The sequence below is a fragment of the Lissotriton helveticus genome, chromosome 4_1 (genome assembly GCF_964261635.1).
Source record: "Lissotriton helveticus chromosome 4_1, aLisHel1.1, whole genome shotgun sequence".
In the NCBI taxonomy this organism is placed as follows: Eukaryota; Metazoa; Chordata; class Amphibia; order Caudata; family Salamandridae; genus Lissotriton; species Lissotriton helveticus.
In genome coordinates, this window is record NC_136063.1 from 1224523849 (window position 1) to 1224595937 (window position 72089).

At 43.2% G+C, this 72089-nt stretch overlaps 1 protein-coding gene across 1 annotated transcript; it reads left to right on the forward strand.

Annotated features, from left to right (window-relative positions):
• Positions 1–16180: 16180 nt before the first annotated feature.
• Positions 16181–20491, forward strand: LOC144828137 (fibrous sheath-interacting protein 2-like). The gene has a single exon (XM_078686254.1). The coding sequence runs from the start codon at positions 16181–16183 to the stop codon at positions 20489–20491; it is 4311 nt and encodes a 1436-aa protein (XP_078542380.1).
• The last annotated feature ends 51598 nt before the right edge of the window (positions 20492–72089 follow it).

Sequence of the window (72089 nt, forward strand, 5' to 3'; positions counted from 1 at the left end):
TGTAAATTCTGAATTTCCTCTAAGTAGCAATAATCTCCCCCTGCTAAACCCGGGAGGTGTCCATATATCCTAACTGTTGGTTTGTCTTTATTTATCTCCATTGGTTCTCGCACCTCCTTTGCCAAAACAAAATCCTTTAGATCCTTCTTGGACAATTGAAGGCATTCACTAGGGTTTCTAAACAAATCCTCCAGGCCCAAAGAATTCAGATTTGACCTTACATGATACAACCATTCTATTTTGTGCACATTGTAGAATTTAAGGCACTCCTTTATAATTGATTGTGTTAAAAATACTGTGTTCTTCCTCCAAGTTGAATGCCATAGAGCTAATGGGGCAAACCTTACTAGGTCACTGATATAGGGAACATCCAATTCAGCATGACAATTAAAATTGGAGCATGACATTGCGAAAGAAACCATCTGCTTCAAAAATGTATCCTCAAGAATATGTAACTGCTCAATTGGAGACATCCCTACACCCCTGCTCGATAAGTAGTAGCTGAGATTGTCTTGGCCTTATATATACTCTTTATAGCTGTTATAGGTTTTGTACCCAGTTTCTTGGCAAATGTAGTGATAGCTGCCATGGCACTTTCCATCACTACTGCCCTGTTTTTGACCATGTTTGCCAGGTGTGACCTTTGTCAAACATGACTCCCAAATAAAAAAAGATTCTACTACCTCCAATCTGCCCCTAGGTGGAAAAATTGTGCTTCCCATGCCCAGTAGGGTCTGCTATTAATATAAAGGATTTTGATTAGTTGATCCGTAGATAAAGGGAAGTCATGAAAGAGGCATGGGCTGTTATCATACATTGCAAGGCCCTACCTGTTCTGGCGACTAGAACAGTATCGTCAGCATAGGCAAGCAGTGAGAGGGGTAGGGAGCCAAATTTCGGAATGTCCAGTGGTGTACCTGCTAATGCTGCCTCAACCCCGTTCATATATAATGAGAACAGGAATGGGGCAAATACACATCCTTGCCTAACCCCCCTTAAAATCAGAAATTTCCCTTCCTTGCCATACCGCACAGATGAGGTAGTCTGGGAATATAACTGCTTAATGAATGTAAGAATTGGCGGATCAACCCCCATTGACTCCAATATCTCCAATATTATGTAAAGATTCACACAGTCTAATGCTGCTGTGAGATCCGTGGAGGCCATGTAGATTTCTAATGGCAAGTATCCTGTTCAGACTCTGACATATTCATGGTGAGCAAAATGTTTTACCGGGACCCCTTCCACATCCACAATACCACAAAATTGCTTGGTGGAGTATTTACACAAATGTGCAGTAAACTCACCCAACCACACAATATTAAAGTTTCCCCGAAATTTACCCCAATTTTATCCAGCTGGTTTTCCGATTGTGCCGTCACTAAATCCGGATTAGCTTAAAAGTTGTTATTATAAAAGTTTAACAATAACCAGCCCTGCCCCCTCTAAGCCCCCTAATAGCAAAAAGTGGAAACACAAGGACACCTTAAAACATGTCTTTAATCCTATTGGGGGGGGTATTGGATATTAACGTTAATAAACCCCCTCTAGCTCGACCTGATTGTGCAGGCACTGCCTCTGTTTGGAATGAGTGCTATCCATCTATAGCGATTTGATCAATTTCCCAGGTCACCTGGAAGCAAATTATATTGTATTTTAGCCAGACATCCAACCAGTGTGTGTTACCCACCTTCCCTTTAATACCTTCAACATTCCAGGAAGCTAGTTTTGTCCAGCTACCATCGTCCCGTTCTATGTCCCCTTGGGAAATTACTTCCTAATGTATTTTTCTCTTAGTGTGCCCCAAGCCTGTTTGGGGTAAGTGCACTGTGGGTAGTCAGTCTCAGGAATCAAGCCCTGCTAAAGGAGCAAATCTGTTTTCTGGGTCACATTTAGAGCTTCCCACATTGCCCAGAGCATTCAAGGTCATTTGTTGAGATCTATGCCTTTTATATGCATAACTGTGAGGACCTAAGTTAACAAGGGTAACAGGGGTATAAAAGAAGTTCAGAGACAAAGCAAAGATCTCAGTGCCAGGGAGTGCTACGTCATGAAGGTGATGTTTCAAAAGGCTCACCACTTTCCGATTGACCACTATACAATCTCCTTTTAAATTTGTATTTGCGTTACCCACCCAGCCCATTGTTCTTGCCATTATAATGTTGCTGGCTAGACCATCATTTCTTTCTGTCCCTATCCCTCCATATGTATTCAACCAAAACAGTGAATTATGCATCAACTGCACTGGACTTATTCTGCCCCTATAGGGGTGTAAGAGGAGTACTCATGGGAACTGGTAGTAAAGCCCTTAAAAACGTGTTGCATCATAGCAAGACTATGAGGGTTAGAGGAGCCCCATAATTCTGTAACATACAAAATTGATCCAATGGCCTTGGCATTGTAGATCTCAAGGGAAGGGATGACCCTTTGTGAGAATATTTTACATAGAACCTTTGCTATATTTGCAGTCTGCTGGGTGAGCACCAATTGAGCCTTTTCCAACTAAGGAGCCCAACACAGGATGGGTGTCATTTTATGCCTAGGTAGTCAAAAACAGAGACTGGGTCAGGGCAATACATGTGTTACCTACCAATATCTGCCTATTACAACAGAGTGCCCTATTTTTAGAGAAAAACATACTTTTGGTTTTAGCACCATTGAGCTCTAAAACTCGCTCGGTAGAGAAAGAAGAAAAAGATCTAACGGGGTTTTAGAACTCAATACAGTGTTATCAGAAAAGAAGAGGTCCGTATCACTCCTTCCACCCAGTTTGGGTGCTTTGGACCCTTCTTTGCTATGGTAACCAATCACCCATTGATATACAGGGAAACCAGGGTAGAGGATAAAACACACCTCTGTCTGTTTCCCTGAACTACCATATATGGTTTGTCTGCTGACCATATGCTCCACATCTGACCTGCGCCAAATTTCCCACATGGAGCCTGACTAAGATATTCAAGAGGGAAGAGAGAATACCAATACTTTCCAGTACACTCCACAATTTCCCTCCCGGGACTAGATCAAATGCTCTGCACAAATCAACAGAGGCAACATATAGCTTTATCCCATTGAATAGTACCTTGCACCCGTATATACAAGCAAAATGGAAGACCTGATCTGGTGTACTGATGTTTGTTCTGAAGCCTGCCTGCAAGTCAGATAAAATACTCCCCGATTTAATCCAATCATGCAAATGGGTCAACACATGCTTCCAAAATATTTCTGGATTCAGTCTATTAAACAGATGGGGTGATAATTCCCCAGGTTGGCTCTATCCCCTTCCTATAGATTATCAGAATCTCCGCTGACTTCCAAGAAGAGGAAATCTCAAGGCCTGACAAAATGGCATTCAATAAGATGTTAATATATGGTCCCCACTCCCCTGAATCTCTCTTTACAAACAAAAGCAGTTGGCCGAAGCTTCACCCCCCTGCTTCAAGTACTTCAGGCAAAACTAACACCGGCCCTAACCTATGGTAGTGAATGCCTCCGAGGAAGGGACGCCCAGCAACTGAACAGCACCATCGCGAAGGCCATGAGAATAATTTTCAGCCTGCCCAATTACACTTCTCAGGCGCAAATTAGGCTGGAATTTGGCCTGAGAAACCAAACATTTGAGCGAATGGGTGCCTACGCCAAAAGATGGCACAAGATCCAGAGAGGAGATGCCATAAGCCTAAATCACCATCTATGGAAAGAGATGGAAAGAAAGAGCAACAGTGCGGCCGCGATATATCTCAAGCACTCCATAAACTCCTTGAGCCTACAAGAAGCCTGGAAGATCGGTGGATCTCATAATACCTTTAAACAGTTAGTTAATAAATCAGTTAGATCTATGTCATTAATTGAGGATAAGGCAAGTCTAGCAACCTGGGCCCACGGTTGGACAGTTATCCAAAGCTACACAAGCAGCCTCTGCCAAAGCTACTTAGGAGTTGGCTTCACCAGGCGCACAAAGGAGAAGTTTCTACGCATACGGCTGGGCCAACTTCCCGTACAAAACCATCTCCCTCCATGGAAAAGGCCCCAAGAAACAATCAACTGCCGAGTCTGTGGGAAGGAAAAAGAAGACATCATGCACCTACTATGTACATGCAAAGGACTGGACATAGAACGTAGATACCATCTAAAACAGCACCTCAACAGGCTGGTAATAAGAACACGCCGGCAGGCGGTAAAGGCCTGCTTTGACGGGACGAACACCCAGCTAGCAAGTCATGTTGTCAAATTTTTGGAGAAAGCAGAAAAGAAACAACAATGACAGAGGGCAGAAACAAGCTGACGCCAACTTACGAAGTGAAACCCAAACGGACATTGACAAGGGACCAATCACTCGATATGAGTATTGGACCACCTCCCGAAGGCTAAATAGCAAGGCGGTATATAAGTGCCTCACCTTTTTCTTCTACGCTTAGCCCGAAACAACTCAAATTCCTGTATTAATTATTACTTTTTATATGTAGTCATTCCTATTTTATATTTTTACACACTAATTGTATTTAACTAATGGTTTTATTTGCTAATAGTTGCAATGGTTTCAATTAACTGAGCAATAAAGATGATTACTTACTTACTCTTTACAAATCATTTGGTATCCTCTCGTGCCCTGGGGGACAAGCAGGAATACAGAAAGTAATGGCAGTCAAGGTCTTGTTAAGAGTGAAAGCGAGGGATTTTACATCTTGGGCTGCCACCTATTGGGTAATTTTATCATCCTCCTCTAAATCACCCCATTCCTGTACAACTTGCTAAAATGGGTCACCCAGTCATGCGGCTGTACACAAAAATCTATTACCGTTTGGGGAATATTTAGGCAGGCTGATGCCATCGACCAAAAAGTATGGCTATCTTTAGACGACAGGGCTTCATGTAGAGTGGACCACATTGAATGTTTCCACTTTTTGACCCCGAATAGCGCCTGCCTATACAAAGCCTTAGACTTTATAATATCTGTGAGTGAGTTGGATTTCACTGCCAATAGGAGCTCACTCTTAGCTAGCCTACAACTCCTATTGAACCAGGGGTCGAACTTAGGCCTCCTCAGTCCCCCTTTTGATGATTTACCTAACAAATTCTTGACCTGTGTGAAAAGATGGGCATTATTCACACACAACAACTCCCTCCTTGGGTGCGATAGGAGGGGAGATAAATAATCCAATTATTTTATCACTCTAGCCAAAACTGTCTCTAGGGCTAGGGTTTTTTCACACCCATTTTCATGTGATGTGTAGGCCTTGGCAGCGTTTGTGGAGTTCTGCTTCGCGGAACTCTGCAAAGTGTAGGAAAATCTCAGTGGCACGCCGCGGAGTTCTGCAAGCGGCAAGGTGCAGTAAGTTGTGCTGCTCGTGCAAATTTTAGCGCCTGGAGTTCGCCCTGCACTGTAAAATTAGAGTGAATAGCACCACGCGCAGCACAAGAGTGTGCTGCTTGTTTCTGCCTCTAGAGTTGATAATCTACTCAAGCAGCAGTTTCCTCAACTCGAATGGCAGGTTTCTCAATGCGAGCGATAGCGACCTGCCGCAGCCGCCTTTCTTGAGAAATCTCACTTGTATGTGGTGTAGCATATGATTTTCCTCACCCGCGCTGGCCAAATTAATGTGGCAAGCCATGTGAGTGAAAGACTCAGCTCCCCAGAGTTTTTCGGAACTCCACGCTCTGTGCAGAGCTCGGGGTTAGCAAAACTCAGTGAACTTCACCAGCGAAGTACAGTTCACCGCCCACCCCTAGGTGATGTTCTTCTGAATATTGGTTGAAGAAAGACAACTCAGATCACTAGGGCCCCGCAAAAAGGGTTTAAACCTGGAATAATCAGATAGAGTTAGAGTTAATGCATGATGATCACTATCTGATCCGACCACCACTGCCATATCTAACACAGCCGACTATAGCTTCAGATCGCCCAAAAAATACTCTGATGCCCAGGTCTATTATATGTCATTTTTCCCTTACAGTCGGGTTTTGTCCTACTATTTGCGGCTCTGAGATCGAAATTGAGGCTTAGGGCCAATACCTGTCCTGCTTTGGGGGACCATCTCACACATGGCAAATCAAGCAGGGTGATACCCCATTGATTATCCCAGGTGGCTGTCAATTCAGAGGGGTTACCAGTTAGTGTTTCAAACAAGATTTAAAATCGCCTACCACCAAAAGGTAGCCCTTAGCCGAATGTTCAGAAAGTGCCACCTCAAGAGTGTTCAAAACCACTGACTCTACTAAACTGCATCCCACTCTTTATAGACATTAAAGATTTTTAAAACCATACCTGAAGGCAATACAAGCACAACTGCCAATACATCAGTCAAATCAATGCAGATTTTCTCAACTTCTAAATTTTTGAGGTGTGTTAACCCAAATACCAAACCCCTCTTCAGTGGGTCAGCCTTTCTACTCTGGACCACATTACACTCAAAGAGGTGACCCTCCTCTGTGGATTGGAAACAGGGGTATATATAGGACCTGTGAGTGGGATGGGTGGTCCCTTTCTCAAGTCTGATGGGTAGAGAGATCCTTCCACCTTATGGAAGGGGCACAGGAGGGATAGATCCTCCTAAATTACTTCACACAAACAAAAGGTATCACACCTCGTATTTTATCCAGTATGCTGACACTAATCTCTTTAGGTGGAGCTCCACCTTACTAAGGGCGTGAAAGGAAAGGGTTCCTTTTCTTTGAAAAACCCTCACACACTCTATTAGTGTCAGCCTTCATCATCGGGTTCACCCTGACTCCTAAAGGTCAGGGTGGGCTCAACCATGTTCCAGGGAGCACTTAAAAGAAATGACCAGGGGGCATAAAGATTAAAAATCCGACAGCTTGTACCATGGTATCCCTTTAATAAAGGAGTAGTAGGCATGTTAAAAAATGTAAATTTATATGTAGGGTGTTGAGGATGAAATGGTACTATGACCCCAAACCAATATAATTCAGCCCGACTCTATGGCCCGAATGGGTCCGGGGCTTTCATTGGGGTGATTAGTCTCACCTCCCTGGTACGTCAGATCAACCAGCTGTCTAGTTCAGACAGACTAGATGTAACTAACTACATGCCATTTTTAGCTATGATGTTTACATTCAAAAAAGAGACCATGTTTGTGTGGGTGGTCATAGTAAAACTAAGATTGAGTTGGTTGAGCCATCCTTTAAGGACATCAGTGCTCTTTTCATCCCTGTGCCATTTTTCCTGGAAAATGATTGAGCCCACCCTGACCTTTAGGAGGCAGGGTGAACTCAATGATGAAACATGACACTACTAGAGCGTGTGAGGGTTATTTAAAGAAAATGAACCCTCCCCCCCCCAAGGTGGAGCTCCACCTAAAGAGATTAGTGCCCCGCATGCTGGAAAAAATACAAAGTGAGATACTGTTTGCGTGTATAAATGGAAAGAGGGACCATGTCTCTTGAAAGAGGCAGACGTCATGGAAATCTATAACAATACCCCAATCCATCTCAGAAAGCAATTTTGAAATCCCTCCTACGTTTCATGACAGAATTTTTAATTAAAGTGCAAGGATCTGACTTGCGGGTGGAAAATCACCCTCCACTGACCTTTCTACCAGATCTGTGTGGTCAAATACAACCTGCTCCCTTGGGATAGGGGAACACCCACTGAACCCTGGGCCACATACTGGAGTTCTAGAAGGCTTCCCTCTCACTTTAAAGAACAAATTAGATTACAAGTGGGAATGGGAAGGTTGATTGAAGCAAAGATTGGCAATGGAGCTTATAATATCAGCATGGTTTTCCTGGGCAACCAATGTTAGCCAAGGGCAGCACCCATTTGCCCCGCAGCTGGCATCCCCCACTACCTATGCTGTATCGCCTACAGCACTACTGGCATCCGTTTCTGGGAACCAGTACTTTATCAAAATTTGAGTATTGGCTTGTGGGATAGTTCTGGCAGCCACGGCCATAAGGCCATTAACTATACTACCTGTGAGAAAATTGGACTTTCAAGATATATTCTTCCTCAGGGCAGGACAACCTTTCAGCCCCCACTATGTCACTTTTTATAATATAATGGCAATGTCGTACTTTCCTAAACCAGTGTGTAACTTTATTAATGAGTGAATCTTGGTCTTCACTAACACCCCATGACAACCTAAGGATTGATGTAAGATAAATTTGGGCCCACTGATTGCCTGGCTGTCCAAGAATACAGCACCTGTCTCTTACTTCCCCTATTTAGCAAGACATACAGGGGCTTTATGAAGCTGGGCCCTACAGCCTCAGGCTCTCTGTCTTCACTCTGGACCAGTTCCCAACTCCCACCTTAGGGGTTCCAGCCCTGTACTGCCGAGCATGTGATCCACTTGACGATGGCTGTGGCTAGGTGGAGGGAGGAGAGAAGGAACAATGGGGAAAGTTAGGCCATTGTTCCTCTGAGTACTTTACTTTTTTTATCATACAGTTAATAAAAACCGTAATATACAAACATAACAATTAATGATAGAATAACATTTTAAAATGTATAAAATCGTGATCAGATTCTTGGTGCTAAGCATTATGCAGTGCGGTTAAAATAATGTTAACAAACTTCCCAGCTCTTGCTAGGGCCTGGGCTGAATTGTTGCTAAAACACAACGCCGATGCTTCCCTACAGTGTCTCAGTGACTGTTCCCGGAAGACAGGAATCAGTAAGCGGCGTCAGTCGGTAGCAAAGAATGGGCAGCAGCATAACAGGTGGAGCTAGGACTCGTGTATGTAATTGCAAAGCCTGCAAATGGGCTGCTCGTTCCACCAGGCCCACTGAGGATTAAAATCAAAGATTGGTAGGGCTAGCAGCCTCATGTATAGTATTTTGTTGCGAGTCTGGGGATTGAGGGAGTAGTTAAAATATAGTTGAGGTTTCCCCTTGATATATGATTCATTCAAAGCAGTGAAAAGTACATTTTTAGATAGCCCGGCAACGTCTGTCTGGAATGAAACTAAAATGATTTGATTTGTTATTGTTTTTTTACACATTGACAGGGGGATAGTTGGGTTAGTGAGAGAGGTTGGTTCAATCTTTAATGTGGAAATGGCGAGGTGCAGCTGTTTATGCCAAGGGGAATGTTCGTCCTTAAACGCAGCTTGTAGTTGCTCTTTCAAAGATTGTCCTGGTGCTCGTAAGGTGTGTATGTAGAATTTGATTCGGTCTCCCAGGCAGTAGAGGTTTGCACATGTCAGGCCCAGCTCAAGTCTCAACCTCGACCTCCTTGCGTGTTGCGGGACGGAGAAGATTTTCTTGTAAGCTTTTATTTGTAAGTTTCCCAGAAATACATCCATTTTCCCGGGAAAGGCCAAGTGGCTGTAGGTCACTGCAGGTAGTAGTTTGGCCCGTAGCACCCTTAGGATTGGTTCTGCTGAAGGGCTGTGCAAGTGACGATTCAAGCGCCTCAGGCTGTAAAGGATCCCCATACCCTTAGACCTTAAGGGCCAGATGTAGGTAGGCTTTTACCGGGTGGTAACGGCCGAATTCGGCCGTTACCACCCGGTAAAAGCAATTTGACATGTAGGTCCCTGTAATTTACAGACTCGGTAAATTTACCGATAGGTAAATTTACCGAGTATGTAAAATACCGAGTCGGTAACATTACGGATTCCGGTAAATTGGTATGTAGGTGGGACTCTTCTGAGTCCCACAAGCAGTACAAAATCGGTATTTTACCATCAAATAATACTTGATGGTAAAATACCGATTCTGGTGTGCATGCACATGTGTGCATGCACACCTAGGCCATATGACAGGCAGACCTGCCCTTAGGGCAGGTATGCCTGCCACATGGCACCCGAGCCTCTTTTGGGGGTGCCAGAGGGTGTCAAAGTGACACCCCCTGCACCCTTGTGACAGTCGGTATTTTCCGACGCGGTAAATACCGACCGGTAAATGCCCAATCATTCCTATGGGCTTCAAAGCCCATAGGAATGCATGGGCATTTACCGGTCGGTATTTACCGCATCGGAAATTACCGACTGTTTCCGAATCGGTAATTGCACATCTGCAATTACCTACATCTCGGTATTTTTATTTTCCGACCTCTGAAATACCGAGTCGGTATGACTCGGTATTTAAGAGGTCGGAAAATAAAATGTACCTACATCTGGCCCTAAGTGTCTAAGGTGTGCTGCTTGGTTTGCCCTAACGTTAAACCAGACTCCTAAGTAGTTGTAGCTGGTGCAGGTCGCTATTTGTGATCTCCCTGCTCTCCAAGTAAGATTTTTCCTTTTTTTGTAGTTCCCAAAGATCAAAATTTTGGTTTTGGATTCGTTCATCAGAAGATGGTTCTTTGTATTGTACTTATTGAGAGCGGTGAGCGATCTTTGCAGTCCGATTTTCGTGTGGTCCATGTTGATGATATCATCGGCATATTGCATTGTCTGTAGACGCAACCCGCCTAGTTTTGGGGCGGCCAGGGCTGCGCCTGCCAGTTCTTTTGGTAAGTCAGCGGTGTAGAGATTGAATAGTAGTGGCGCAAGTACACAGCCTTGTTTTAGGCCATTTCAGTTGCAATTTTTTGTGATGTTTGTGCGCTTGTTATAATCCTGACCCAAGTTTTGTGATGCAAGGATATCAAGGCTGAGAGAAGAGGAGATGGTATTCCCCAGGAATTTAATTTGTTCCACAGCGTCCCTCGATTGACTCTGTCGAAGGCTGCGCTATAGTCCACGAAGCAGCAGAATAAAGGTAGCTGGTTAGCCAGGGTGGCTTTCCACGACAGGTAGGACAGTGCTATTATAATGTCCATCGTGGAGCAGCCCGTTCTAAAGCCTGACTGGGAATGAGGCAGGATGTTATTTTCACTGGCCCAATTTTCTAGTTCCGTCAGTAAAACACAGGCGTAGGCTTTGGCTTCAATGTCCAACAAGGCTATTAGTCTATAATTGGCCGGATTTGAGTGATTGCCCTTTTTGTGGATTGGGTGTAGAATTGAGCCCTGCCAGGAAGGTGGAATTGTGGCTGTGAGGAAAGCATGTGCAAAGAGGGGTGTAAGGAGTTCTGCCCAAAACTGCCGAAATTTTTTAAAGACTTCGGCCCTGGTGCCCCATTGTTCTTCATGCGGCTGATGATCTCGCTTACTGCGATTTCAGGTAAGGCCAGACCCGGGGAATTTCTGTTGAGTGGAGCTTGAGGCGTGGAGGGGGGTGATATCTCCCTTACCCTGCCATTATAATGTTGATTAATGTGCTCCACCCATACGTTTTCAGGAACTCCATTTTCTCCAGTGTGGCCGTTGTTACTGAGCTGGTTGATGTACCTCCAGAATTGGGCCGGATTTCTTTCCTTTAGGAGGAAGAACATTTTTTGCCAGGCTTCCTCTATGCGTTTGTTCCGTTGGACCCATGCGCGTTTCTTGCAGGCTGCTCGGTGTGGCCCTTTTGTGGTTTGCTGGGCAGCTCTTTCTACTTTTTTCCTTCTATTTAGGCCATTTTGCCTCTTTCATTTGTTTTCAGATGTTTCCTCATTAGAGGCTTGATTGAGAGCCTTTGGCGTCCGTTTTTTTTGATCGGCGGATGAGCCCCCCAGAGCCTGATGCAAATCGCTCAAGAGAATAGGCCAGTGATTTAAGATGGCTTCTGGGCCAGTGAAGCTTTTTACTTGAAATTTTTCATTACCCAATCAGCCAGTTTTGAGTCTAAGTTGATGGACCATTTAATCCTGCGTGAAAATTGCTTGTTTTCCTCACCTGTGGGTTCGCCAGTAGGTGTGAATCTGCAGGATGCAGTGATGGAAAGGCTGAAGGAATCTCTTAAAGGCCTGTGATCGCTCTCGATTCGATGATCGATGTTAAAATCAGTTAGGTGGAGGGCTAGCGTAGTGTTCCCCTGAGTAAATGCTCGGTGTGCATCATAGTGTGGGGATCACCTTGGTTGGCAGATACATTTTTACCAGCCATTTTGAGATCTGCGCTACAATGCCAGGGGGCTTTGCTTCTTTTTTCCTTCTCCTCAAAACTCTCGACCACCTTTGGTAGAGTCACTATCTGGTCCCTCAACTCCCCTATAACTCCCAACGAACATCGGACCATTAAATAACATTCCTAAGCAGGGGCTCTACAAAAATCTCCTCTGGACCCGTCATTTTCAACATCAGGACAGAGAATCGAGAACACATTATGGCACTTAATTACATCTTCATTACATACTGCTGATGCATTCTCAGGCTCACACGACACAGAGAGTTCAGAATGACTTTCCCCAGGCAGTACCCCTGTGCCCCTCTGAAATGTTTTAAACATCTGAGGTATACACTTTTTTACTGCAACTGGGAAGGCTTTGATGTCTTTTCCACCCTGTGAGGGGGTTGGATTTGTAATGAACAAACATTTGGAAAACAAAAGTCAATTCAGTCCAATACACAGTTCCCAGCAGCCAACAATGAGGACTTATTTTTTGGCTTTTAAGGACAATTAAATGCCTTAACTGCCTTTCTTTTCCCCATACTAAAGACACAAAATGTTTGTCAAGGATTCCACTGTATCCTCACACAGGCAACACCAGGTTTTTGTGGTTTAGGCTCTAGTCTCCTCATGCCAGGACACAGCTGAAAATGTGCCTTATAATAGACCAACAGAGATAGCCCCAGATTAAAAAATAAAGGATGTGGTCCTGCCCTGTCTCCTCCTGTCTCCAACGGGAGCAGGATGGGCCCTCCCTTGGCATGGGGTTCGCCTGGCTGCGCCCCACATGAGTCCCTTTTAAGCGCTATGCAGCAGCAGGCGTGGCAGGACAACGCTGGCGCCTCTCCTGGTGCAGGGATTTCTGGTTATTGAGGTCCCCTCGGTGCGGCCCCCAGAATATTAGGACTGCTTGTTTTGCTTTCCCATGCAGAGGGAGATCTGTAGCGCTTTTAAGTGCTATGAGGCAACAGGTGTGGCAGGACAATGCTGACGCCTCTCCTGGCGCAGGGATTTCTAGTTGTTAAGGTCCCCGCGGTGAGGTCCTCAGAACAACTGGACTGTTTGTTTTGCTTTCCCATACCACGGGAGAGGACTGTTGCGCTTTTAAATGCTATGCTGCAGCAGGCGTGGGAGGTCAACGCTGACGCTTCTCCTGGCACATGGATTTCTGGTTGTTGAGGTCCCCTCAGTGCTTCTCCCACAACAACGGGACCATTTGTTTTGCTGGTTACCGTCATAAAGTGTCCCTCTCCCTACATTTGGTATGTCGCTCCCACCCATCTTCGAGAATGGTAGATTCTAACATATGAAAACAAATAGAATGCTGACTGGTTGAGGAGAGCTTGGGGTTGATAGAAATAAAAGATCATCTTTAACACTTCATGTGATTCCTGTCATGAGTACAACACTTGTACATCATTACAACACACATCTTTTTCTACCTTCAACTTTCACACCAAACAAAAGATTTTATTTCCACCTTCTGTTTTATCTCCTTCATCAGCGGCCGAACTCTGTATTCTGGATGTTTGAAGGGCTTTTTGCTTCTTCTTGAATGTGTTTAACTAGCAGGCTACTTAATTAAAGGATGCACCCCTCCCACCTCAGAAGCAGGCTTTTAAAACATCTAGCCTTTTGGATGGTTGGGTGCATATTACAGTGATACCCCAATCAAAGGTTTAGAGCATTTGTGACCATGGACTGAGAGTCAGGGCAGCCCCTGTGGCTTTTTACTTCTAAACCTATTTGGAGTTCATTTGCTATACTGATATGTGTACCAATTCATGCTCTTTTTGTAAATGCTGTTTGTTGAGTACAGGTAAAAGCTCTTCATCAGGTTAGTCAAGGTTTCCTTGAGACTTTATTTGACCTGCATCTTAATTGTTTGGTCCCTCAACTGCCTCAACCCAGACCGCTATGTTTCTTTGTCATCTAGTACAAAGTATTGGGATCGGACTAGATGCTCATACTTTAGTACTAGTACTTCTTAGTACCACATCCTCCGTAAAACCGCAGTTAACTATACTAGTGATCCAGGAGGGTTACCAACAACAGGTAATCTAACACTACATACTTTACTTGGCCCATAAATTCACTTCATATCATACTGGTTGTAACCGCTGGGGGTCAGGTTTTGAAATTCTTTAGATAAGTTAGCTTTAGTTTCTAACTAGTCTTTCACTGATCACAAGTTTTTCCTCTGGTCAATGGACCATTTTATTTAGAACTAGTTGATGGTGAAATGAAATAGGATTTTCTTCATTACTTGTATATTAGAAATGATTACAGAGTCTTTTAAAATGTTATCTCTGATTAAATATTGTGATCCACTTACACAGCGCAAAAAACACTCTGTCTCCCTCAAGAAGGAAAATTCCAGATATCAAATCAAAAATGCATTTATTTATACTTTGCAATGACACTGCTCAGAAAGGAGAGGACCTAGAAAAAAGCACATAAGCGCATATAAATACATAGAAATATTTACCAAGTTTGGTGTGGAAACCAACTCCTAGGTCTGGGCATTGGAAAGGGTCACCCAGGTAAGATCTGGCGAACAAAGGCTTCAGGACAGGAATCAGGGCAGGACAGACAACCTCTCTATTACTGACACATTCATAGTACCCCTCTCTGACACTCTCTTCCTCCTCGAGATTCTTCTGTGATCTTCTTCTAAATTAATGTGGTTAACATAATTGGTTCAGGAACTTGATTCTTCTTCAGCATCTAAGTCTGGGACTTCTCCGTGCTCTTGGACAGCATCCCAGTCTCTCGACTCTCCACTCTACTCTACTAAACTCACTAACTAATTCTACTTCAATTATAATTTTCTGTATACTTGGACCACCCATTAATGTTTCAAATTTATGAAACTCCTACCTCTGATTGGACAGGCAAGGGGAGGTGATCATCACACCATGCTTATTTCATACTATTTTCTTTCAGCTCTTTGTTTAAAATCCCACCAGTTAAATGCATACATCAGTCTTTATTCCCACCCGTATTTACCATGTAATTGTCACAATAAAAAAAAAACAACAGTTCTCATGCACTTCAGTAGACTGTTGTTCCGGTTCCCATGAATGTATCGGCTCTTTTATTCTTGACCGACATCCAAGTTGCCATGGTGTCTTCCAGCTAGGTTCACTGCACATGTGTGGTAGAACGAGAGGGAATAGACTGTGGTTCAGGACTCTGGGCCCATAATAAGCACTATTGAAAGAGTCAAAAGATAAATGTTAAAATCAAAAATAAATGGTTTCACTGTATACCACCTATCTCTACTCTAATACCATGTATGTATTATTATTATTCCCGCATTAGCATTAGTATAATAGCTGGGTTTAGTTTGCAGCAAACAGGTGGCAAGCATGTGAGTTTCAAGCGGCCATCTTGTTAGCTACTGCACAAGTGCAGAAAGTTTACCTCCAAGCATAGATACGTCATACTACGTAGATGCAGTTGACGCATTGCGCCCCAAAGAATTTCAGTTAACTGCCATTTTAGCATCACTCTTGAGTTACTGGTTAGTAAAACATATATGCAAGCTTCCATCTAATACTCAAGTGTTGTGTAAATGCATATTGTTACCACAAACAAGGTTTTAATACAGGGTTAGTAATTACATGAGAAGATTGCATCCCAGCAAGTCTTTTTTTTCATGAGTCCTTGCTCCATCACCAGGGTGGAAAGTAGCACTGTAGACATGGAAGTAAACAGTAATATCTGGACATCGGTCGAGAATGATACCTCAAATGAGGAAATGCTAAAGAGACAGTCGTTTGGTGTAAGGTACTGCTGTGCTCTGGTCTCATAACCGGAACATCATAAGAGTATCAAACAATGAGGATTAAAAACCACAACTACAATAGTCATTAATTTGAGAAACTTTGATTATACTATGTGACCTTGTTTAGTCATTGCTGGTTACTTCTCTTGCCTTTTATATAGTGTATTAAAACGTTTGAGTAATTAATATATTGCTATTTTCTTGCACTGTTTTCTAACAGGTATCCGAAAATGAAAATTGCCTTGTATGTCATCATAAGTACAATACAGTATTCTACAGCCAGAAAATGCAACCACCTACGATCAAAACTCCACTATCTTCAAAATATCGATCATTGTTTGTATATCCTTATCAGAGGAATTTTCCATTTGGTAGGAGAAAACACGAGAAAACAAATTTACTACAAACATTATCAACATTTAAATACCACAAAGTCCATAAAGAAAAAATACCAATAAGAAAGCAAATAAAATCACAATCTGCACCCAGCCTCACAAGAAAGGATGATGTGTCAATGTTTTTCCCTCTGCCAACTTTAGAAGCAGAAGGTCAGGCCTTGGAAATGCTGAGACCATTTGACAAATTTCAGATATGTTCAACTGAACTTCCTTGTAATGTCTCAAAAACATTGTCTAATTCAGTAGTGCGTCCAAAGGAAGCCAGGGAACCCTCAGAATATGAATCCAAACCTTTTCCAACTTTTTCCATTTCTAAACAAATGTATTACCATGGATTTTGGGACACCATTAAAGGTGACCACAATGCAAAGAATACTAAACAAACACATATGATTGAAGAAAATAATATTTTTGATGATGTCAAGTCTGAGTTGACGCTAATATCTGAGGAAATTGTTGAAAATATTTTAACAAAAATACTTACAGATCAGAACTCCAAGTTGCCTTTTTTTACTAAACCATCACATACTATTCAACCTAAATTAAAGGAGGAAGGGGAAGAGCTTCAATGTACCATAAAGAACATTGGAACTGATAAAGGTATGTATTCAGATCACTTCAGTGGTTTGCAACACTCTGGATCTCAGCTACCAAGCTGCAAAAACATAACAAACAACAGTGATAACAACATTAAAATGAATAATATCTTGATACTAACAAATATGTCCAACTTTACCTTGGCAGGTCGTGCTTCTGAGATGTCATCAGCGTCCTGTTGCAGAACTGCACAAGCTGAAAATTTTCAGAAAGCTGTAAAAGATATAACTAATATCGATAACCAATATCAACCCTCATTAATTCATACAATTCTGCCCGCAACCAAGATATGTCTCGAAGATACCATCAATATGCTGATGGCTAACGTTTCAGCTTCGGACAACAAATCTGAATCACATTCAAAATACCACAGAAACATATCAGATGATGAATATGCAAAGAATTCTAACCCAATAAGTCACAAAATGAAATGTAAAATTTCAAATGGAGCTGCTTGGAATACAAACAACTCGAATGTGAATCAGCCTTTTCAAGGAAATATAGATGTTCCTCAAGTTGTTGAGTCTGTTTACCTTAGTATAATGCAGTGCTACAGAACATCAGAAGCTCTTCAAGCAGCCGTGGTCTGCAGCTCTAACACTTTCCTTGACAAAGTAGCCAATACAATAATTATAGAAATGACGCACCATCTTCAGCCAGGTATACCCGCAGACGAGTCGGCTGAGGAGATTGTCGAGGAAATTCTTGAAGACCTCGCTAAGCATCCTCCTCGGGCATCTTGTGGACGAAGTAAAGAATTTCCCTTCAGTGCTGTCTACTCTGCTTCATTTTTGGAAGATGTTGTTTCTGGACTGCTTTTCAAAATAGTCTTTACTTCTAACATCATGGTTACTAATGATCAGAAGATACCAAAATGTGAGCTTAGTAAAGCAGCAATGCGATTGGTACCTAACCTTGTAAAGGAAATAAATAAAAGTCAGGTTAAGGTTACAAACATCGAGGAGACTTGTGAGGATTTACAAAGACATGAAAATGATGTAGACAAAGTTGTTGACTCAGTCTATCTAAATTTCTTTAAATTATATGGGTGCTATCGATTTGTTCAAAGAGATATCAAATGCACCAGTAATATGATCACTAAAACAATGGTTAGTTTAATGTTAGTGGAAATAAACAACTATCAGATAGAATCTCCTGCTGCTGTGGAGCTCTCTCCACCTATGTACACAACACTCGAACCCATTAAAGTTATTCATAAACTTCAGTCTCTTTTTAAGTCCACACACCTTGACCAACCTTTATCACCAACAACCACTGTGTTGTCTTCCAAAGTTTTAGAAGACATTGTGTTGAGTCTTTTTGCTAAAATGCATGCTTCTTCCGACAGTGGTAAACAAATCAGAGAAAATCAGATATCTTTGCCTGGTTCTGAACAAAGTGAGATGAATTCAAGATTTGTTCAAGATGTGATGATCAGAATTTCAGGAAATGAAATTTGGTACACAAAGGACGCAACATTTATTCAGCGTGTACCTTCACAATTGATGCACCCAAATGTAGATGATACAATTAATAGTAGTGTTATACAAACACACAGTACTACTTTGAAACTTCCGGACAGTATGTCACCCGAACGACAACCGATTCTGAAAAAAACGCCACGTTTACTGTTTAGGCAAATTTCAAATCCAAATTTTATGTCATTTCATTCAGAGGAGTCATCAACTTGCTCATATTCATTGACATCAGAGTCAAGTGTCACTGAACCAATTTCATCAGAATTAGAGCAGTCTGAGGAGACAGCCCGGGCACCATACCGTACATTTGTGTACTCTTCTTTATTTTTGGAAGAAATCATTTCAGGTGTTTCATCTAAATTATTTTTCACCGTATCAAACCGGATTTTGAAGGAAAAGGGTGCAACCAAATCCGAAGCTCAGCTCAACAACATGGCGACAGCTTTTGTGAATTGTGTATTGATGGAAATCGAAAATGCACATGTTAAAGTCACCAGCGTTTCTCAAGAGAAGTACAAGTTCCCAGAGATACACAAACATGCTGTAGATGCAATTACTAAATTAGTTTCTAATAACATTCATCAAGAATACGAAACCGATTCTGCACTATTTACTTGCTTAACCCATAGTAGCAGTTTGTGTGCTGAAAAAATTGTTCGCTTCATTTTGTCTGCAATTTCTGACTATCAGTTGCAATGTCCCATTTCTGAGGATGTTGCAGTCTACGCCTATACATCTCTAAACGCCAATAACATTGTCCCAGAGGTGGTGAATAGTGTAATGGAGGCAAGCAATCAATCCAAGAACGCAATGGCGATTTCTCCAAGATTCCCTTCAACAACCAGTGTGAAGGCTTCAAGTGTTGTTGAAACTATTTTTGATGACATCACCCACCCTGGTGATGAAAGCAGCTGTGCACCTCCATGCATGACTACACTGTCTTCTGCTGTCCTTGAAGAAATCGTGGCCAGGTTTCTTTCTAAATTATTTTTCAACTGTCCCAATTTAAACTTAGGCTCAAAAGAGATGTCCTCTGTATCTCAAGTGAAAGCTATAACTGATAAATTACTGAAAGCCTTATTCATTACAATATCTGAAAAGAAAATGAAGATTAGCGAAGATGGAAGTGAAACACGCTTTATACACCCAAAGGATTGTGACATTATTGAACAAGTTATAAATGCTGTGTACAGTGAGGTATATCAGCTGTCAGAGTCGCACATGTCTATTTATCAAAATTTAGCCAGGGAGGGGGATGTGCTGGCTCACATAGTGGCTAACTTAATGATCGCAGAAATGTGCAATTATCATTTTCAGCCAATCTGCCCCCGAGGCAGGCTATCAGATGCATATGTTGGCATAGAATCGAGTTATATCGTACAGAAAGTTCTGAATGACATCAGAGGCACCCCATCTCACACGCCGCTGCTGGACAACAACAGTCATGGCCTGCACGCTCCTTTTTTGGAAGAGATAGTGAGCCAGTTTTTAACAAAAATGTTTGTGTCTTCCGCTTGCGTGCACAACACAATGCCTAAAAATAACACGATAGAAGAAGAACTCAGCAAAATAGCTTCGAGGTTGATCAATTCGGTGCTAAAAGAACTGATGAAAAGCGAAATTAATGTCATAAAGCGAAACAACGGAGAACAATGTTTACATTCGGACGATGAGGATTTTATCGCAGTGGTGGTCGACTCAGTTTACATAAACGCGCTGCACGAGACAGGGTCGCCATTGAAACTCTTTAAGGCCCTCACTACTGGATGCACACTCATTTCTGAGAGAATTGCCACTCTGGTAATGAAGGAAATCTCTAAATATCAACTTCAGCCGTTTTTGGCCGCGGGCGAAGCGTGTGATTTATACACAGAGATAGAAGTGACGAAAATTGTACAAAAGGTCCTTTGTGAGGTGGCTGCACAGTCGAATTTAAATTCCTACGCAGAATGCATTGTTCATTCAATCACAGATAAAATCACGGACACAACCAAAGACGAGGACTTTAGTATCCCGACCATAATTCCGTATTATAAACAAACACCAGTGGAGGTCGACTCGGCAATCATCACAATGCACTTGACTGTTTTTTCAATAAAAACTAAACCGCTGGAAGTGTTGGAAACCGAAAGTTTGCTTCTGACTGGCCAAACGCTGTCACGTTTGCGTAACCTTAATATTGCCGGAAGAAGCCGTACAGACAAAGACTGGGAAACTCAGCCACTGTCCCCCGAATTTCACTTGGACAGACAGAATCAAAGTCGTGCATCGCTGGATAAGTTTGGTAGATTGGATTTTAGACCAAAGAAGGTAAACACTTCATTATTTATTTCGATTACTTTAGGACTATAAGATACGTGTTTCAGGTAAAGTGAGTGGTTTATTAGCGCGAGTGTTTGTGGGTCGCCTGGTCAAGGATGTAAAATGTACCAGCCAGAGGGAGGTAAGTGAGAGGCGAGCGGGGTCGCATCACATACATTTTGACAGGCGCTATTTCATGTTCTTGGTGGTAAGTGAAGGCTGGGTTCGTTCTATCTATCTTTTACCACTGAAAGCAGGTGCGTGACCCGAAAGTTTGTGGATACTTTTTTGACATTTTGTTGTGGTGGTGAAAGTGTGAGCATTATTGCCATGTTAATACTGTGCTGCGTTCCGTTTCGTTGTATACGCGTATGTTTTAATTGTATTGTTTTGTTTTGCTTTGTGTATGTTGATCGCGCAAGAAATCACTGTCCACACTTCTTCAAGGAGCAAGAAAGGCCACTTTATTTTAAGACAGGTGCATAATACATTTATTGACCACATTCATTATTTATTTATTTCATAAAATTCCAATCTACAAGTATGCCTAAACATCCCTACCTAACAGACCCGAAACTAACTCTTGACTACTACCCCTAGGATTACCCAACGAGCTACCCTTCAGGATGGCCAACCCGCTCCAGGCTGCCCACCCCACTATCAAAAACCGCCACCCAGGAAAACCTTTAGCGTTTTCCTGCCCCACCTAAAAGCGGAAGGGAAGGAGCACACCACAACTGCACCTGAAGAACTTTGGCAATCAAATCCCTGAGCTCCAGAAGGTAAAAAGAAGTGCCTAATGTAGACAGATGGACACCGTCCTCACAGAATAAATGCGTTTCTGAAACTTTCAAATGATAATGAGCCAAACTGTATATACATAAATGGTTACAAAAAAGTCGCATTGTTCTATTCACTTTGCGTTGTGCCTTCTCCATGGCGGAATAGCTCCTAGCCCCACGCCATTGCAATCGAGGCACGAACTCAGTCCATACCACCATGGTGCTCACCCATGTGGTCTTGATGACTTCGAGATCTTGTTTCATTAACTTCAGCAAAGTCAAACCAGAAAGAGAAACTAAGTCGTTTTCCCCCAGGTGCAGCACCAGTAAATCCGGTGGGCCCCCCCAACCCTTTGAAACCAAAGAAGCCAAGGCAGGAAAGAGACCGCCCCAGCGCATGCCCCCTGTGCCATGCCAGGAGACTTCATGTGTCAGGCTGCTTAAACCCAGAGATCTACCACAACGCTGACGAGCAGCGGCCACAGCAGCCCTCTTAACAAAAGAGTGACCAAGAATCCACACCCTCCGTTTTGCTCCAGCGACCGAGGGCCAAGGACCTAGAAGAAAAAGAAATGTTAGGCATAGCACAGGCGAACTATTTTCTCACATACTTCTCACAACATCTGGAGCGCCAACGCCCAATACGCCGAATTTGCGACCAATCCCACCCCAACCTGGCGGCCTCTGTCGCTGCCCCAATCCGGAAGGAATGGGTACCGAATTGAGAAGGATCCCACCCCAGAGCCAATAAAACCTTGCGTAGGACAGCCAACAACTGAGAGACAATAATGGGGCTGCCATCAGCATGGCAAGAAATGGCCCCCGGAACAAAGTGAGGGGAAGACACAAACACCTCCCATTCCCCCACAGGGCAGCAAGAAGACACACCGCTCCGTCCCGTCCCAAAAACACCCACTTACCCCTCCCCATCTGATCAGTCTTGGACATACGCAACCACAGACGCACCCTGTCATGCTCCACCACTACCTCACTGCTAGTCATACCCACTCTATCTCGCAAACCAAGCAGCTCAGAGGCCCGAAACGCCCCAAAGAATAACCAGACAAAACACAAACGAAATTTCTGGCACTCAAATGCATCGTAACAGCACCCTTTCAAACGTGATAAAAGCAGCTGAAGCAAATCAAAAGTCACCGGCTGACGCAGCTTCTGCGCACCAGCCTGAAGCCTACCCAAACCTTTTAAAACTTTCCAAACCAACACCCCCCCAACAGGATCCCTCCCCCACCAAAGCAGCCCGTAAAAGGACACCCCAGCCAACTTGCCCGAGATGGTTGTGTGGGAGAGGCCTGTATCCGCCAAATGCAAAACAAACTGCAAGACAAATTGTTCATCAGATAACCCAGCCCGTACTGGGCCCTCCATGTCGTTACCAAACTGCAGAAACTCCTGCCAGGCCTTCAAATAACTCCGACAGGTGGACGCAGCCACTGAATTCTCCACCAAGTGGTGCACCCTCAATCCCCCAATGCCCATACGTACTGTGGGATCGGCGTCGGTTCGAGGTCCGCCCCAGGAGCCAATTTGCGGAATTCTGGCCACTGAAATCGAGATAAAGAATCAGCGATGCAATTAGCAGCCCCTGGAACATGCCGAGCTTTAAAGACAATATTCAGTTGTAGACACCGCAACATGAAAGCGCGCAAGAGCTTCAAGACACGCAAATCACGGGCCCTCTGCTTATTAACGAGGTGAACTACCGCCAAATTGTCCACATGGAACAAAACAGAACGATTCTGAAACTCCTCCCCCCAGATGTACAGAGCGACCAACAAAGGGAAGAGCTCCAAAAACGCAATGCTGCGACCCTGGTCCCGCCAATGCCCCGGCCAGCCAGCCGCGCACCAACGACCTTCCCAAAAGATGCCGAAACCATTGGCTCCTGATGCATCCGTGAAAAGCTGTACCTGCCACACAATGTCCTCATCCGCAAAAAACAAGGACACGCCATTGAAATCTTGCAGGAAACGTAACCAGACACTCAAATCGGCACGGACAGCTGTGGTAATACGCACCCGATGGTGAGGAAGGCTGGCGCCGGACATCGAGAGGCCAAGACGTCTACAAAACGTCCTACCCGCCCGAACAACCCGACACGCAAAATTCAGATACCCCAAAAGCTTCTGAACCTTCCGCAGTTCCAATTTGCGCTCGCCCAGCACCAACCTGATAAAAGCAGACATCTCCCGCACTTTGTCAGCAGGCCAGGGTATCAATCTCAATCCCCAGAAAAATCAGAGAAGTACGCGGACCCTCGGTCTTATCCGGCGCTAAAGGGACGCCCAGTTCCGCAGACATAGCCTGAAAAGTATCCAAAGCCAACTGACACTGACCCGACTGACCCTCACCAATGAAAAGAAAGTCATCAAGGTAATGGCAGACCAGGGCGTGGCCGCTGAGGAAAGTGAAGCGCCACTGCAGAAATGAACTGAATGTTTCGAAGAGGAAGCAGGACACCGAGCAGTCCATGGGCAACACCTTATCCACATAGAAATAACCACCAAAGTGCATACCCAAGAGACCAAAATCCCAAGGATGAATGGGCAGAAGCCGGAAGGCCGACTGAATGTCGCTCTTCGCCAGCAGGGCACCAACACCTGCCACGCGAACGAGCCGCAAGGCTTCGTCCACGGAAGCATATGTCACAGTAGAATCAGCCGGGTCAATGAAATCGTTGATGGAAGCACCCTCAGGCCAAGAAAGATGATGAATGAGGCGAAACTCCCCAGCCGCCTTTTTTGGTACCACACCCAGCGGAGAGACTATCAAATCAGGGAGAGGACAGCTAAGAAAAGGACCAGCAATCCTGCCCGCTGCAAGCTCAGCATCCAACTTCTTCTGCACAACCTGTGGGGACTCCTTGGCAGACTTGAGATTGTCAGACCACCTGCCCAAACGGGGGCCCTGATACCCAATCCTGAAACCTACTCTGAAACCCCAGGACAAAATCTTGGCAGCCTCAAAATCAGGATAGTCCACCAACCACAAATCAAGGACATCCAGTTTAATAGGAGTAGGAGCCCTTTGAGACAAAGTGAGAAGGCTGTCCCCTGCCCCCCGAACCCCTCCCCGTGTCTCCAAAACGCTGTCCGGGAAAACACTGGGTGAGAGCATGCCGCCCCCCACACTGCGAACACTCATGCTTATATCGGCATGCTGGTCGGTTACATGAACCCCTGTTAAAATGCCAGCACGCGCCAGAGGCGGAAAACTGCCCTCTGCCCCAAACCCCCGCCCCAGCAAGAGCGGGGCGAAATGGAAAGGGCCGATAATGTACCGGTTGCCCGCTAGCCGTGTGGGTCGTAGCGGGCGGGTGAGCAGATGCCATCCACTGGAGCCACAATTCCGCATCAACCTCACCCCATGAACGCTCTGGAAAAACACTCATCCGGGCCCGGAACTCCTCGTCGTATGACAACCAGGCAAAGCCTCCAAAATAACTATGCGCTTTACGAATGACATCCGCATATTTAAACAGGTCGACCGCCTTACTCGGATGACGCTGGGAATAAACACTGGCATAAATTAAAAAGGCCGAAGTCCAGTTCTCAATAGACTTCGGGACTCGAGGCCTCCGAGCCAATTCCAATTCTTCTTCCTTCGACCCCTCCTTAGCTTGGACATCGCGATGGAGAAGCCGAAACACATCCACAAATTCACCATTCCAGATGCGGGTTTTAGTTTTCTCGGACAAATGGGACCCCAAAGGCATCCCCACCCCAGAATATGGCAATTTTTTAGGCAGGATACTATCCTCCGTAGCAGGCTGTACAGCAGCCACCCCAGCCCCAACAGAAGAAACTTCCCCCGCATTGTGCACAGTAGAAACAGTCAAACTCACCGGCCGCTCAAGCCTCGGTGCCAGAGCGACTCGCTCACCAATAACCCCATCACCCGTACCTATTGATCGGGTACGCTTAGCCGGGAGACTCTCCCTTGGGTTCCACACAGCCCACCATCCGTCCTTACCTCTAGGCAACTGTGCCGACTTCTGCTGAAAATCCACAGGAGCCCCTGGAGGTGGTCTACTCCTTGCCGCCTCACGTACCGCTGCATGGTCCGCACAAGACGCCTGCAAGATACGAGAAACAGGGGGTTGCCCCAGCCCACCCCTCTGGGCCCGTGCTGCCAAAAGCCCAACATCGTTATCCCTCAATTCCCCGTCTTCCAAATCATTTCCATGAATATCCAAACGTAAAGCATCACCAGAAAAAGAAACTTGTGCACTGCCACTGGGCAGAGCCCCATCCCCAATACCCCCATCATAAAACTGCCAATCAATGTCATGAAAACTCCGCGCGCGCAGAGCTGTAGAAGAGAGATCCGCTCCAGATAACTCTCCCGTGATCCCACCACTGGAAACAGCCGTAGGGACAGTTCCCAAGCCCGTAGAACCAGGCAACAGCCGCCCAGCTGGAGGAACAACCGGAAAATTGCGGCCGCTCAAGCCAGAATGCGAAGAATCAGCAAAACTGCCCCCCCCACAGCGGCAAGGGGAACCCCAAAGGAGGACCCAGCAACCTGCGCCAACCCAGAGCCACCACCCGACCCGGTCGCCAAACCACCCTGGGAGGCACCAGGCTGCGCCCGAGGGGCCGGGAACAGCACGTGGCAGGGAACAGGGGGCGCCCCCCCAATGTCCAGACCCAGCCCACCAGGCGACAAGGACTGCGGGGAAGCAGAAGGGGGGGAACACGGCCAGGAACCATGGACCCGGGGGCCGGGGGCGGGGAGGGGGCATCACCAGAGGCGACCAAGGCGGTGTCCGGGGGGGGGGAGCCCCGAGGGGGAAAAAACTGGCAGCAAAGAAGGAGCAGGCCCGGAGTCTGGGCAGCCCTGAGCAAAAACACCGAGGGAAGGGTGGGGAGCGTGCCCCAGCACGGAGGTGGCAGGGGACAGCAGGTAGCACTGCCCATTCACCCACAAATAGGGCGAAGCCCCTGCAGACACATCATGCCCAGAAGGGGAGGGGCCCCCAGGAACAGTGGCAGCAGCCCGTGCCCAGGCGGGGCATGTGGGGTCGAGGCTCCGCCCCCGCTTCATCCCAGAAACAACAGAAGGCTTCCTGGTCTTACCAGGAGGGGGCCCAACCAAACGCTGGGCCTGCCGGCCCACAGAACGCCCCCGCCTCCCCCCGGGCGCCCCACGCAAGCCAGCACTGCCAAAGGGTAAAAGACATACCTGCTGGTGGGCGCCCGGGTCAACCGGCGGGGGCCCCGAGTCTGTGGGAACCTGGGCCGGCATATCCAAAACCGCCGGCATGGCAGCTTCCCCGTCTTCGGCGTCGTCCGGGTCAGGTGACAAACATGCCGTCACCGCCCGAGACACGCCTTCAGCAGCCTTTCGATGGGGGCGGGCCAAACCCACCCACGCCTCCGCCGGCACTCCGGGCCGCAGGAGGTCCTCGCGCCCGGCTGCACACAGCGTCTGGACAGCCCTCCGGACCTCCGCCGCCTCCTCCATAGCCCCCACTAAAGGTAAACAAGACGCGGAGCCAGCAAAACAAACCTCCCCTCCCTTGCCTCCCGCTACGCAGTTCCCAACCGCCAGCCTGACTTCCCCTTATCTACTCCCCTAATTAACCCACCTGCTTCCCGATTACTCGCGCGAACGCACCCAGGGAAAGACCAGCTCGTGCCTGGCTCTCCCTGGGTCCCCCCTTTTGTTGTATTCTGCTGTTTGCGTTATGTCAACAAATGTTGCTAACTTAACTGTCAAATCCTGAACAGGCCTTACGAGTTCCTTGGCAAGCAACCATTTACACTGTCTAAGATTGTAAAATAGCGCTATTTCACATCCACAGCTATTTACGTCTGCAGTCAACCCAAGATAGTGGACGGGACAGTATCTTAAATAAGCACACCTTAGGTGATAAGGACCAGGGAGCATGCAGTGGTAGGAGAAAGAGGCAGATGATGGAATCAAATTAGGCAGCCTTGGTATCCAGAAATACTGTCAATCAGCTGAGCTGGCGGCATACTCTTTAAAAAAACACCCCACTGCACCACTACTTATTAACATTATTATTTACAAATTAGGCACTGGTTACACTCACACAAATCTAAAGTTAACTTGAAACTGCCAATTTCGATTGCATAGTACACACCTGGTATATGTTGGTTATGTGAATCTTGGCAGAAATTAAAGAGGAGTACATTTGATTCATTACATTGGCACTTGTATTTGTGAGATGTGATCCATACCAACATTCAGAGAATAAAGCGTTGTATTAGTTTTGGCCTCTTTTTACACATTACTTACACAGTCTTACATATACATGGCACATGATATGTTAAAGCAGGGCCAACTTTTGCATTGGTGGCGCTTTTCAGCAACAATCATGTCTGTTGCCTGTTGGACTTGGCCTTCTCTGCAGTTTCACCCCCAAACTTCTTTCCTTCTCCCCTCCTGTTTTCTGAACCCATTTTTTTTGGCTTTTAGGACACTATGAAATGTAACACTGCTAACCAGTGCTAAATTGCTTGTGCTCTCACCTTTAAACATGATAACATTTTCATACACCCAATTGGCCAATTTAATTTACTTGTAAGTTCCTACTGAAGTGGCACTACATGTACCCAATGCCTGTAAGTTAAATGCTACTAGTGGGTCTCAAGAATTTATTGTGGCACCACTTTAGCTCTTTAAAATATGTCTCAGATCGGCCATGTGTACAGTTGTAATCTGCCTTTTCGACCTGGCAAAATAAACCCTTTTAATAAATATAGCTCACCCCTAGAGTAGCCCATAAACAGACTATAGGGTAGGGTGCATTGAATTTAAAAAGTTGTTCATATATTAGTAACTTTTAAATGTCTCACAAGAGATTTACAACCATCCCTTACATTCAATAAGCGCTAACCTTTTCTTGAGAACAGGAGAAAATGTAATGTTTGGTCCCTAAAGAATTGTAATTTAAAATCCTCTTTATTGGTAATATTTAATTTTAAGTCACGGTTCTGAAAAAGCCACTTTTAGAAAGTTAGAGCAAACACTGAAGATGATGGACGGATCGCTGAAACTTTTCAGACACTAACCCCCTGTAACAGATCTTGGTTTAATCCATCATCGTTCGTTAGCTCACTTTCCCACGTCGGTTCAGACCCAGCCATATGCAAATCAGTCTTGACCCTGTTTCTCATTGGAACAGTCCAGCCCAAACTGCCAAGGCAAGTCTTCCCTGAACCAGAAACAAGCATCCTGGGACTAGTTTCCAGGTAACCCCCTGATCAGCAAGGCTAGCTGGAATCCAGTGGAAAAGTGAGCAAGCGACCCAGGTCTGGGCATACCCTGCCAACTTAGGGCAAACAAAGCAAACACAAGGAGATGATGGAGGGAGCACTGAATCTTTTCAGACACTCACCCCCAGTCACAGACCTGGGTTGAATTCATCATTGTTCTTTAGCTCACTTCGCCACCTCAGTTCAGATCCAGCTATATGCAAATCAGTCTTGACCCTGTGTCTCAAGGGAACAGTCCAGCCCGAACTGCCAAGCCTGGTCTTCCCTGAACCGGAAACTAGCATCCAGTTTCGAGGTAACACCTCTCATCAGCCAGGCTACCTTGAATCCAATGGCAAAGTGAGCAAGGGACCCACGTCTGGGCATACCCTGCCAACTTAGGGCGAACAGAGCAAATACAAGGAGATGATGGACGGAGCGCTGAAACTTTTCAGACACCCACCCTCAGTCACAGGTCTGGGTTGAAACCATCATCATTCTTAAGATCACTTTGCCACCTCAGTTCAGACCCAGCTAGATGGAAATCAGTCTTGACCCTGTGCTTCATGAGAACAGTCCATCCCAAACTGCCAAGCCGGGTCTTCCCTGAACTGGAACAAGCATCCTGGGACCGGGTTTCGGGATAACACCCCTCAGCAGCCAGGCTAGTTCAAATCCAGTAGAAAAGTGAGCAAGGGACCCACATCTGGGCAGGGTGGCGAACATAACAAACACAAGGAGATGATGTTTAGTGCACTGAAACTTTTCACTCACCCCCAGTCACATATCTGGGTTGAATCCATCATCGTTCTTTAGCTCACTTCGCCACCTCAGTTCTGACCCAGCTATATGCAAATCAGTCTTGACCATGTGCCTCATGGGAACAGTCCAGCCCGAACTGCCAAGCCAGGTCATCCCTAAACCAGAAACAAGCATCCTGGGACCGGTTTCTGGGTAACACTCCTAATCAGCCAGGCTAGCTTGAATCCAGTGACAAGGTGAGCAAGGGACCCGCATCTGGGCATACCGTGCCAACTTAGGGTGAAGAAAGCAAACACAAAGAGATGGTGGAGGGAGCGCTGACACTTTTCAGACACTCACCCCGAGTCACAGATATGGGTTGAAACCATCATCATTCTTAAGCTCACTTTGCCACCTCAGTTCAGACCCAGCTATATGCAAATCAGTTGTGACCCTGTGCCTCATAGGAACAGTCCAGCCCGAACTGCCAAGCCAGGTCATCCCTGAACCACAAACAAGCATCGTGGGACCGGTTTCTGGGTAACATTCCTCATCAGCCACGCTAGCTTGAATTATGTGGCCAAGTGAGCAAAGGACCCATGTCTGGGCATACCCTGCCAACTTAGGGGGAACAGAGCAAATACAAGAAGATAATGGACGAAGCTCTGAAACTTTTCAGACACTCACCCCCAGTCACAGATTTAGGTTGAAGCCATCATCATTCTTAAGCTCACTTTGCCACCTCAGTTCAGACCCAGCTATATGCAAATCAGTTATGACCCTTTGCCTCATGGGAACAGTCCAGCCAGAGCTGCCAAGCCAAGTCTTCCCTGAATTGGAACAAGCAGTTGGTCTTATTGTTTTTCTCCCAGACAGTGTCACAAAGAGGGGCTAGGTGTTGGTAGGATTGGTATTTTGACAGGATGGGTGGGGTGGGTGGAGTTGTCACCTATCGCACTTGCACTTCAATTGGGGCTGGTGCCTGCACTCACAAAATATTTAACAGGGAGGGGCAGAAAGGACATTTTGGAACCAGATGTTTTGGAAAGTCTAGACATTTCTCCCTCTTCAAAACTGACTCCAGGTCAAAATGTTGGACCCTGAGACACACTCTTTACTATACTCCTGAACCTGTGGATATTACAGATAAAGGACTGGCCTGCTGCCCGAGTACTGCCCTGCTGCTTGAGGCCTTCCCTGCTCTCTGATCAGGAAGACTGTACCTGCTCCCTTCATCCAAGGCTATCCAGGGTGACTCCGAGGCTCAGTCGGTTGACCTTTTGTTCTGAGCTCTTGGGATACAATAGCTCCAGTGGCCACCCATTAATTGTTTAGCTGACCTACTAAACTTCTCCTGCAACTTGCCCGACCTAAGCCCTGTTGGCCTCTGCTTGAGTAAGACCCTTATCAATAAGAGGTGCCTCCCCACGCCCTGGTCCCTTGGCCCATCAGTTGGGCTCCTCCTGTGAAGAAAAGTAGAAATCCTGAAGTTTTGGAGTCTTTGCAACCACAAACAGGCCCTTTTGAGTCGATATCTAGCTGCCTGTAATGACTGCCAGTGTGAAGCTCCGGTGGATCCAATTCTTTGCACTTCAACAACCACCAGCGATGACCAGTTAGTCAAGCTTTGCACTTTGTGCTACAGCATCGGCAGCCTGTAGTGACCGCCAATACGAATTTCTAAAATTACAATATGCAATACCTAACAGTCTTGTTGTGCGACAGCAAGCACCATCTGTTACACCTGTCCTGGTCTTTGCACTACAGTGATGACCATCCTCAACACTCTCCCTGATCCTCACAGCCTCCTCCACCATGAATTGGACTCTTAAGAAATGCCTCTTGCATTGCTTAAGCAATATTGTTGGGCTATAGACCTCAAATATGAATTTCTTGGGTCCTCTGTACCAGGATCGATGTCAGTGATACAAAGCAGAGATTCTTTTTATCACAAAACTGCCATTTATGTAAGTGTGGGCATTGACTCAGCTCCGCCAGCGGAGTTTGTGGCGTTTTAGAGCTCCACACTCCATTTGGAGTGTGAAGTTTGCATTAACTGCACTAGAAGTGGAGTGGAGTTTACTGGTGTCCTATTGGAGGAGTCTAGGACTTACCTCCCAAATGGTGGCTATCCACAGCGATGCAGCCCAGCCACCAGTCTCTCCTAGCTTCCACTGCCTTCCTGTTCCTGCCCACACACTCTGCTGATTAGGTAATAGGCAGAAGTCAAAGTCTTTGATGTCTCCCCAACTTCAAAGACACCACTTGGTATAAGTACTGGCCATCAGACACCAACACTTCAGTACACTTCTGGAGCTGCAGATACTCTCCTAAGAAGTTGGACTGCTGGGCTGCTACTCTGGTGGACTCCTGCTTCGCTGTGCTGTCCTGCTACGTGCTGCCTTCTTGCCTGGGTGGGAAGGAATGGGCCTGCATCTCTTGAATCCACGGTGACTTCAAAGGCTAGTAGGCTGGCTTCCTGATTTGAATCATCAGGGACATGACAGACTTCCAACAAGTCTGCATCTGCACATGGGCTCTGCCATCTGTGCGTCCACCCTACCAAGTAGGCCATCCCAGTCTTGGACCCTTGAAAGTGGGCCTAAGGTGCTTACCAGTGAAACTGATGCATCTTTTCTGCTGAGCGGCGCATGCTCAAGCCAAACCAAGCACCTCATTGGCCGAGCAGCACATCATCTGGCAGAACCAAAGCATCACTGCTGCTGTGTGGATTGGGACTGGTGTAGAAGGTCAACATCACTCTCTCATCTTCAGAACCCTTGCATCGGGATGGTGTGGCACATCTCCGAGCCAGGTTCTCATATCATTCATCGACAGCAGCTCAATGACTACAACAGTCTGCATCGTAGCCCTTGCAGCCGCTCGGAACCAATGCATCGCTAGCTGTGCGCTGCATCCTCGATGCCTAGACTTCACATCGCAACCTCTGTCAATGGAATCCTTGGTGAAAATGCAAATGGACCTCACTCTGCAGTCTTGCGGCATTTTGGAAGCGACGCACCACTTCTATTGCACGAAGGTTTCCCACCTTGACACCACACAGCGCTCTGCAACCAAGATTTAAGGTACTTTGTTCAGCTGACATAACTGGGTGCTCTTTCACAGTCAGCCTGAACTTGTTATTCTGTCCTGGTCCAGCGTGAGAAGATATCCCTTGTTGGCGCTTTGTGCTCTTTGGTGCTATTTTACCTTAAAGTTTTGAAATTCAATATCTCTGGTTCCTCTGGTTCCTTGATTCATGTTTGTCAAAGTCAAAGTCAAAAAGGCTTTATTTCGATAAAAAGTTATCATAAAAGCTTCACATAAAACGCAAATACATCAAGTTTAAAAGCAAAAGTATAAGCAAGCATAAACAACAAGAGTTTATATACAAAAAAAGAAAAATTTGTTAAAAGGTTGCAATATTTTAAGAAAATTCATTTTGGTGATCAATTTAAAAAAGAATTAAACAGTTAATTTTAGCCTTTTAGTTCTAATGGACCAAGCCCATGATAAAAATTTGGCTAGGGCGCAAGCATAGGTGGCACGACTATCAGACATTAATATGCGAATTGCGTCCATGTGGCTCCTAGTGCCCAGCTGGCGGCATAAAATTTTAAGCCATACCCTCCTGGGTAGGGCATACTCTCCACATTCAAACATGAAGTGTGCCACTGTCTCTGGTCTAACTATGCATGCTGGACAAAGCTCTGTAGTTTGCGCAGGAAATTTCCATCGTGAGGTAAAAGAATGTAAGGGAAGGGTTCCTGCTCTAAATTTAAAATACAGGGCTCTATCAAAAGGTTTTTCAATAGTGTCAAGGTACAGTTCCCGTTTTGGCAGGTCCTTGAACCTCAAAAAGTATTCAGCGAGTCTGCCCAAGGAAGTACTGGTAATCCTTTGTAATGAAATCCAGTTCCAATAAAGTTTCTTGAGGATTGATTTTGGGGGTGAAGATCTATTTACCCACGCGTCATTTAAGCCCAGGTTTAGTAACAATGTTTTCATATCTTTCAACCATTTGATTTTGTGCCACCCTGGTAATGACATGATTTCTGAAAGACCTTGCGCGTATTTCCCAAGTTCCTCCACTCGCCACAGGCGTGCCCATAGCAAAAGAGGGCGGAATCTTGCAAGATTATCAATTGGGCAACAACCTAGGTCCAACATTAGCGGGACCATAGGAGTACCCTGTGGAAGTGACATAATCGCTCTAAAAAAATTTTTCTCTGATCTTGGTAGGTCGGTAGAAATAGATGAGCCCCAAAGTTCCGCCCCGTAAAGGGCTGAACTAACCCCTTTGGCTGAGTAGATTTCGAGGACAACCGCTATCGGTCTGGTTGAACAGGAGCGTTGTTCTTTCAGAAGGGCTCCTGTTATCCTCTTATGGGTTAATAGCATTTTGTCCAGGTGTGGGGTCCATTGCATTTTGTGTGATAGGCGAATGCCAAGGTAGTCGAAAACTTCCACCCTCTCCAAGGGTTCCATATTCAGGGTAGGGGGGCGGGCTGGTTTTTTTTGAGAATTCAACACAAGGTATTTTGTCTTGCTCGTGTTAATTACCAAGCCTCGTTTGGAACAGAAGGATTGAAAGTTGTTTAGAAGCCTTTGGAGGCCTATTGGGGTTTTTGATATTAAAAGCGTATCATCCGCGAAGAGGAGGGTAGGTATACGTTCGCCAGCCAGGGATGGTTCATCTGAAGGATGTTCCCGGAGATGCTCAGCCACCCCATTGATGTAAAGGGAAAAAAGGGTGGGAGCTAACACACATCCCTGGCGGACCCCTCTCTCAACCGGGATACTACTTGTTTTCTCCCCTCCTGTGCGCCACCTAATCTGGGCAAAGCTATTTTCATGTAGCCTGACTAGTAGTGAGAGTAGGTAGTGGGGCATCCCCATATCAGCCAAAACACTCCATAGTGTCTCCCTCGGTACAAGGTCAAAGGCAGTCTTTAAATCGATGAACGCGAGATAAAGACTGCCCTTGCCTATAACCACAACTTTCCAATACACCATCATTAATCTAAAAGCTTGTTCTATTGTCCCGGTGCCCACTCTAAAGCCCGCCTGGTAGTCAGAAAGGATTTTATTTTCATCTATCCAATCTAGTATTCTGACCAGTAGAACCTTGCCAACTACTTTTTGGCTAATGTCCAACAAGCTAATGGGTCTATAATTTGATGGGTCTTCTCTGGCACCTTTTTTAAAAATAGGGACCACCTCCGCCCCTTTCCACGAGGAGGGGATAGGGGCGCCCCTACAAATGGCAACAAGTAGGGAGTGGATCAATTTTCCCCACTTTGGGATATCAGATCGCAAAAGGTCGCCAGGAATACCATCCGGGCCAGCAGCCTTTTGGGGCATGATAGTGCCTATCGCATATTCCACTTCTTTAATTGTGAAGTCGAAGTCTTCAGGGAGGGTGTCCCAATTTAGTGGGAACGATGTTGAGACCACTGCCCCCCCTTCAAGGTCATTGTGAGCAGCGGAAGTAAAGCAATCATCTTGGCGAGAATAAAGCTTTGAAAAGTGTTTAACCCAAGCCTGACTTGGAATATTACATGTTATCAGGTCGCTATCTGGCCTATTTTTAGCTCTGATAGTATCCCAGAAACATTTAGAATCTTTCTTGGAACTGGCTTCTTTAAGAGTACACCAGTAGGCCTCTTCCCACTCCTTTTTTGCTTGTACCAATACTCTCTTGTGCTCTTTCCTGGCTATCTGAATCTGGGGTTGGGATTTGCTTTTAACAGCCTCAATTAAATGAGTCTTAGCCCTCCTACATGCTGCGGTGTACCAATCGTGCTTTCCCTTTATTTTGTCCTGGGACATATTCCTCCCTGCGGAGCCCTTTACCCAAAAAACTTCGCCTATGTTCTTAACGGCTGCTTCAAAAATGGGTGTTGCCTTATCAGCTAGCATGACTGAATTAATATTATCTAGCTCTATTTGTGAGGCCATAAGAACCTCATCTATGCTTGAAAGTTTGACAGCGTCGTTGGCAACTTTATTCCACTTTAAGCGTCTTCCACAGGAAGAAACAGTGATCTTATGTGTGGAATTGGGTGGTACTATCGATACATTACTAAGCCAGGGATTCGTTATGGATAGGGAAAGTGAATTGTGGTCACTCTCCACAGTAGGTATAACTGCCATATCTTCGACCAGACTCCAGAGTTTTAAGTCCAACAAAATATAGTCAATCCTCGAGGTGTGACCGACTCTGTTGAACGTAGGAGCACCCATCCGATCTGAAATTGTACGGCCATTCGTGGCTCTTAGTTCAAACTCTAGTGTCAGTGCATTTAACTGCACTGCGCTACGGGACCAACGTTTTATCGGGGGGATGGTAAGTATTGGAATACCCCATCTACTATCTTCCTCACCTAAATCAGGAATGCCCTCCATAGGTAGCGGCTCGTAAGTGCAGTTAAAATCACCTGCTACTAAGATGTGATTAGCTTCCTTATGGTCTCTAAGCTGCAACTCAAGGTCAGATATTACCGATGAGATGCACCCATTTTTTGTGCCTCTAGCATAGATGTTATATAAGACTAGGGATAAGCCTCTAGAAGGGCAAGTCAGTAGAATTCCTAAGATATCTGGGCTGTTTACCTGCTTAGATGTTGTTCGGCAGTTAAGGGAAATGCTTACCCAGATAAGGAGACCCCCCGAGGGACGCCCCTTCCCATACCTGGGTTTCTCAGCTGGAACAAAGTAGGTTACAAATCCAACCCGGTGGAGTGGTTCAGTGCTCCAGGTCTCCTGGAACATGCAGATCTTATGTGCTTCAACCAAATCGCTGCACTCGGGCAGGCCCAATTTTCTATGAATGCCCGCAAGGTTCCAGCTAAGGATTTTAATTTTTTCCTTAGCGGTTTTACTTTTAGTACTAATAGTATCACTATGGCTTTTGAATTCTGAACATTCCCTTTCTAAATCAGAGGATGTTATCTGGGTCTGACTAGTGGCTATTATAATTGGAGGATTGGGGCATGTCAAATGTGGTATAATTAGTGGGCCCTCCTCCTCTCCCCTATGCAGGTCCAGATGTGAACAGGTAGTTTCCTCAAAAGTGAGTCAATCTACCTCATCGAGGGCACAAAATCTATTCCAGTGAGCAAACTGAGATAAAAAGGGGTCGGCTACAGGTGGTCCTTGCCATGGTTGCTGCCACTGGAGGATAGTATGTTGCGGAGCGTGTGTATACCCTCTGTTGATTGGATAACTGAATCTTGGGGGTTGTTGTCTTGGTGCCATAGGTAAAAAGTAGGATAGAGGAAGTGGATGGATTTGGGTGGCTGATCCACTACTAGGTCCGTTGCATATATAATTCACTACCCCTGTATCCCTGAAATTGACAGTTACAACGTCTCCTGCTATAGTCTTAGTATTCCTTCCCACCCATTCTCCTCTTCGAACTGCAAGTATATCACCACACATATGCAGTGGTAGCGGTTTGTGCAGCTGAAGCCACTGGGCACATTTGTTTTTCAATTCAACAAAGGTTTCTCTTCTTCCCTCCTTCAGTGGTGGTACGCCCGTCAGTACAACCACAAAGGGTGAGGCTTCCGGTGGCAAGTTGATTGTCTTAAAGCGAGCCGGCCTAGTTTTTGGTTCTTGTGTCTTGTTTGGAGAGGAGGTTGATGTTGGGTTGGTATCCAAACTTTTAGAGCCCTTTACTGGTTGATTCAGCCCTTTTTTAGGGCCTGAGTCTGTTTGGGTCTCCGGGGTAGGGCCAGTAGCACTAGGAGTTAAGGGAGCAGCAACAGATTTTTCCCTCATTTGAGACTGATGTTGAGTTACTACTCCTGAGTTTGTTGGTAATATTTTGGCCTTGACGGTAACATCTTTTGAGGGTTTGCTACTAGTGGTATTTCCCAGGGACACTTCTTTTGTTTTTCCGTGTGACTGTATTGGCACGTTTCCACTTGCTTTACTAGGATCAGTCCATTTAGTGTTGATTAGTGATGTCAGTCTATCAATTTTTTCTACATTAGGGGCTTGATATGAGCAGTTATCGTAGCTTCAAGATCCGATTTTAAGTCAGCTACCATATTTTCGACCCAACAAGGTATGCCTGATACAGAATTTGGGGCTGGTGACACTAAGTTATGGTTCCGAGTATTATTTTTAGGCTTTTTCTTCGGCTTAATTTCGCTCTTAGTAGGACCTGTATTCCCTAGTCCTGACGATACACCAATTGTCGTTCCATCGGCCCTTAGAGGAACTGAATTAGGTGACATATTTTGAGGGTTTCTCTGCTGTTCAGTAGAGGGCTGACCGCATGGAAGATCAACGAAAGAGGCGGTGACTCCGAGGCTTAGGTCTAGATCATCAATAGCATCTTGTGGAGGACCCACAAGATCAATTGACGCCTCCTGAGTGTCGGACAAAAATATTGTTGGCGGCAAGGATAGCCTCCTTTCGGTGTTTGCAATGGCAGAAGACACAGCCCCTAAAGTTTGTTTAAGCATGATATCAATTGCTGTGAGGGTAGGGACCGGTTGCGGGGCAATTTCTTTTTGTCTTGTTTTGGAACGTAGAACAGGCATTCCACCGGTTTTCAGACCTTTCTTCATGTTTAGATTAAAGCAATGGGGTAGTATCCGAATGTATTCAAAAACTAAAGGACTGAAGTTCCTGACCTTAAACACTCGTTGGTCGACAGGAAAGAGATGTGGCCCGGCCTCCTCTGGCCGCTGAGGGCCGTAGAGAGCCCTCCCTTTGCCCGGGCTTCGCCCGGCGCTCCCGCGCAGCGAGAGTATACTAATAAAATAGGTGTGGCGTCCAGGGGCGGGGCAGTCAGGGGGCGCAGACCAGATGCCAGAGGTCAAGCAGGGACTCCTGGGAATACGAGTCCCTGCAGCGCTCCACCCCTGATTCGCCCATGCCTCCTCCCCAGGCAAACTGTATTCCAAAGGCAAAGGGTTGAGGCGGTGTCAGTTACACCGCGCAGCGGCACCCGCGGAGCGGGTGCGGCAAGTCGTCGAGCGTGATTTGGCAGCCGACTTGGCAGCAGGGTGACAGCGTCCCAGGTACAGCGGCGTGTGTGCTATTCTTTAAAGTTCCCGCCTGGCTCCAGGGTCCGGTGACTTTTGAAGTGGTTTGCCGTCCGGGGGGCAGGGCAGTCAGGGGGCGCAGACCAGATGCCAGAGGTCAAGCAGGGACTCCTGGGAATACGAGTCCCTGCAGCGCTCCACCCCTGATTCGCCCTTGCCTCCTCCCCAGGCAAACTGTAGTCCAAAGGCAAAGGGTGGAGGCGGTGTCAGTTACACCACGCAGCGGCACCCGCGGAGCGGGTGCGGCAAGTCGTTGAGCGTGATTTGGCAGCAGACTTGGCAGCAGGGTGACAGCGTCCCAGGTACAGCGGCGTGTGTGCTATTCTTTAAAGTTCCCCGTTTGTCATTTTTTGACTTGTTTTAGTTATTGAAATCTTCTCTATTTTTCTAGACCTGGTGCGAGATCTTTTTGCATGGTGTTTTCACTGTTTTTACTGTTAGAAGTGTCAAACAAATACTTTAAAAATTGCTTTCAAGTTAAGCCTTACTGCTCTGTGCCAAGCTACCAGAAAATGAGCACAGGTTAATTTTGGGTTTGCTTGTACCTTACCCTGACTAGGATTGTGGTTGTTGCGTGACCAGGGCTCATATCCCAGTCAACCAACAACCTTATTTCTAATAGATAGGTATTGCCTTGGTGAAGAAATCCTGGCGGTGTGGAGGCGTAACTGCACCCTTGAATGGCATCATACGTAAGTTACGTGGAATGAAAAACCAGGAGCCATTTCCTGGAAAGGCAGACATATGCAAAATAATTTGTGCATGTGTTCATCCAAACAGTATTAGAACTAGGGTAATATAGAACTAGCTGCATTTTCACATTAGCATTAATGATAATACCAATTTAAAACGTGTTAGAATAAAAGTAACGCTGTAAAAAGGCTGAAAGAGTGTGGCACAAGGAGTATATTCTGAGAGAGATGGAGGCGTATTGACTGGCACTGATGAAATATCATTCCCTGCTCAAGATTACTAAAAAGGAATATTTTGACAACCTGTTTGAAAGGGCCGGTAATATGATTTGCAAAGTATTCATGATGGTGAACAGATTTATGTCTCCAGTGGCCTGTTCTAGAGAAGCCCTCCGGTCTCTAGAATGGTGTAATAAGCTGGCTACCTTTTTTCAGGAGAAAGTTATGAATCTCCAATTAAGCCTTGCTGGCTCTGTGCTGGAGGTGAATTGTTTTTCCTCTTATGAGGAAGTGATAAAAAACGCAGGGTTTTCCCTCTTTTCCTTTGAAACCACCTCTTGTGAGGAGTCACTAGCAGCCATCTTATGTCTGAGGTCTGACTCGCCCGTTGATCCTCTCCCCATTAGTGTATTGATCATGGCAGCAGAGGCCATCAATTCATGGGCAAATAAGCTGCTGAATGAGTCACTGACCACCGCTATAGCCCCAAGAGACTAGAAACAGGCTAAAATACTTCAGTTACTGAAGAAGCTCTCAGACAGTAATTACAGGCATATCTCCCAACTGCCTGCAGTCTCCAAGATCTTGGAGAAATCAGTCAACAATCAGCTTTCTTGTCATCAGGAGTCAAATGTTCTCCTTCATTCTAGTCAGTGGACTTTAGGAAGAATGTAAGTAATGAGGCGGCCTTACTAGGAAATCAAAGGCACTCTGGATGACAAGGGCAAGGCAGTGCTGATTTTGTTAAATCTGTCTGCCACCTTTGATGCCATTCCTTGCTGCTAGAATGCATCTCAAGGATTGGAGTGAAGAGTATGGCCCTTAGTTGGCTGACCTCTGTCTTAGACAATATAGAACAGGAGGCCTGGCTGCCTTGGTTTGCTTCCGGCAATAGGGCAATCTCAGTCAGTGTCCCGCAAGGTTCTACCCACAGCCCAAGTCTGTTTACTTGGATGCTAAGGCATTTGGAGGCTCTTCATGTAATTTCCATTGAAATGAATGGGCACTCCATGACGAGTTACCCTTGTCATTAGCATCCAAGTGGTTAATGCCTATTTTACCCCACTCTCTTCTATAGTTGAGTCATTTGGTGGCAAGATTGTATCAAATTCAGATGACACGCAGATTCTCTTCTCCTTTAAAGATGTGAAGGCTCTGGCTTTTGACTCCATTAAATTGTGACTAACTGCTGTGTTTTATTGCTTGCATCAGAAACAATTGATGTGTAATACACACAGAACTGAAATACTCTTTTTTGGCACTACGGCACCTACCTGCTGGTCGCCATGCTGGCCAGATGGTTCTGTTCTGCCTGTATCTTGCACAGACACAGCCAATAACCTGGGAGTTAAGTTAGTCAATTGCTTATCTTTCCAACCCCAGATTAGTGTAGTGACTGGTATGTTTTGATATCTTGTGGGCTTTGAAAAAGTTTGTTCTCTCTGTCCTCTCCAGCTAGGAAAAACGTTATTCAGGCTCTGATATCATATGTCTTGTATCATTGTCTTCCGGAGTATGTCATCCATTGACTTCGAATGGCGCAAAACACTGGAGAGCAACTTCTACTGAATTTTCCAAAGAGATCTAGGACCTCCAGCCATCTTTTTTCCTTGCACTGGCTACCAGTGAGGAAGAGTATCCTGTCTAAAAGTTTGGTGTTGCTCTTTCATGCTTTGCACAATATTGGTCCCTGTTACCTGGCTTCCCGTATTCATTTTTCAATCCTGCCAGGAGCAACCGGTCCTCACATGTGGCTTTTGCTAGAGTACAGAGGGTGAAGTTGTCAAGGACTTCCGGACGCTCCTTTTCCTTCCTAGGGCCGTCTGTATGGAATTCCCTTCCGGTGAACCTGAGGCAGGAAAGTTTTGAACTTGCTTTTAGGAAAGGGTTAAATACTTGTCTATACACTATGTAATCTTCTTTTGGCTTTTGGATTAGCGCCGGGACACTCTCAGGAGCATCTGTGCGCTTCATCAATCTGTTTTCGTCATCATGACATGTGCAAAATAATTTACACTTGTTCAGTGTTCCACCCTCCTGCACAAGGTCAGAGCAGGTGTGAACTGGGATTGCAAACAAATTCTGCATTTTTTAATACCAGTCCTAAGTTACTTTGTGCAACCGATTATGCAAGTGAGTAAAAAACCTCTGGAGAATCATGTTAGGGAATTACCTCCCTCCAAAGAATATTTTAGAAGCAAAAAAACAAAATAATATATTTCAGAACAATTGAACCAGAACTGATTATCTTTTTCAGCACCAGTCCATGATAGAAAGCTCCATAGGCAGACCAATGTTGCCTGGGCATTGATAGCTTTATAGTCAAGCCAATTTCTCCAATGCATCTTTGTGTACACATATTACCAGGATAGCATCCACAGCTCCTAAAGGAATTTTCGTAAACCAATATACACAATTTCCCAGTGGGTAAGGCACTTTCCCATGCCAAGATCCAAGTTGTTCCAGTATATATAGCACTATGACCATGCCAGTATATGTGATGCCCATTATGCAAAGCACTCTCCTCAGGCCAGTATTCGTAACATACCATCATTTAACCCCTTCCGTGCGGGGGTAACTCCCCCGCTGTGCTAGGGGGAGGGGGGCGCGCACAGCGCACCCATGATCATGACAAGCTCAGCTTGTCATGAGGCACGGCGCTCGTGTGCTCACGACGAGCTGAGCTCGTCATGAGCACACCCGTTCCCGTGGAACGCTCAGCACAGCAGGGGAATTATCCCCACGTGTGAGCGTTCCACGACTCATGACGAGCTGAGCTCGTCATGAGCAGCGGAGCGCCGTGCCTCATGATGAGCTCAGCTCGTCATGAGCATGGATGAGGTTAAAGTAACAGAGTCAGGCTTTTATCCTCAAACTCCCAGTATTTAAAGGATCTTTCTCAGCACATTATCCACAATGCTCAGTATGTTAAAAAACGACATACTTCAATGAAGAATACCTATAATGTTGCACTGAGTAAAGCATTCTCCAGGCATGTGTCTGCAGCACCTTGAAACCCGTGGCACACAGGTTGAATAAAGATCCCTGCAGTAGGTGATTTGAATCATGGATATACCCCACTACAATTGGAACATGTGACCGATATGTTTACTGAGACATTTCTACAGTAGGTACATTAACCCATGAGCTTTTCTACTGGGATTACTGTTAGAAGTTCTGAAGGAAACAGGACACAGCTGGTATGAAGAGTACTAGTTTATTGACCATCCACTCTCCTCACTAGAGAACACTCCAACATTCTACAGGGAGCTTCAGGATGGGAGAACCCAACAGGGTTCAGGCAGCAGGGGTGGACGGAATGTACCAACAGGGCTAGTTGAAACACATCTCCCTTCCTTATAAAGAGTACCAACAATACGTAGGGTCAGATACAGGGTAGCAACAAATTTGGCTGGGCTCCCCATGAAGAGGATATAACTGGCGTACCTAGAAAAAAGAAGGTTATGGCTGCACTTTCACAATATTGTCAAAACTCCACCATTGACCATTTTCAAACTGTGCTACATTTTTCAACACTTTAACAATCTTGCATGGGGAGTGAAACTTGCTGATGACAGTTCCCGATTTGATGTTCCTTCTGGCTTGCACCATGTCCCCCACTTCCCACTTTTGAACATTAACTCCATGTTTCTTATCGTACCACTGTTTGTACTTGGTTTGATGTTGTCTGACTTTCTCTCCTGCCTCCTCCCAATCTACATCCCTGGCATCGCCACCGTTTAACCAACTGGGATTAAACTTGGTACTAGGTTCCCTCCCACGTAAATACACGAAAGGAGAGACCCCAGTTATTCTATTGGGCGAAGTGTGATACGCCCACAGACATTCCCTCAAACAGTTCTCTACATCTCGTCCATTTATGGTAGCTAGCTGGATATTTTCCATGATGACCCTATTTGCCCTCTCCACCAGGCCATTTGCTTTCGGGCAATAGAGGGCTGTGGTTTCATGTCTTATGCCTGAATTTCCCAGAAAGTCCTGCATCTCCTCAGAGGTGAATTGTACCCCATTGTCAGTAACTAACGTGGAGGGTATACCTTCTTCACAGAACACTTCTTTGAGAAATTGGATCACTGATTTGGTATTGATGTTGTGCACAAACTTTTGCCTTATCCAGTGTGAAGTATAGTCAATCAGAACCAACATGAATCTTTTTTGTACACCTAGATTTTGCATGGGTCCAATGATGTCCATTGCCAACTTGCTCCATGGCTTGGTTGGGACACTTACTGGAGAAAGTGGAGACTTGTGTATCATTTTCGACTTATCACTTTTAGCACATGCCCCACACTCTTTTACAGCTTCTTCCGTCATAGTGTCCATTTTGGGGAACCAAAAATTAGTTCTTACTCTCGCTTTGGTGGCACTACGCCCAAGGTGGCCTTCATGCGCCAAGTCAATGACTCTCTTTCGTAATTCTCTGGGAGGTATCACTCTGTTATTGCGATACACTTTACCTCCAATGACACTCAATTCATGCCTGACCTCCCAAAATTCTTCTACTTCTGCTTCAGCATCTTTCTTCTTGTTAGGCCATCCCTTCTTGACATGCTCCATTACAAAAACAAGTGCTTTATCTTCCTTCATTCCGTCTTCCCACTCTTTCTCTGTGATGGCAGGAAAATCCATCATCATTATGGGACTATCCAGAACTTCCTCAGGTTCTCCTTCCTCTGGTAAAGGTGATCTTGAGAGGAAATCTGCAATAGTATTTTCTTTACCCGGCACGTGTTCGATCTTGAAATTGAAATGTTCCAGTCCTAGAATCCACCTGCTGATGCGCGGGGTGCAATTCTCCAGACCTTTCACAGAGAATATAAACGTGAGGGGCTTGTGGTCCGTCCGTATTGTGAACCTCAATCCCCATAGAAAAAACTTAAAATGCCTGACTGCCCAAAAACACGCCAAGGCTTCTCGTTCGATTACCGAGTAGTTTTTTTCTGGTGGAGAAAGGCTCCTGGACGCGTAGGCAATGATCTTTTCCTCACTACCATTCTTCTGGACTAGAGTGGCACCCAATCCATAGTTTGATGCATCAGTTGCAAGAATGGTTTTCTTAGTCGGATCAAACGTACCAAGCGCTGGAGAGTTGATTAGATCCTCCTTTAAAGCATTTGCAACACCTTCCTGCTCCTCATCCCACACAAAATCCTTGTTCTTCTTTAACATTTCTCTCATGGGCTCACACTTTGTAGCAAAATTGTCCACATACTTTGACATGTATTCCATGAGCCCTAAAAAGGATTTGAGTTCATCTTTGTTACGTGGACTGGGAGCCTCCTTTACTGCACGGATCAAACTGCCCTTCGGTCTAAACCCTTCTTCTGAGATTGAATGGCCCAGATATTCGACTTGTTGCACTTTTATTCTGCACTTTTCCTTCTTAACTGTTAGGCCAGCGTCCATGAGTTTCTTAAAGACTTGCCTCAACACATCATCGTGTTCTTCCGAATTGTTCCCATATACCAAAATATCATCTTGGAAACACATTGTGTGTTCCACACCTTCCAGGATCTTCTGCATAACTCTTTGAAAGATGGCTGCCGCTGACGCAAGGCCAAACGGCATCCTTTTGAACATAAATGCTCCAAACGGCGTAATGAACGCCGTGAGTGGCCTCGAATCTGGATGCTGTTCGATCTGGTGGTACGCCATGGATAGACCTATTACACTGAAATACTTTGCCGGGCCCATGGTGCTAAGCATCTCATTTATTACTGGCAAAGGGTGTCTTTCGACCCAGATACAGTCATTTAAGCTGTGCAAATTCACACAGAGGCGGATTCCTTCACCGTTGGATTTAGCTGCAAGAACAATTGGGGCCAACCATTCGGAACAGTCTATGGGTTGAATAATATCCAGGTTACACAATTTCCGCAGTTCCTTTTCTAGAGACTCTTTTAATTTAAGAGGCACGGTGCGCAGGCCATGCACCACAGGTTTGGCATTGTGCTTTAATTTTATCCTATGTTGAAAATTGTGCAAACATCCTAGCTCCTCTTTGAAAAGCTGTTTGAATTCTTCACAAATCTTTTCACTACCCGGGAACTTTTCAGTAAGTAAGACTTGTTCAGCACTGTTTGGATCCAGTATGATTCCCAACTCCTTTTGATGAACCCATCCCAAAAGGTTTGAACCAGACTTTACTACATATATTGTCCCGTAGGTTTTCCTATCCTTGAATTGTAGCTGCACTTCCTTCATGCCCAGAAGGGGAATATTTCCCTTATTGTATCCTGAGGGAGAGATGTCTGGAGTTTTTAATTCACTAATCCTTTTTTTTCCCATGGACACATAATCATCCTTATTTATTAATGTGAACGGAGAACAGGAATCTGCAAACATTTCAAAACGTTCATCATTAACTAATACATCGCATTTAGGATAAAAGGAATTCACAGTGTCATCAACATCCTTTACCTGCAAAATAAACTTTTCCATTTTCTGTTCAATACATTTCACTTCTTTACTTGCACCCCTTTCAGTATTCCTTTCTTGATCTCTTGTGTGTAACTCTCCATCCCGACACACCCTGGCAAAATGCCCCCTTCTATTGCATTTCTTACAAGTGACATACCTGGCTGGGCATTGGACATAGGTGGCAAAATGGTTGTTACTGCCACACCGGTAACACTTAGGACCCTTCTCTCTGTACTCTACCTTGGTGCTGGTATTCTCCTTAAACCTCATCTTGTACACATCATTCCTGTCTTCTGCATCACTAATGGTAGCCACTACCTCCCCCTCTGGTTTCATTTCTTTAACACACCTTGCTGTGTGTTCCACTGACTTGGCTATTTCAATAGCTTCTTTTAGCCCTGGATTCTTTGCTAATAATTTCTCCTGGATGCGTGGATTATTCGTGCACCTCACCAATTGGTCTCTTATTAAAGAGTCTGTGAGATCCCCAAACTCACATAGCTGTGTCAGTCCCCACAAAACTGCGATATAATTCTGTACTGACTCCTGTTTCCCTTGACACCTTTTAAAGAATTTGTGACGCTCTAGATCCACATTGATTCTATCCCCAAAATGTTTCTCTAACTTTTCCATGGTCTGCACAAACACATCAACCTCCCCCACAGCATTGCCTTCCTGCTCTGGCACAGGTAGGGATTCGTATACTTTGCGCCCTTGCACACCCAGATTATGGAGTAGGATATGTTGTTTCCTTATAGAATTGAACCTTTGTCCCCCTATGGCTATGAGATACGACTCAAAAAGTTTCACCTATTCCTTCCAGCTTATCTCAGGTTCCCCTATGTCATTTAGAAAAGGTGGGGTTGATTCATGCTCGCTGCTGCCATTGTGAAAAAAAAACAAATGGGTCTGGAACTGCACAGGACTGGAGAATAAAATACCCTTTAGGAAGAGAATTACTACCCAGACTTGACCCAGCTCCAGAATAGGCAATTTACCCTCAGTACTAACTGTCCCTTCAGAATGTGGAACAACAAAAATGAAAAATAGCGAAAACTGTACAAGATCAAAGTTAGGTTGTATGTGAAGGTTCACTCTGTTCCATTTGGCACCAACAGTCAGTCACTTTGCATGAGGTGCATGTATTTTCCCTTCCTTATTTTGACTCTGCTCGATAATTATTGTGGAAATTCTCGGGAAAACGTGTTCTGATTGAAACAGCAGCTCCTTGCTCTTTATTTGCCGGCCGGATTGAAAACTCCGGAACAGACGCTATCTAGGAATGTGGCGGAAATAGGCGGCCCTTGGTGCCTGATGCGCCGGCAGGCGGAAACTCAACACACGGACACTCCTTCTGAGGAACAGAGTCTGTGGCAAAGCGCAGGCGCCGACTAGAGACACTTCACAGCCCCGGATACAGTTGATCTCCAGAGAAGCTGACAGGAATAAGCGGCCCCAGGCTCCTGGTGCGCAGCCGCGACTCCAGTCAGGACACTGCTCACGAAGGCAGAGAACTACTACCCGCTTAAGCGCAGGTGCCCAACGAGTCTCAAAACACGTCAGCAACCAAGTCAAAACAAAACGCACTGCCAGGAAATCATTCTCCGTCAACGCTGCCACAGAAAGCCATGAATCGTAGTCATCGCTCGATACACCGCCACTTTGCCCACGCGAACTCCAAGCAAAAGCAAGGTACGTGTAGAACAGCAGGAGGGGTTTGTTTTTCTCGACAGATGCACACGTCGCACCCAGAACAGGATCAGACTTCCTCAGTGACACACAAATCCGCCCTCCTTCAGTCTCATAAATCACTGTTATCGCATTTCTCACGGTATGCATACACTGCTCACTCAGTAGAATAGGTTACATCACATATAGCTCCCAGCGACCTGGACTCCAGTTTGCTTACAGTTTTGAAGAATGTCCAGTAGTTGAAAAAATACTTTTCTTGATTTTCCCGTGCTGCGTGTGGAGAGAGCACACAAAGGGGAAATGGTCACTACTGCCCCCTGCGCAGTTCCGTCGCCAGTGTTAGAAGTTCTGAAGGAAACAGGACACAGCTGGTATGAAGAGTACTAGTTTATTGACCATCCACTCTCCTCACTAGAGAACACTCCAACATTCTACAGGGAGATTCAGGATGGGAGAACCCAACAGGGGTCAGGGAGCAGGGGTGGACGGAATGTGTCAACAGGGCTAGTTGTAACAATTACTATTTGACCTTTTGGATAACTTTTGTGCTAGGTGCATGTACACCAAGTTTTCTTAGTAGGATTAGAACCAGTGACCTGAAAACCACACAAATCTCTCAACTGGTTAACAACTTGCTCACTATTATATATATTTCTCAGTGAGAGCCACCAGCACCAAACCTGGATGAACTGCTAATGGACAATAACAGTGAAAAAAACAAAGTGTATTATTCCATTGATGTAATGTAATCAAAGGTTGCTCTTGCTGTCCCAGTGTTCCTCCGCTTAACCAAAGACTACAGACAGGGCCTGCTTTAACGCTGGTGGTGACAAGTGCCACTATGTCTGTTGGCGCTCCTGAATGACCTCCTTCTCCATGAATTCCCTCACTACCACTCTAACAGTGACTCTCAAGACCCCATAACCACTATCTCACAGGCTTTTCTTTTGTTTTATAGCACTACTCCTACTAGTGAAGGGCGTCAGAGCAGTTTACATCACACACACATTACCCAAAAACAACGAATCAGACATGTGTAAATCCGTGTATAGGAAATGTTACATAGGAAAGAAAACTACAAGGTATAGAATTACATGTCATTCATACTGGCAGACAGTATAGTTTAGGAGTGCTTGATCTAGAGAAGCACAAACTGAATTTAAAACGTGCCACCATGGTTTTGGATTGTCTTTACTAATAACAATTGATTTCCACCCAAATGAACGCATTTTGCAGCATTAGGATTCTGAATCACTGGGGAAAAAATCCTAACGCTCTAACCTATACCGTCCAGTTTCCACGCAGCTCTTTTGATTACAGTTAATAGGTCACCATTCTTTATTAGGACTTTATTTAAATGTTGCACGTAACAAAAGGTTCTCCCCAACAATCGCAGTCACCCACTGAACTATTTACATTATATGCACTTCTATGATCTGCATGGTACATGTGCTTTGCAGCAGACTGGGCTAGCTTATGATGTGTCAAAATTGACACTAGGCAAACTCGATCGCACCTCCGCAGGTTCATTAGTCACTAGAGTTATCTTGTCTACGTTATTGTTGCTTAAAAATAACTGGAGGCAAGGAAGGCTGTAGCAGGTGCTTTTAAGCCCACCATATACTTGACAACACAATGCCACCAGAAGTTAGCACCCGGTGCAGTGGCACCAATCGCACCACCCTGGAGCCGGCCCTGACTGCAGAGAACCAATTAAAGTGGCAGAATGGATTATGAAGTCTCACCTATTTTCTTCCCCTCTCTTGGGTCTCTACTCGGAGGAGAAAGTGGGCATTTCTCTGCCTCCACTAACCTTCATCTATCTGCCTTGCCCGCCACGGGTCTCTGGTAAGCCGCGCTAAGAGCAAATTCCAAGCTGCGCTCACAGAGATCTGTTGTCCACCCACTTTCGGATGGCGAGGGGAAGAGAAGACAGAGAGGGTGATGGGAAAGCACAGCAAGACAACAGGTATGGTGTTTCATACATATTTGGGTGATGGGGAGAGCTATAGAGCTGTGGTGTGGGTGAGTGTAGTGCAGGGAAACGGGACTGATAAAAGTAAGGCCATGAAGAGCATGGCTCCTCCCTGTCTCCTATATCCATGCAAAGCAGCTGTAATTCAGGGTATTGAATGCAGAATATTGTTGATAATTATGATATTGATGTCAGGTGATAGCAAGGCAACAGCACTTCAGTACCACACCATGCACCTCTTATGAGAGAGGAGGAACAAAAGGGCATATACACAAGGAAAGTGGCGAAGCGTGTCATTAAGCCAAGGATGGTTACGACACACTCCGTCAGTTTAGATAAATTTAGCTGCCTAGGATCAACGCAGGCACCTTTGAACCATATTGCCAGGGTGTGTGTGTTGAGGGGAGTGATTATTTATGTACAGGAAGCTGTCCGTTCCTGCACATAAACAATGTGAAATGGAGATTTGAAACTTTAGATGTGCTGCTTAATGCAGCTCACATAGAAGTTGCAAAACGTAATTTCTTGAATGATTGTTTATGTGCAGGAATTGACACCTTCCTGCACATAAACAATCAAAGGTGATTTGCTGTTTCTATTGGTGCTGCACAATGTAGCACACATGGAAACAGCATAAACGAAAAGAAATGAAACATTTCTCCTCATTTCGCCAGGGTAAGACCAGGTTTTCCCTGGTCTTAGTTTTGGCACTGCCTGATATTGATGCCACCCTTGTATATATGAGTCAGCGTCAAAATCAATGGGCGTTGCTTTGGAACACCCACTGCAACACACATTGCCCTCCCTTTTCACTCTACGTATAGCATGAAAGGGTGCCTTATTTGCAAAGCAGCATTAAGCCAGGCTTAACACTGCTTTGCAAATAAGGCAAAGCCCATATCGCCACCACAATGTCTTTAAAAGTGATGTTGTGCTGGTGATAGGGGCTTGGAAATATGCCCAATGTGTGGAGACGTGGGATTGCTTTACATTTGTGGGGCATCTTTACAAGACAATGGCGCAGTGAGGTGCCACAAACAATTTTGCTGCACCGAGCTGCGTCATGGTCTAAGTGCAAGAATGCTCTGTATTTACAAGAATACGATGCATTCCTGTACTCATCCCTGTACCGGCGCACAAATAGCAGCTGTGTGCATACACAAACACCCTTGTACCATGGTACAAGGGTGCCTGCCTTGAAAGCAGAGGATTGTTGTTGTCCAGGAAGGGGTACTGCCTTATAAATATGGAGCAGGAGAAAGAAAGTGTCACATGGGAGCGTCACAAAAGGTGACACTCTTTTGGCACAGGGGCCTCGAAGATACAGGGCATGCAATTCACCTCCTGGTTCTCAGTGGCATCGCATAAAACTTGAGCTTTACTCTCTTTGTCTCTCATTGAAAACCACCGCGTTATTCACTTACCCTTCTATACATTTTCTATGTATTCTCTCAAAATGGATGGTACCAGTAATCTGCAGATTTCACAGAGGGCTTTTCATTAATTACATTGTTTGCATTCTATATCTCACTTACATTTTAGCCAAGCACACCTATGACAGCAGCACAAGTGGGGCCAGAGGGATCAATAAGAGTATGTCTTGTACCTTGGTAGATCCTATGTTCCAGTCTCTCTGGCCCATTTCTCTCAGAACATGGGGGAGTTGTCTTCCCTTGCTGGAGATCTACTACACTGGAGAGTGAGGGCTGCTGATGGGCTTACATAGGCAAAGGGTCCTACAGGGTTGCTCTTAAGTCTTTGCTTGGTGCCTCACTAGCCTTGGACAGGGCCGGACTGGGAACACAAACCGGCCCTGGCAATTCTGTCGGAACGACCGTGAGGGGTAGGGGGAGGGCTATTTTTTGAGTGTGGAATGCACTGCAGCTGTTATTGTTACAGGGGGCGGTTAGCTATGCTGCAAAACAGCCCCTCCCCCCTGCCCCCGGTAACAACAACGGCCCCCCAGGGATCCAACACCAGCCCCCACCTTGGCGGCCCACCGGGGAAACGCCCAGTGCTCGCTATCGCCACTCCTGTCCTGGCCTTTGAACAGGTCTCCGACCTTTAATTTAGCAGAAAATCTTCTGGTGGCCCAGTGCTTTGTTAATGGGAGACCCCACAGGCCAAGTGATTTGCAAAACAATGCACCCATGATTGATGACTGACTGTAAGCATTAAATAATTACATTTGCATTTTGGTAGAAGTAATTAGGACATTTTGTCAGTTAATAATTTATATGCCCTGCATTTAGTAGGGAGGCAAAATAAATTTAAAAAATGTTATTATTGTAACGAGAGACTTTTTTGGATTCATTTTTAGATCATGAGCAGAAACTCATTTTTCAATGTGTTAAGACCCGACATAGTCAATGTAGAACTTCTGAAAGATTCGACGAGCAATCGCGACCTCATTGTCAGATTGGTGGCCCACGATATTGTGTGTCGGGAGGAAGAGGAGGAAATTGACGAGATTGTTTTGAAAGAGGAAACAGTGAAAGCAGGCCCAGGCCAGACGAAAAAGCTCTTCGCCGAGAAGAGCACAGAGAAAAAGAAGAAGAAAAAATGTTGTCCGTGTTGCCGTTGCACAAAGACGATAGACGACACCCAGGTGAAACCCATGCTTGTAGTCACAGGGCCACCTCTAAGCAAAACTGGCAGCGTGTGTGAATTGGAGGATGGAAAATTCAGTAATGGCACGAATACTCTCAATACCAATGTAAACAGTGCAACTTGCGCACTTAGTAATTGGTTGGACAACCAGACGCAGGACTTCGTGCGGGAATCCTTCTTAACTAGAAGCAGATTACAAAATTGCCTTTCAGAAACTGCAGTCGCTCCCTCTAAGCAATGCAGAAGCACTTGCATTGTAAGTATAGCCACATTTTCATTTGATTTTGACATTGGAAACAACTTAACGTAGATTGTTACATTTTATTGCTATATTAATATCTATTAATTGAGTGTTAGGACGTTTTTGTAATCTGAATAAAAATAATTCTCTTTTTTAGGTTTACCGTGGAAAAAGCATTTTAAAGATGTTTGAAAATGCATAATTTTTAAGATGTAAAACACCGACATGTCCTTCCACGAAAGAAACATATTGTGATTAAGGCCCTCATTATTGCGACCCGTTGCTTTTTGATCTCTAACACACCCATGGGGGCTCTGGAATTGGAATTATATATTTTGCAAATGTTAGCTGGCCTAGTAATTACAGAGTATTGATCATGTGGTAATATAAAGTTAGCATACAAAATTGAATTTTGGTAGATTGTAAATGTAAATGTAAATGTAAATTGATACTTGTATAGCGCACTACTCACCCAGGGAAAGGTGACTACTGAAGCATGCGATTTTTGATGCAGTACATCCCAAACCACGTTATTCCCCATTTTATTAAAACTAATACATTTCACAACCTATGGTGTCAGATTTTATCGAGTAGGATAAACATGATAAATACGCACCCTTTACTGGACCACAGAAAATGGGGGCCGTACAGTTGGTAGTAAAGGAAAAACAAATTTTTTTGAGGCGGTGATGAATCCATAAGGAAGTCCACCTGTTGATTTTATTTTACCATGCAATGCCTTTTGCGTAGGAAATTCCACAGGCAAATCCCTCTCCAGAATGATTAACTTTTTGTGCAGGAAAAATAAGGCTTCATTACCAACCAACAGTTAATCAGGCGAACAAGACTGAATAGTTTCATGACACGTCTGCTGCCTAGAGAATCAGAGACATGTTATCTCACATGCTCCGAAGTGCCCCTCAAGATTAGTCAGCACAGAATGCATTAATAATAAACTGACATGGTATGGCAGATAGCAAAGTAAGTTTACTACTAAAGCAAATCTTGAGTATTCAGAGCTAATGCCATTGTGCAATGACGTCTGGGCCAAGATTCACTAAAGTTTAGCATAGGGTTAGCTTTACTTTTTTAACGCTAAACCCTTTTAGCGATTAACAAACCAATGCAAATTGGCGTTTGCGCTAGTTTATTTGGAAAAGTAACATAAAGCAGTGCGAAACGCTGCTTTGCAATACTTTGCATGAAGGGGGTGTTACATGGGTGGTACATGGGCGTTTCCATGCAACCACCCATGCTTTTAAACGCTAAACCCTATCACTAACATTAATAGACAGGTTTAAGCATCAACAATTAATGCCACTGAAAAGCAGGCGTTAAAAAGAGACATTTTTACACTTCTTTATTTTCCAACCTTACATGTGTGCTGTACTGTACTGCACACATACAAAGTTGGAAAAGGTTTTAAACTTGTTCAGACATATGATTGTGTGCATGAAGGGTACCATTCCTGTACAACGTCCATGGTAGACTCAGGCACCCACCCTAGCACTGTGGCACTAAGGTATGTGCATGGCTCTCTGCAGCTAAAAGCTGCGCCGGCACTAGGAGGGGGGAAGAGAGCCATATCTCAGTAGATATGGGGCTCTACTGCTCCTTCCCTGTCACACAATGCAGTTCAGCATTTTGGGCTGCGGTGCTGCATTTTTTGAGAATCTGGTCCCAGTGTCTTTTGGGTTGCTTCACACTTACCCATGCCTATTTTGTAGTGTCACCGAAATAGTGGACATTTCTTGATTCAGGTATTACACATGAAAGGCCAGGTCTTGTAGGTAAACTGAGCAACACTTTAAGGTTTCTACTAATAACAGTGCTGAGGCTGTAGGCATTTCCTGTAATACAGGGGCGGGACCATAAACATTTTAAAGCCTCTTTTAAAGCAAGGGTTTCCCTGCCTGTACCATACAATATGCATACACACAGCACCATTTTGTGTGGAAGCTAGAGCGTATAGTTCCTGAGGAGTCGTCCTTTCATTACAGGTTAGGTGGCAATGATGCCCAAAGCTTGATATTGAGCAAAAGTCACCATAAGTTGTATTTTTATATTTTGTGTATTTTTTCTTTAGCGTGGTTTTATTTATATCTTTTTTTAATTCTAATTGTTTCACTTAAAGTGTGTTTATTCGGTTATTACAATTCAAATACTTATATTGCCTTTGGTGATATTACCTAACCATTCACTCACATTCTGACACAGTACTTCATATAACAATGTAGCTATTAAAAATACAAATTACAGATATAACCTTCATATTCCTAATACAATTCTTACCAATGCTTAAGTTGATTTTCAGATAACTAGTACCTGCATAATTGCAATTAATATCTTTTGACTGCATCAGAATACTTTAGGGCCTGTTATGATGTTGGTGGTAAGGTCTCCGACCTATGGTCAGAGGCCTTAGGCCCGACATCGTCAATTTTAATTCTGACAGGCGGATTTTGATTCAGCTGGTCGGAATTGAAACAGGCCATTGTTTCTAGCTGGCTTCCGATGGGCTCAAGGAGCCCGATTTTGCTAGTCATAACCAGGCCGTAATCCAAATTGACGGTGGTTTGTGCCGTCCGGATTACAATCCACGGTGTCCGGCAGGGTTTCCATGCCGGCCTTTCTGACATAAAAACCCTGTCAGGAAGTGTGTTTGGGGGTTTCCTTTGCAGCCTACACTTGGTGGCCCCATGCAGGGATTAATACCACCTCATATTTCCCTATGGGAGCATGTACTATGGCCTGTTTACGGCCATAACACATGCTCCCAAAGGGAAATGTCGGAATGCGACCGCACCATGTCTGGTTGCTTCATAATGAGAAGGTTGGGACCGCCAACCAGAGGTCAGTTCCGTTTCCAAAGATGGTGTCGGGTGGGCGCCAGTCCGGCCGACATTACTGTATTCTTCAAAGTTTCAATTTCACTTTTTCAAGGGACTGGCTTTAATCTTCATACCACTTGCCTCTGTAAGTTTGGGACTAACAGCACATAGCAATTTACATCCTTCTTCACATTCTAATTGAAGGCACATATCAGAAATCGAAAACCACTATTAGTCAACTTGTGACATCTTTCTTATAAAGTGAGTATTTACATTTTTGCTTTTACAATCAGTGTTCTTTATTGTGATGACAGCAACATTCTCAAATAGATTTCCTTGCCAATATCATTCTTTGCTTTAGAGAACTAGATTTTGTGGCAATTTGCAATATTTCAGCCAATGTAAGCTATTTTCATTCTTGCCACCCCTTTACATCATGCTGCATATCCCAATACTTCAACTTCTCTTCACAATAATTCATAATTATGCATAACAACACCTAATAGAATTCTATTTCTTATTCTACATTTTAGACTATTACTCAGTATTGTCCCCTATTTCTACTAAGTATTTGAGGTGGCACGTTTCCAAACACATTTCCAATATTCTTGTAAATATCTGTTAATGATTTATTTAGTAGTGAACCCTGAATGTATTCCTATTTGTTTCTTAAGACCTCTCCCTCTGTAAATATATGGTTGGTCTTTGAAGCCACTGCCAACCTTAGGGGGCATTCCACATGTGTTCAATTCCCCCAAAGCATCTGTATGTCAAGTCATGAAATCTAATATATTTCGTACTTTCCCTTTCAGAAGCTAGGCTGAGAAAAATTCTCATTGTCAACATTTCTATGAACAACCACTGCATTCTGAGATATCAGTTATCCAAAACGTTTCCTCTGATATTTGCTTTGCCTGGAAGTTGAGGACTGACATCTCAATCCATGATTCCTACCAATCTTGAGCATCTGTGCCCTCTACAATATTGATAGTTTTACAGCCATTAAAATCACCAATTGCAATTGATTGAACAATTGATTGAACAAGTACATTCAACATTATTTCTGAATCTCAAAACATGTTGCTTACATGGCAGAAAAAGTACAGATTATTCAATACTGTAGGTTCTCTGCTCCACCCTTTTTAGACATTTTTAAACTTTGTACTTCTTTCTACACTGCTCCAACTGTGAAATGTGTTACTTTCTTGTAATCTCGTTTCTTTGAGTATATACTTCTTTCCTAATTACTGCCTCTTTATCTTTTAATGCATATACATTCACATACTGAGTCCAACTTTCTGACATTCCTTTCTATATTGAAAATATTTGTTCTGTCATTCTATCTTGGGCCTTCAGTGAATCCTAGAAATTAAGGTTTGTTAACCTTGCCATGAGTGAGATTGATCATGTGCTTTATAATCATATAGCAATAGTAAGTGATTAAAAACATAAACCTTTCTTGCTTTTATAAGGTAATCTTTTTCAAATGAAGGGGCTGATTCAAATTGATAATGAGTCTGTAATTTTGTAGGATGCCTTTTTCATCAGTTATACCTTTGTTCCTCTCTCTGTGTTTCCACAAAGACCCAGAGCCTGAATTCTCATTTCTTTGGTCTGTATACACTTGCTTTTTAGGAAATATTCATCATGCCAAATTTACAAGTTTGTTATTTTGTTTGTCCACGTTCTCTTTTGTCCTCTGCTTCTTAAGTTGTGTACTTTCTTCATTACTTTGCAAGTTAAATTCACCTGTGTTTCCTATGCTTGAGAAATATTCATCAATAATCTTTTGTTCCCTTATGATTGTCTTTTTGTGCTTGAAAAGTTGTCCCAGCTGAGGGAAATTACATTTTCCAGACCTTCCCCAGTGTCTTCCTGTTAGACCTGACATCCTTGGTGTGGTATTCTTCCAAGCGTTTAGCCTTCACTACTCCTGTTTTGCAGAATTCTTTTTTCTTGGCTTTAGGACTCTGGTACTTTACCACTGCTAACCAGCACTAAAGTGCTTGTTCTCTGTCCCCAAAACATGGTACAATTGGCATCTAACTGATTGGCAAATTAAATTTACTTGTAAGGTCCTAGTAATTGGTACGAAATGTACCCTGAGCCTGTGAATAAAATACTACTGGTGAGCCTCCAGCCCGCTTTGCACCACCCAATAAAGTAGCCTTTCAAAAATGGTCAAGTGACAACATATCGCCTATGAAGAAATGCCCATACCAACATATCGTAACCAAAATATCTATGTAAAAAGATCGCCATCCTATACTTATAATGGTACGTACAAAAATATTGAAAAAATAATATTGTTGTCATTAATATTGTTGCATTAAATATCAATTTTTAAATATATATAAAGTTAAATATTAAATATGAAAAATATTAAATAGCAACATTAATTAAATAAAATAGATGTAATATATATCTCAATAAATAGAAGTATTTAATGATTTCAGAATGTTTTAAAGTATGTAATATATATATATATATATATATATATATATATATATATATATATATATATATATATTCACTGAAAAAAACATAGGTTATAGACCATATATAGTTAGGAATTAGCATTTACAAAACCTTGAAAATTCACTGATAAAACCATAGGTTATAGACCATATATAGTTAGGAATTAGCATTTACAAAACCTTATTTTACTCACACAAAACCATTGAAATTCGCATATATAGTTAGTTGCACTAACTATATATCGCGCACCCGCAATCCACTGCTGATTATGTCACATATTACATCATTCATGACATGGTCAGTGACATCACTGATGACATCACTGATGACATCTCAAATGACATCACTGATGACATCACTGATGACATCACTGATGACATCTCAAATGACATCACTGATGACATCACTGATGACATCTCATTTGACATTACTGATCACATCACTGATGACATCATTCATGTGATAATACGATGAACCTCTTCAGACTCTAATATAACCTTAGATACACTCAGTGTAAACAGACACTCACAGACTGTCACTCATCCATGGAGTTACTCACACACCTAGTCAGTCATGCAAAGAATCAATCACACCTCCATTTCCTCAACTATACAGTTATATACACCTTACTTATTCAAACATATACTAACACATATTTACTCTCTTATACAATCCCTGATACACGTTCACAATGATCCATACAGCCACTCATACATTCACTGGCTCTTATGCACAGTTATTTATATATGTCAACTCTCACATGTACTGTGTTTTACATATGTACTTACTTTGACATGTAGCACTGAGATATCCATTCACTCACCAATACACTCATGCACACAGTCAACCGCCCATACAGCTGTTTCCACATGCACTTTTGAACCCATACATCTAGTGAATCAACTGCTCACACATCTATGCACAGAGTCACACACCTTCCAGCCACCCCCACACAAACTCAATCTCCCATAGAAATACTTGGGCAACCAATTAATAACACATATAGCCTCTCGTATAGCTAATGATCAACACATGCAGCAGTTTACATCACAATAGACATAATGATGCACAAATTAAGACAGTTTAGTCACTAACCCATGCATTCAGTGAGACACATTTAATCACTCACTCATACAGACAGTCACGCACCTACTAAATCCTTCATCCAGACACTTATACATCCACTCATTCTTCAATATCTAAGACATATTTTAACTTTACAGAAACATACAGTCACTGGATGTTGTCATCAGTGATGTCATTTGAGATGTCATCAGTGATGTCATCAGTGATGTCACTCACCAATACACTCATGCACACAGTCAACCGCCCATACAGCTGTTTCCACATGCACTTTTGAACCCATACATCTAGTGAATCAACTGCTCACACATCTATGCACAGAGTCATACACCTCCCAGCCACCCACACACACACTCAGTCTCCCATACAAATACTTGGGCAACCAATCAATAACCCATATAGTTACTCATATAGCTACTGATCAAAACATGCAGCAGTTTACAGAACAACAGACATAATGATGCACAAATTAAGACAGTTTAGTCACTAACCCATGCACTCAGTGAGACACATTTAATCACTCACTCATACAGTCAGTCATGCACCTACTAAATCCTTCATCCAGACACTTATACATCCACTCATTCTTCAATATGTAAGACATATTTTAACTTTTCAGAAACATACAGTCACTGGATGTTGTCATCAGTGATGTCATCAATGATGTCATTTGAGATGTCATCAGTGATGTCATCAGTGATGTCACTGACCATGTCATGAATGATGTAATATGTGACATGATCAGCAGTGGATTGCGGGTGCGCGATATATAATTAGTGCAACTAACTATATATGCGAATTTCAATGGTTTTGTGTGAGTAAAATAAGGTTTTGTAAATGCTAATTCCTAACTATATATGGTCTATAACCTATGGTTTTGTTCAGTGAATTTTCAAGGTTTTGTAAATGCTAATTCCTAACTATATATGGTCTATAACCTATGGTTTTTTCAGTGAATTTCAATGGTTTTTTAATAGCAAATATCAAAAGCTGTAAAATGTATTCTTCTTTTAAAGGAAAAATATATTTTATATGTATTTAATATCATTTTTTTATGTATATAAATTTTTTGAGGGAACAAATTTATCAACTATCATGCTGAAGAAGAGTGTGGGGAAAAAAAACAAAGAGGAGGACTAAGAGGAAAGAACAATCAGTTCAAAAATACAATTGCTTTAAAGCATGAAGTGCTTTTCCACACATTTACATTTAAATAACCCATATTGGAACATACAAAATATCTACAGAGGAGACGGTGTACATTGAATTTTAGACACTTCATTGGTACCTACATGTTGGTACTTACATCACCCACACAACACAACAACCGGGACGCTGTCACAGATATATATATTTTTTTGAACGTTAATTTCTCAAAATCCACTGGAGCACATATCTTGAGACCTAGCAAAGGCACATCGGGCAAACAGTCTCTACAATTTTGCCAAGTTTCATAGAAATCCATTCAGCCGTTCGAGCTAAAAGTGAGTCCAACCGCCCTATGGAAAAGTCAATGTTAAAAACACGTTTTGGGACCCCCCTTTTTTCTCGGCCCCCGCTTGACGAAACACCCCTCCCAAACTTTCAGGGGACGCTCAGAAACAAAATGTGCCATTTTCCTGAAAATTTCGGCCAATTCCGTCCATCAACGCCAAAGTTATTCAACATAGAATTTTCAGAAATCCCTATTCAAAAAAATCCTAACTATATATACCTACTGGCGACCGCCTATATATATATATATATTCACTGAAAAAACCATAGGTTATAGACCATATATAGTTAGGAATTAGCATTTAAAAAACCTTATTTTACTCACACAAAACCATTGAAATTCCATATATAGTTAGTTGCACTAACTATATATCGCGCACCCGTAATCCACTGCTGATGATGTCACATATTACATCATTCATGACATGGTCAGTGACATCACTGATGACATCACTGATGACATCTCAAATGACATCACTGATGACAACATCCAGTGATTATGTGTTTCTGTAAAGTTTAAATATGTTTTACATATTGAAGAATGAGTGGATGTATAAGTGTCTCAATGAAGGTTTTAGTAGGTGCGTGATTGACTGTATGAGTGAGTGATTAAATGCGTCTTACTAAATGCACGGGTTAGTGACTAAACTGTCTGAAAGTGTGCATCAGCATGTCTGTTGTTGTGCAAGCTGCTGCATGTGTTGATCAGTAGCTATATAAGTAGCTATATGGGTTATTGATTGGTTGCACAAGTATTTGTATGGGAGACTGAGTGTGTGTATGACTGGCTGGGAGGTGTGTGACTCTGTGCAGATCAATGTGTACTTGTATCAGTGATTCTATAAGAGAGTAAGTATGTGTTAGTATATGTTTTAAAATGTAAGGTACTCTATGTTTAACTGTGTAGATTAGAAAATGGAACTGTGATTGATTCTTTACAGGACTGACTAGGTGTGTGAGTAACTCCATGGATGAGTGGCAGAGTGTGAGTGTCTGTATAGGTGTATGAGTGCATATGATAGTGTTGTAAAGATGAGTGATTGTATGTATGAATGATTGTATGGGTGAATGAGTGAATGTGTGTGTAGACGTAGGAATCAGTGAGTGGGTATGTAGTAACTAGTATTGGTGTGTCAATGGTTTCAAAAATTATACTCTGTATTTAACACTGGGTGTAACAGAGGTTATATTAAAGTGTGAGGAGATGCATTGTATTGTCACATTAATGATATCATCATTGATGTGACCATTGATGTCAAATGAGATATCATCAGTGATGTCATTTGAGATGTCATCAGTGATGTCATCAGTGATGTCACTGACCATGTCATGAATGATGTAATATGTGACATCATCAGCAGTGGATTACGGGTGCGCGATATATAGTTAGTGCAACTAACTATATATGGAATTTCAATGGTTTTGTGTGAGTAAAATAAGGTTTTTTAAATGCTAATTCCTAACTATATATGGTCTATAACCTATGGTTTTTTCAGTGAATTTTCAAGGTTTTGTAAATGCTAATTCCTAACTATATATGGTCTATAACCTATGGTTTTTTCTGTGAATTTCATTGGTTTTTTAACAGCTAATATCTGTAGCTGTAAAATGTATTCTTCTTTAAATCCAAAAATATATTTTATATGTTTATGAATAATTATTTTTTTTAAATATTTTTTTTTCTTCGTTCCCGCTTCGCGAATCGGGAAGCTTCCCGTTAGCTGACCTTGATGCCGCGAAATAGACCGCGAGCCGGTAAACGTTTCTTTACCGCAACTGCCGCGTTAGAAAACAACATCGTGACGCCTCCCGTCCGCATGACGTTTCGCGTTGTCGCGTGATACGTCATATGACGTGCTACGTTAGCGAACTCGTACGCTTACCGAGTCGCAAAGCACAGGTTTCTGGAAGCAAACCGGGAGGCCCTGCAAAGCGCGTAACGTAAACACAGCAGGTCATGTGACTTGGTAATAACACTTTTCATTGGTTCATTTCACTTTCGGTTTCCTAATGATGTAAGACTAGGTCATATGATCTAAAATGAACACTTTTCATTGGTTGAGAACTATTTTTTTTCCCAAATGGTGAAAATCCCTCCTTCTTTCCTCACTCTGACTTTCATCATTGTGAGAGAAAGACCCTTTGTTACCAGTGAGCAATGGCTTCTTTACTAGCTTCAGCTGGTGCTTCCCCACCACCTCCACCACATCCAAGGAAGAGTGGACCACCTGCTAAAGTTATAATTCAGCAAGAAGAGGAAGAAGAGGAACAGGACGACCTAGATAATCTCCCTATTATGGCCAGAAGATCTGTTGTACCGGAAGTAACGGGACCAGAGGGCAGGGAGATGGTGCCAAATATACAAACGAGATTTCGTGAAGTAAAACAAGTCTGCGTACATTGCAGTGGAATCATTTGCTACGCAGAAAGTAGCATCACTCTGATCAACAGAGCTATTAACAATCATGCTCATGTTTGTCCGAAACTCCCCAAACAATAAATTCTTTTTTTTGTTTTCTTCCTCCTGTTGAGCCCTTTACAATGAATCGTTTTCGTTGCCCCCTCCGAAAAAAAAACAAAAAAAATATAAAACTGTTCAGAAAAATTCAAAAAAAGTAAAAAAAATGTTCAGAAAAATAATAAAAAAAATATAAAACAACAAAAACAATTTAAAAAAAAGTTCTTTTCAGAACTACCTCCCCGTTATAAAAAAATTGGTACAATATTTGCAACTGTGCCAACCTCTATTTCTCTTAGTTCGCTTCCCAGTTCGCTCCCCGGTACGCGAACCGGAAGCGAACCAAAAAATTTTTTTTATAAAAAAGAACAGTAAGTATAAGGGAAGGAAACAGACAGTTATGTTAAAAGAAAGACAGCTATAGGGGAGTAAACTAGAGATACTATTACCCGTAATCCACTGCTGATGATGTCACATATTACATCATTCATGACATGCTCAGTGACATCATCAGCAGAGGATTGCGGGTAACAGTATCCCTAGTTTATTCCCTATAGCTGTGTTTCTTTTAACATAACTGTCTGTTTCCTTCCCTTATACTTACTGTTCTTTTAAAAAAAATTTTTTTAGATCTGTCAGAAACAGTGAAAGTAATGAAATATAAAAGACTACGTAGAATATGAGCACTGTATGCAACAACTTTGACACTGACAGAAGCCTCACCTTCTCCATGCCTCCTACACAGTTCTACATGTACATCATAAATGCAAACAGAACAGAATTAATTATACATGTTAAATGGTTTATTTTTGCTGTTCTCAGAATGTATCAAATTTCACTAAAACAGTGACTTGAAGGTATTCATCATATAACAGCGGGGAAAAAAAAACACAATCAAAATGATTGTGTTTAAAAAACCCATACATTACAAATCAGAATTCAGAACTCCTTAAAGTTAACTTACTTTCCATGACGGCCAAGGATGTCCTATGAACAGCTTACACTCTGTTGTGCTGTTATTACTTTCAACCCGCCACTTTCTGAAAGAAAACCTCCATCGTTTTCAAAAACATGTTACATACAATAAATGACTTCTCGCTCTCTACCACACGATTCCACAAGGCCAAATCGTGTCAGAGCCATGTATAACTCTTGGATTTCTTGTAAGCCAATCCCGTCTTTTCGCATTTCCGCAACTTTCAGAATTAAAATGTTGAAGATCATTTACACAATCCTGGACTAGTAATATCTTCCCCTTCTTGCTCAATCATGTTCTACATTTCCTATCACACTGATACTGCTTACTATGAAGCAGACTTACACTACCTTTATGACTAGTACAATTATTTAATTCTCTACATCACTTTTAATCACAAAGCAATGTAAAACAGTAGACAGCATTGCAGACTTACATTCCCTCTACTCCATGTTTTGATTCGCTGCTTCAATTAGCTTATAAAAAGAAATAGTTTTTCTGAACTCATTCAAAGTGCACGTATTTCTCAATAACGTCCAGTGTTATGGTAAAAAGTTATGTCTCTGTACTACACTTATCCTCAAGGCCAAATAGTGTAGGAGCCATAAGAACTTCTTGAAATTCCTCAGAGCACATCCCGAGATTCTTTCCCTAAAATTTTGGTTTTAAAAACACCAGGTAAGAGTTTTTAAGGTCATATGGCAATTTTTTTTTGAAAATTAAAACAGAATCATTGCAGAATGACCAGCCATTTCTACACTTTAAATAAGCTGTATAATGTCCTGATGTTATTGAAGGACCATCATGATATATAATTGCTACAGTTACAAAAGTCCTTCCTGATATTGACAACTGTGAAGCCACAAAATTTTTAATTAAAGTTGTCAATTTTGTTCCATCAGGCCTACATCGTTGGAACATTAAAATGACATACTGGCCATATGTTCGTATAAATAAAGTGGACATCATTTCAGATTTACATTGGCTACACTCCATGTTGTGATCAGCTGCTTTTACTAGCTTATTAAAAGAGACTGATTTACTGTCTGGCAAAGTTAAATATATAAATCTTTCTGAGTCTACACTAGTAGTAGCTGATACCCTACAGTTCTCGCAGTCATGCTGCCATTGATAAGAAAGCCCAAACAGGTGATCTACATCTACACCTTCATCATGCAATACATCAAGCATATACATTAAAAACTCCTGACAATCTTGCTGACTATTTTGAGAGAATTGTGTTTGGCCTGAACATCTGTCTAACAGATTTCGAATTTCAGACACACTTTCTATGTTTGTTCTATCAGTGCTACATTTCTCTAACACAGAATTTAACAAACTGCAAAATCTTTGATCCGAATTGACCACAATCTGTTCTTTTAAAGTTTCTAGAGAAAAGACAACATTAACCACTACATTAGCATAGCAGTTGACACCAGAACTGTTTTCAAATTGAAAACCAACAACATCTTCAACAGAATCCTTTTTGTTTCTGCTTATAATTTCAGGTTCATCAACTTTTCGTCTTTTTGCTACAACCTCCCCAGTATTGGTCACATTTCTTCGTTTCCGGCCTACCACACGTTTCTCAAACAAAGGATACTGAGGCAAATGTGGCGCATACTCTCTTCTCAACCTATTGTATTCCTTAACACAATCTAGATCCGCACAAATGTTTGTGACATCACACTCAATCAAGTACAATCCCGATAAAGTCCTAACTCGTGACAATGCCACATATGCCATACCCTCCTTGAACACAGAACTGCCAATATTCACCAATGCACAGTCTACACTTAAACCTTGCGATTTATGGATTGTCACCGCATATGCCAAGCAAACAGGAAACTGCTTACGACGAACATATAAGTCTTTTACAAGCAAAAATCTAGCAGAACAACGAGCAATTAGCTGTACTTCCTCAATGCCATCAAATTTAATTTTTAAAAATTCAATTCCATCTCTATTTCTGTATTTCACAAAATCAACAACATTACCCATTGATCCATTTACCAGACCTCTTTCAACATGTAAATTCCTTCTTAAAATTATACGGCAGTTCAAGCACACATTCAGAGTCTTTTCAAAACCCGCAGTTTTAGATATACTCTTCTCTAATGAATCCAATTTTGTTTTCAGATTCTCAGACAAAATAATTGTTGATCCCATATGCTCTACTCTGTCAATAGCTTCCAATTTCACAATCTCTTGCTTTTCTAAATGCAACATTTTGTTGTTGAATTTGGCACATTCTGCAAGAGTTGGCATCAAACATATTCCAGATTTTTTCTCAGTAACTTTCTGAAAAATATTCTCAGGCACAACATCTTCGTCTGGATATAAATTTGTCAGTAATCGTGCATGTAAAGCTTCTTTCCCATGCTCGGTCACTTTTCCAATTCTAACATCTTGTAGAATAGTCTTGTAAACTTCATCCTTTGCCTGACGCATATTTTCATGCAGTTCAGCATAATTGAAGTTTAACCATATATTGACGTTGCCAATACTCCCTAAGCACTTCCTGGTATCTTCATGCGTGAGCATTTTGAACACAGGTTGCCCTTTCACTGGTGTCAGCTGCAGAAGATCTCCAAAAACAATGATGTGTTTGCCACCAAATAACACATCATACTCTGTTTTGAGAACTTCTTGCATTCTCAAATGCACAAAGGCAAGCATAACATTGGAAACCATGCTTACTTCGTCAATGATAAGAAGTTTCATTTTCCTCAAGACTCTTGAAACTTCAAAACAAGCATCTCCAGATAGCTTGTGATATTCTAATTTGTTGTCATGCTCCACTGGCAGCATCAGTAAACGATGTAAAGTAATCCCTTTAATGTTATGTGCTGCCAGTCCAGTTGGAGCGGTGACAACACAAGACAGCGATGACTCTGTCCTTTCCTGCAAATAACATGAAATTGCTTTAATAAGGAAACTTTTTCCAGTTCCCGCTTCTCCACTCACGTACAGTCGGACAGGCTTCAACGACGTACATGAGCACTCTTTCTTATCATGACTTAATCCATGATCAATTTGCATGGTAAGTTCGTCATATATTTTCCTCTGCTCAACGTTGAGTTGTCTTTCCAACTCTTCTAAGTTAACCGCATCCTCCTGAGCATGTGCCATGGCTCTTTCCACTTCATTCATAGCAGTGGCAGCTTCATTTTCGATAAGAGGTCCTCCTAGTGGATCCTGACTCAATGAAGCAGAACTCTGACTGTCCTGAGAACTGTCTCTGGCAATCTCGGCTGCAATCGTTGCTTCCTGCTCAATTTCCACATTCAACATTTCTACATATTTGGGAAAAGCAGGACATTCTATGGTCTCCTTGGCAGCATTGAAAGAGTCTTCGTAACAGAGGAAATCTCCAAGCAGTTCCTCTTCTGCACGCCAAGGCTTAAAAAGTTGCAAAAGTGCTAAATAGAAAAACTCCTTTTTTTCAGGAGATTCGCCACTCAATTTTCGATGGTTTATCAAGTGGCATTTTCTTTGCTTGACCAGACATCCCTCACTTCCTATTACAGCATACACTCCTTTCTCAGTATCTTCTTTGATGTTCCTCTTGAATATGTAATTTTGCAGAACCTCATACAGACAAACATTCTCGAGGTGACTGCTTCGATTTGGATAATATGTATCCAACATGTTGCTCTTCAAAATGTCGGTACTGTTTGGCTCCTTTTCCGCCAAATACTCAATTTCCCGCACAGGTTTCAGAACTCGATTACGCGTTGCAGCAAGACCAACACTCGCCCAAACGATACTCCTGGACTTGGCATAGAGACTTGCTGAAGACAACCGGTCAGAACATTCGTAAGCTCCGATTTCTCGATGCGACAACATCTTCAGACTGAAACTGTACAACTTCTTGCTGAGGCTCTTTTCATGGGAAATGTCCTCCCACATATCCTTCAATTCTGTCTTCTCTTTTTTGGTGATGTAAGATGTCACATACCTAGCCACAGCCATACAGTTATCAGCCACAAACTGTATATCCATGTTAGCATTCCACATGGACAAAATCACCGGGTTGTAGTCGTTGATGTACTTAGACTCTTCGTTCCTCTTCAAATTGTATGTGTTTTTAGGTGATTTCTTCATCACATTATGTCGCAGCGAAGACATCAAACTGTTCACTCTTCCTTTAGAAATCACCGATCGTGGAAAGCCGAAACGACATTTGGTGTAGAACTTGTCTTTGTTCCGGAATTTACGACGACAGTACTTTCCACATCGATGGCTTTGGAAACGTAGAACTTTTTCTCTTAGGCTTTTTTTCTCCTTTGCGTTTGGAACAGCACACGTAGAATACTGTTCTATGAAACTCATCACTGAGTCGTCTGCATCCGTTCCAAATTTAGGTGCATCCTTGATCCACAGCAACATATGTATATGAGGAGCACCTCTTGCTTGGTACTCCTTCCTCCAGAAGAAATCCAACACCTCTCCAAGAGGTGGATTCTTCTTATTCATGATGAAAGACATCATACCTTCAAATCTATGATTGAAGTACCTACATACATTGACTGGATCCAAAGAGCACAGTTCTCCGGGTGTCTTGAATTCGATGTTTTCTACGTTAGCATTTGCCTCTCGTAGAAATTCAAGTAAGTCTTCCCAGCCATACTCAGCACAGCTCAAAGTGAGGAACCATGTGGGAGTTCCTAAGTTCCTCAGCATACATTTTAAATCACCATGACGACGGTACCAGTACTCATTAGTACCACGCTGACACGCCATGAGATTAATCAGGTGAGAATCCAAAATACTGTCTTGGACATTGACTTTATCCATAAAGTCACTTGCCGAGATGTTTTGCATGTGTATACCACTTTTCAAGATGTGGTTCACTGCATATGACAGTCCAGACAGATCGCTTTCAAACAGGAGATGAAACAAATAAGGAATGCATTGTCGAAACCTAGGATCTCCTGCATACAATCGCAAAGTCCGGTATTCAGAAGCAGGAATTTGATGAGGTGCTCATCATATCTTCCTCCCTGACCTGTTGGAAAAAGCTGTGGGAAACACCGAGCTTCCAAACTTTCCTCCCAAACACTAATGGGACTCCCTTTCGCTTGTTTCATTTGAAACAACTCAATAGCATTCCCCATGACTTCCTTGGAATGCAAAGGATGAACACTATAATGTTCATATATTTCTTCACTAGTACAGGGTTCTACTTTCTCAATTTGACCAGCACACAAATCGCTATCCTCTTCCTCACTTACTTCCTCTTCTGCAACATATACATTTTTATAGTATTTATTATATTTTTTCAAATACAATGTTGCCCTTTTGACTTTCCTAACATCTACTAAATCTTGCCATATTTTCTTATTCTTTGTCGGAACCCCATTAACTAAGATAACCAGAGGTTCCTCTTCCACTTTTTCTACTCCAATTGTGTTAATGTTTTTCTTCAAATCTAGAGGCAAATAAACAACTCTTCCCTTTAATCCTCTCTGTAAATCTGATGGAGGCAATTTCCCTGTCTTTGGCTCCATTCTTACAATAGCCTGAAAGGGATGGATACTTTGAATCAAAATAGATTCATAAGTATTTAAATCCTTCAATTCAGAAGGAATTTCAACCAATTCCAGATTATTATGAACTGCTCTAGCAGGCATCTGGTTTTGATTTAATTTGTTACAACAATAAGTACACACACGTTGATCCAATCCCAAATCAAAACAATTTTCTACCATCAAGTATGTTGTAAAATCCTTCCATTCACTATTATTTTCCCTTTCACTTTTTCCATATAAATCCACTAACTTAGTCTTATTCTTATAATAAGTGCGTCGACAACACACACAAGTGAAATTTGGCCTCTCACTTGATTTCACCTCAAACGTCGCAATTTCCCTCTGGAAATTATCTGTACTGGAAACCTGTACACTATCTTCCACATTACTCTCTTCTTCTTGGTCAATTTCAACATTCTCCTCTTTACTTCCAAAGTAACAAAACTCAATTTCTTCACATATATTTTTCACATCTATTTCAGAACCATGCAAAAGAGCAGCGCATAATTGTTTTAGCATAATTGCTGGACTCTTAGCATAATACAACATTCTAACTAATTTCCTCACTTTATTATGATGCACTGCTAGCATCCTGAAATGATGAAAAACACTCTGGCATACTCTCCTGGAAAGACAAGCCAGTGAATGACCATGCAAACCTATCACTTCTCTCACTCTGCAAGGATCTAATTCTTGCAACAACTTCATTTTCTGCTTCAAACTTTTCTTACTAAATGACCGTATAAAATCACAAAGCAAATTGATGGAATCCTGTCGTACACTGCAAATACTACTACACTTCCAGGTGTACACAGGACCCTTAGGACGTCTCCCTAAAACCTCATTACCTAACACCTCTTCTATCTCTGTTCTCACAAGTTTTTCTTTTTCAACTGGACAACCATCTTTCACTTCATAAGCTCGACCACTGGTGTCAACTGCATGCACCAAATCATTATCCTGGAAATAACTCTCCTCATTAAAAAATGCCTCAGAGCTTGAACTATGCATCCATTCTCCAGAAAAAACTTCACAAAAATGACTACGATTAACTATTCTCTTCCATCTACTATTTCTTTTGAAATCATAAATTACCTTGTTTAGCTTCCTAATTCTATTGATTGTCAAAATAAATAACTTACGTTTAATTTCAAAGGCCTGATCAATAACTTTCTCAACTATTTTTTTTCTCTTATAAAAAACCACTTTCTGCTGACCTTTCTTAATATTTTTTAACAAATTCCCAATTATCCTGTTGCGGAACATTCGTTTACGAATATCCCTAAACTGTTGTTTCCTTCTACTTTCATGCATAGAGTTATCTCTTACTCTAGCAGTAACATTTCTCATTGGCCTTTCCTTACCATTTGAATTCGGTCTCCTTTTCTGGAGTGAAACATTTTCTGTAGTAATATTTTTTTTACTACACATATTTCTTATGACTGTTTTTCGACTCTTACCCGGTGCTTTCTTGGTGACTTGACAAATCTTTTTGTTAGAGGACTGCTGCAATATTCCATGCTCCTGCTGTCTTTGACGTTTTCCAGCCTTTCTTACTCTTTCTTTGCTAGGCATCCTAAAATCTTGAAATAATGTGCAGTTGAATCTGTGGTAAAATATAATAAAAAATGTTATTAACCACTATTACCCAACAGTAAATTAATAACAGTCATCAAAAACTTAACACACTACTTAAGTATATAATATACTGAAGCCTATCTTCAATTTTTCACTGAACAGGACTCATCTCTTCTTAACCTTGGATAAACCTCACCTACTCTGTGTCCCCTGCACATAATTAAATGTAAAGGGGCAGATTTATATTAACTAGCACATCCCCAGGGATGCACCAGTTAACGTGCACCGCTGCTCTGCCACCCACGGTGTGCCGCATTTACAATCAGATAGGACAAAGCTACATCAAAACCCTGCGCCTGCTTGAAGTAGGCATAGATCTTGACGCAGGTAGGCTGAAAGCTAAAGCAACAACTAAGTGTCGTGTGCAGAAGTTACAAAAAAGGAAAAATGGCGTTTAAACCAGTAATGAGACCATGCTAACGTAATACAGAGTAAAAATATCCAGGATCTACATCAGTTTGGGGTTCACGAACCTGGCAGGTACAAGGCACTGAGGCTTTCCACCGTGCATGTCTCATCCCAAAACATATGTTGTTTGTGAATGAAACAATTTCCCAGACCAAATGCTTTGGATTGGCTACTTCTAAAAAATTAAACACCCCTACTATCCCGGAGTTAGAGGAATACGATGGTTGGAGTAATTTTACTCGTTGTCTATTAAAGATTTACAGGCCCTACTCCGTAATTCTTCCTTTAACATTTCCAGTATAAATCCAAAAGGTTGACTGCTTTGGCAACGTGCCTTATCCACGGTTTAATAACGCTGCCTTTTGCTTTATATAAGTTTTCAAATTGTATGAAATATATACCAATAGGTCGTTATTAACCTTTAGGTAGTGGTTTTCTTCATCAAGTCTGGTCGCTTCCATACACATACAGATTTTCAAAGATGATCAAGAACTTTATCTGAATGGAGAGGAATGCACTGAGACGCCAGATCATTCACTAATGTGTAGGCACAGACAGTTACACGGTTCATGCAACAAACACCGACCAAATATGGCTTGCGTGTTGCAAGGCACGCCAGTTCCTGCTATCATCCCCACGTTCAAGTTCTTGGAAAATGGTAGTTATTTGATGCTCAATAATGAAGATTGTTCTGGGTTAATTAAAAGTATTCATTTTATTGTAACAGTAAATGAACGGGTTATTTGCTGCAGAAATGTTCTATTTCCTCCCACACATGAACATAGGGAGTTTTCAATCTGGCCACAAATACCAACCTTGGGAGCACATTTCAACAGCATGGCAAGAATAAGAGCTCTTTTGTCTCAGAGAGAGGTGGCCTTGAGTTCGGCCCGTGAAACTTTCGTGCTTCACATAGCGAACACCCGTACAGAGGTGCAGACCCTTTTAAATACAGATTCGACTTTGCATTTCAGCAAGATTACCCATTCATTTCCATGCAGCAGGAGGCCCATAGGAATGAAGGTGCAATTTGCGATTAGCAATTACCTCATC

Bases quoted from the DNA above. Each gene is read 5' to 3' on its own strand.
- LOC144828137 (XM_078686254.1), top strand. From the start codon at position 16,181: ATGTTTTTCCCTCTGCCAACTTTAGAAGCAGAAGGTCAGGCCTTGGAA.